This window comes from Schistocerca piceifrons, chromosome 4 (genome assembly GCF_021461385.2).
Source record: "Schistocerca piceifrons isolate TAMUIC-IGC-003096 chromosome 4, iqSchPice1.1, whole genome shotgun sequence".
Classification (NCBI taxonomy): Eukaryota; Metazoa; Arthropoda; class Insecta; order Orthoptera; family Acrididae; genus Schistocerca; species Schistocerca piceifrons.
The window spans coordinates 504,804,949-504,877,037 of NC_060141.1; positions in this window are offsets into that span (position 1 = coordinate 504,804,949).

Consider the following 72,089-nt stretch of genomic DNA (forward strand, 5'->3'; position numbering starts at 1 on the left):
GTAGCGATGAAGTGGAGATTTTCCCGTACGACCATTTCACGAGTGTATCGTGTATATCAGGTAAAACATCAAATCTCCGACATCGCTGTGGCCGAAAAAAGATCCTGCATGAACGGGGCCAACGACGACTAAAGAGAATCGTTCAACGTGACAGAAGTGCAACCCTTTCGCAAACTGCTGCAGTTTTCAAAGCTGGGCGATCAACAAGTGTCAACGGGCGAACCACTCAACGAAACATCATCGATATGGGCTTTCGGAGTCGAAGGTCCACTCGTGTACACTTTATGACTGCACGACTCAAAGCTTTACTCCTCGCCTGGGACCGTCAACACCGACATTGGACTGTTGATGTCTGAAAACATGTTGCCTGGTCGGATGAGTCTAGTTTCAAATCGTATCGTGCGGATGGACGTGTACGGGTATGGAGACAACCTCACGAAATCATGGATCCTCCATGTCAGCAGGGGACTATTCAAGATGGTGGAGGCCCTGTAACGGTGGGGCCGTGTGCAGTTGGAGTGATATGGGACACCTGATACGTCTAGATACGACTCTGACAGGTGACACGCACGTAAGCATCCTGTCTGATCACCTGCATCCATTCATGTTCATTGTACATTCCAACGGACTTGGGCAGATCCACCAGGACAATGCGACGTCCCACACGTCCAGAACTGCTACAGAATGGCTCCGGGAACACTCTTATGAGTTTAAACAATTCCACTTGTCACCAAACTTCCCGGACATGAACATTATTGAGCATATCTGGGATGCCTTGCAACGTGCTGTTCAGAAGAGATCTCCAGCCCCTCATACTCGTACGGATTTATGAACAGCCCAGCATGATTCATGGTGTCAATTCCCTCCAGCACTACTTTAGGCTTAGTCGAGTCCATGCCACGGCACTTCTGCGTGCTCGTGGGGGCCATACACGATATTAGGCAGGTGTACCAAAACGATTCAAATGGCTCTAAACACTATGGGTGGCAATATCTGAGGTCATCAGTCCACTAGACTTAGAACTACTTAAACCTGTGGCCGAGCGGTTCTAGGAGCTTCAGTCCGGAACCGCGCTGCAGCTACAGTCGCAGGTTCGAATCCTGCCTCGGGCATGGATGTGTGTGATGTCCTTAGGTGAGTTAGGTTTAAGTAGTTTAGGGAACTAATGACCTCGGATGCTAAGTCCCATAGTGCTTAGAGTCATTTGAACCATATCGCCGGCTGTAGTGGCCGTGCGGCTCTAGCCGCTACAGTCTGGAGCCGAGCGACCGCTACGGTCGCAGGTTCGAATCCTGCGAATCCTGCCTCGGGAATGGATGTGTGTGATGTCCTTAGGTTAGTTAGGTGTAAGTAGTTTTAAGTTCTAGGCGACTGATGACCTCAGCAGTTAAGTCCCATAGTGCTCAGAGCCATTTTGAAACTACCTGGCAGATTAAAACAGAGTGCCGGGCCGGACCTCAAATCCGGGCTTTTGCCTTTTGTGGGCAATTATTTTACAACTGGGCTGCCCGAACACATGTGCGGGTAGTTCAGTTGGTAGAGTACTCGCCCGCGAATGGTGAAGATCCCTGGTTTGAGTGAGCACAATTTTAATTTAGCACGAAGTTTAAAATCTGGGCATACTCCGCTAGACAGTGGAAATTCATTCTGGAGGAGCAGTCTTAACGATGAGATTCAGATGGTTCAAATGGCTCTGAGCACTATGGGACTTAACTTCTGAGGTCACCAGTCTCCTAGAACTTAGAACTGCTTAAACCTAACTAACCTAAGGACATCACAAACATCCATGCCCGAGGCAGGATTCGAACCTGCAACCGTAACGGTCGCGCGCTTCCAGATTGTAGCGCCTAGAACCGCTCGGCCACTCCGGCCGGCTTAACGATGAGTTTTAGAGCTTACTTTGGCCTGATAATTCTGATGCAACTGATGACCTCGGAAGTTAAGTCGCATAGTGCTCAGAGCCATTTGAGCCATTTTTTGAACCATATCTGGGATGCCTTGCAAGGTACTGCTCAGAAGACATCTCCACTGCCTCGTACTCTTACGGACTTATGGAGAGCCCTGCAGGATTTATAGTGTCAATTCCCTTTAGCAGTTCTTCAGACATTAGTCGAGTCCATGCCACGTCATGTTGCGGCACTTCTGCGTGCTCGTGGGAGCCGTACACCATATTAGGCAGGTGTATCTTTCAGTCTTTACTATATTTTCAAATGATTTTCTTCGCAAACGTCAAAATGAAAGCTATTTATTACAAACGACTTGTACGCGATCTGCGAAACATGGGTGCTTCTCAAGGACGATAAGCATGGACTTCGTCTGCTCTAGAATGCCATATTGTTGGTTTTAGCCATTGTTTTGAACGCGGAATTCAGCCGGCCAGTAATGTTGCTTGGCGCCGACTTTCGAGTTCGGCAGGGCAGCGTGGACGGGTACTCTTCATTTCCGCCTGAAGCTGTGAACGTCGTTCTGACTGCCCTCCACTTGTGAAGTACAGATATTTATCTTGCGGTATTGAGATCGGCAATTTGAAGTTACGTCGTCCAGAATTATTGGAGGGACTGTTGCTTGCTTGCGTGTACTGGCGTAATTCTTCATTATGCGGTGTTTCAGGTTCCTTTACAGTTGTTTGTAGCCGTGTATTCGTGTGAGCAATGGCAGCGCTTTGTTAGATCCATTTCTTTGTTTAGAACACATGCATATATTTGTTTAGAACACATCCATATCTATTTTTCATTAGGTCGTCTGAACAAAGCGTCCGCTTTACATACGTCTTCCCCATTCTTTAAATAAAACAACGAATAATATCAGGAATTTGGGTTTTTTCTGTACTTTGTAAATGTCTGGTTCTGTAGAACTACGTAGTCAGTAAGCGAGCATTTATGTATGTTGTCCATCAGCTTTTGTATCCATTTCCTGAATAATAATTGAATTTAAATTCAAGTCTCTGATTTATTATTTTCCGGGCGAAATCGTTTGTCATTCTTCCGATCTGTAGCCATCTTTTGCACATGTGTTCATATAATCTTTTTTCCATGAGTGTAAGACGTTCACATACAGTCTATTTGAAATATCTATTAATTTGTCCCAGTCCGAGACAGGATTTATAAAAGCCGCCTACAGTAGCAATATTCCAGATTTATATGCAGTTTGAAGGTAAGTCCGAGTCGCAGGGATCTTCAAGACATGTGTCGCAGAAAAGAATAGTTCGAGACTTTGCTTACAAATGAATTTATTTTCGTTCGTTAGGTACTAGAACACACAATTCTCTGTTAAATCTGCATTGTACGTATCTCTCCTAGAACGAGTGATACGTTAATACTGATAGGTGGTGTTGCGAGAGTTGAAAATCTCGGCTGCAATTTACATCGTTTTATGTAAAAGGCCCTTTAACTGTCTCACTGCACTATGACATTTGGTGCACTACCTTACATTTCAGTTCGATTGCATTGTTGTTCATTTATGAGTCAAATCACTGGCAGGTTCAAGTTATAAGGTAGTGTCAGTTTTCATGCTCATTTATAGAGAATATTTCATATTCTTTCCTCCTGACACCTAACTGAACCAATGTTTCGTCTATAATGTATTAAAAGTCGGAAGGGATTTAATAAATCAATCGCATCGTCTCCACGTCCTTTCGCAAAAAAAGTATTACTAAGTCAAAACTTAATTTCTCTGTGACGTTGCAGACATTTGACAAAAATTCTGTGTCTGCAGAATGCCAAATATGAAGTGAAATACTGAAAATAATACCAACTTAGGGAGACTTAATGTTTCAAATAGATTCGCTTTCCAACAGTCTTCACGGGAATGGTATGATAACTCCAGTATTTCAAGAGATAATAATTCAGTAACTCAGCACTAGCACTAGCTTCTATCTTGTATTATTTGCACTCGTATTGTTACTTATAATTACATTCACAAAAATCAGATGTAAGAAATCGAGCATATTGAGATTGAGAGTAGCAGGTTCAAAAAATGATTAAAACAAATTAGTAAAAAAATAGATATACTGAAACGGATTAAACTGCATAGAAACATTGGGTTTACAATCGCCATCCAAATCAAGAGACGGAAACGCAGATAGCACACTTATAACACGCTGGATCTGTGTTCGTGAGGACTACAGCTCAGATTCCTGTCTGGGCAACCATATTTGGTTATTCCTGATTTCCCAATCCATTAAGATTGGAGTGCACAGTCTCTAATGACCTTGTCGTAGACGGTATATTAAAACACAATCTTCCTTCCTTCTGAGTTACTGACAAGTGCTGTGATGGAGAGAAGACGCCCCTATGATCACAGCAAGTAGAATAGCTCGCAGAATCACGTGGGCGGAATGTCGTCATACCTCAGATGCTGTTAGCGACACAGTCAATTACAGGATGGGCAAGGCGTGTGATAATACCGCATTTCATCCCGCCTGCGCCCTGGGCGCCTGACGCACGCATCTCTCAATGGAACCACTGGACTACTCGGGAGAACCGCAATTCAGTGGCGGCTGTCGTCGCCAGAGTCAACTGTCGTGTGTACCAGTATGTTGATGACATGGGTCGCTGTCGGCTGCCGCGAATTGTCGCAGAGGGCCCATGGGCCATGCTGCAGCAATTGCCCCGCACAATTCAATGCTAGGACAAAGACAACTAGTTAGCACCCATACCTTACAGAAACGCGCGGCGCTACCGCTTGCACGGGCCACCGCTTCACGCATGTACCACCGTCAAGCAAACGTTAAGCCGGATTTACACAGTAGAGAACCGAAGTGAATGAACATCTGTATCTACATCTATATCTACGTGATTACTATGCTATTCACAATAAAGTGCCTGCCAGAAGGTTCAATGACCCACCTTCAAGCTGTCTCTCTACCGTTCCAATTGAAAGGTCTATGTTGGATTCCTTAGACGTTAATTTCTTAAATCTGTTGTCATTTACGGCATAAATTCCTATTCTAAATTTACTGTGGTGTTTCTATCTGGGAGGAGACTGAGCAGTGAAACGTGTTACTTTTACACATAAACAAGAACGATCTGTCACACTACTACACTTTAAAACACAGTTTATATGTAATTCATCTCACACAGTCTCATACGGAACCTACATCCGCTTTCTTTTATATACTGTATATGATAAGATACTGTCATCGCCCTTCCCTTCTGTCTGAGAGGATGAATGAGCAAATGTATTTCTAGTTGCATGCTTGATGGTAGCAGACAAGCCTGTCTGCTAGAGAACAGTAGGACCAACGTCGGAACAGGTAGCTACGCTTTCTAAAAGCAGAGAGGTTTCTTTTCTTAGTATGGCCCTGTCCGTCCCTTGTCATGTTGGTACAGGAAGCTGCCTCTCTGGTCACTTCCGTTTGCATCTGTTAAGCACGCTCGATACGAGCCCAGGTCAGTTTGTCCGCGGCAAGCGTCTGAAGTGGTAAGATATCCGGCTAAGCGCATGTCTGCTAAGTCCGTAGGACAATGGATTTCTTAAGTTCAGCCTAACTGAAAATTTAATCACCTTTATTTCGGGTTTAGTTCTAAAATATCTAATGTTATCCTAAATTGTAACACAGTGTAATTTGAGTGTGAAGTTCACAATATCTTCCGGTAGTTGCTTTGTCACTACTTTGTGAGTAAAGTGGAACCACGTGTTGATCAGTGGCTCTAACTAAGATCATCAATCCTAAATGCAAATGTGCGTGAGATTATAACGTCTCGTCTTGACAATATTTTTCAATATAGCAACTTTCCTTTATGTGCAACCCAAGTGGGGTGTACTTTGTGAGACCAGTACCACGTGCTTACACAATTGTTTGACTCATCAGGTTAATAGTAAGACGACAGTAACCCGTTCGAGGTTTTTCTTTTGTAAATTGCGTTTCGATGTAATTTATTTTAACTATCAAAATTATTGTGATGTTACACTCTTTGTGTAAACCAAGTTGACCACGTGAAGCATGAGGTGTAAGCATCAAAATAGCCCTCAGCTATTCTTTTCGGGAAGATTTCACAGAGAGTTAGTATGAATTTAGTATACCAGTGTGTGGTAATTTCATGACGGACAGGACTGCGCTACGAACGTAACTTCTTTGGGTGAAAATTGAATCAGTTGGTTGTGGTTAATTTCCTCTCGCATATGTTTCAACGTTTTTCGTGTGTTGTTTTATGAATGCAGTGTTGTATGCAGTCTCCCAATCTTGGCTCCCTATTTGATGTGTTCCGTAAGATTACAAACTCACATTTACACAATGCTAGATAAGGCACCAGTTTAGTCATGAATCAAGTTTGATAAGCTGAAATTTTAACGGAAAAATGATCAATGTTAGGATAAATGTCCAAATATAAACTGATTTATTTCTTTTTATTAAAATTGTCTTTTATATATATATATATATATATATATATATATATATATATGTATCACCGGTTATCATAAGATGAGTACTAAAAGATATTATTATTAATGTTAGTCTGGTTGGGAATTAGGTAAGCTAGACTGGATACCTGGTGAAACAGTTGCGCAGTAATGCAAAGTTAACTTCCTCAGATAGTTCACAGCTTTTAACCCACTTTTATGGTCTTGAATATCAGCACCGCTTTGAGAACAAGTTAATGCAACAACATTACACATGGCGACCCTGTTCTGTGACTCCGCTAGGCTCTGGAATCTCTGAAACGTTAGATCGCGAGCGTTGTATAATCTTAATTTTTTTTTTCCCCTGCAGCACTCAAACAACTTCTGCGTTGTTTCTGAGCAGACTTTCAAAAGATTCACGGCGTTGTTGAGCGGCGTTGTGTTGTTTGTCTTCTTTTGTTTTCTATATTTGTGTGTTTTATACGTATGTGTTTTATTTTTCTCGCTTGTAAATTGCACTGACTTCGATCAAAGATATAAATTTGTTTTGCGTGTGAAAAAGTGCGTACTAGGTTGGGTACCTTTCGTGTGACTGTCGTAATTCTTGGGGGATACATTTATTCTGATTAGTGTGTTGCGTACCGGGTATAAATTAAAGTAATGTAGACATGTAACCAAGCTAAAAGTAGGCGGTCCAACAACTTAAGCAACATGGATCAAGGGGATAATTTGATTTCGAAATTAACTCGTCGGACGGTTCCGAAAATGCAACGAGGAATACTTCAGAGCAAATGCAAAACAGGACGAACGGGCTCACAGCAGATCCAGATATTAATTTGCCTCCAACTAACCGAATTGATTTGGCAGAACTCATAAAAGCCTTATTGCATCAAAATAAAGAAAACGCAGAGAAATCAGAAAAATCGTTCCGAAAACAAAAAGAATCATCTGAAAAATCGATCCGAGAGCTGGGCGAGAAAATAGACGACAAACTAATCCAGCAGACAAAGTCGACAAGTCGGTGCAGAGAGTGTCCGATGATATCTCACAAAGAATAAACAATCTGGCAAGTGAAATAAAGAGTGATATTATGAAAGAATTAGGCCGTACATTTGAACAAATCGATGAACGTCTGAAAGCCTTAGAACAGGGCAAGCAGAGTCGTGATGCGGAATCGAAAGAGAAATTGAAAATGGCTCTGAGCACTATGGGACTAAACATCTTAGGTCATCAGTCCCCTAGAACTTAGAACTACTTAAACCTGACTAGCCTAAGAACATCACACACATTCATGCCTGAGACAGGATTCGAACCTGCGACCATGGCAGACCCCCGGTTCCGGACTGCAGCGCCTAGAACTGCATGGCCACCACGGCCAGCAATCGAAAGAGAGCGAGGAAAAGCTACTTAGGAATTTCCAAGCGCTGAGAGAAGAATGCCAAAGGGAACACCAGCAGGTACTCTCCAGAGTCCAGGAGGCGGAAACGCATTGTCCCGCGCCCATTAGCAACACAGTAGCGGACAAAAGTCAAGCGATTCACGCACTCGAACAGCAAGTAGAACAATTGAAGCAGACTGGGGCGGAGGACAGCAGACAAATACATGATAAGATTGCGGCATTAGCGGACATCGTAGGCACGATGAAGGTGACAGAGAGCGATAACAATACTACACCAGTAGCGGTCGCAGAGACCGAAGAAGTGCGTTCGCTTCTTAGATTTCAGAAGGGACAGTTCGAAGTGAACAGGCGGCACAAAGCTGTAACAGGCGAATTATAAGAACGCGTGGCGCATCTGGAAAGCCGCATGGGGTGTGATTCCGAACTCGCCAATAGCACTAAAAGTAGCTGTACAAACAGTGCAGAGAGGGACTCCGGCCACGAGGGAGATTGTGACGACAGGGAAGAATGTATTTTCAGGGGCAGACATGAGAAAAATAAAAACATTCAAGGGACTCGCCGGGAGGAAATGCGGGGATTTGATTTCAAACATTTCCTTACGGTGAGAAAGTTTGAGATATTTCGAAATTCGCGAAAAGGAATACATCCACGAGCATGGCTCGAGCAATTTGAGTTCTTTCTTCCCCCCGACTGGGCAAGTTCACGTAAGATAGAATATATGTGTGGCTATTTGGAAGGCGAACCGGCGATTCGCATGAGGTCGGCAGTGCGTCACTGCAACTCCACTCGGGAGTTTCGACAAGCCTTCCTGTCCGCCTATTGGTCGGAAGCGGCACAAGATAGGTTCAAGCATGGCATAATTATGCTGCCAAATTTGAACCAGTCTGGTTTCGGCAGCCCAGCACGCCTGTTAGACCACATGCTGCAGGCAAATCAATTTCTATACGACCCATACGGGCCTGCGGAACTAATTAGGCTATGCATCACCAAACTGCCGATGCACTTGCGCCACGTCATTCTTGCGGGACGATGCAAAGAGGACGTGGAAACGTTTAAGACACTTCTCCAAGAGTTGGAATACAATACAGGAGAATGCCCGCCTAATCAGGCACAAAGTTATTACGGGGCACGGCAGCGCGTAGTACTAATCAACGGCGTGACTGGTCGTCGCGACGCGAACGGAACAATAATCGGAACCGGCCGTATAGAAACTGGGGTAACAGTCGCGAACACAGGTGGAACAATGGAAATGATCGAGGACGTGGACAAGATCGTGAACGCAACAGGTATGGCAACCAGAATCGATACTACGATAAACACGGTGGGAATAGGATTGTAAGCGGAGCACCAGACGATATTGGAATTCGGCCGGCCAACCCTAGGCATAATCCAGCAAATGGAAATGAACAAAATCGGCAGTGACAAATGATCAGCGTAGAAGGCGCCCAATCGGAACAAATGAGCGACATGGTAAATGAGTACATAGGGTATATAGAGAGGACAGTGATGAGTAGAGAGGACGGTGAGGAGAAAGAATTGATTAGTTTACATTTGTGACATATGGATTTTGAATAATATGTTGGTAAAAATAATGATAAAGATGTTTCTAAGTGATTGATTGAAGTGATGTTCACGTTTTTTTTTTCCCTTGTGCAGTTAGGATTTAGGTTGGTTCAAATGTGAAGATAAAAGTTTCTTTGTGAACGAGTGAAATACTGTTTATGGTTTTTTTTGTCTAAATTGAAAAGAGTCGCTCCTGAGGGAAGCAAGATCTGTGTTGAATTAATGCAAAATTCAGGGGAATATCCGATCTGTGGGTATTATAGGTCTGGCAAACCCAGGTCCCCAGCTGTTAGTAGCTTTGTTTTCGATTTTCTGCTTTCAGTGCTACTACCTATCTATTACTATTCTATATCTATCAGTATAAATGGGGATCTCTTACTATAGTATGCGTGCTGTATGAATATTTTAAGATAGGAGAACTCTGAGAAAGGAATGAGTAAGTTTAGAATCTTGAAAACAGGATGTAATAATACGATTGTTTAACCATTGGCTTCCCAATATGCGATGATATGTTAATATTGATGATATATGTCTTCTTTGTTCTTTATAGCTGAGTATGTAAAGTGCTGTCTGTGGATTTCGTCAGTATATTGATTCCCTTCAAGGTGAAAGAAGAATTGTGGTTTATGTAATTTACGTGGCCCTGAAATATTATTTCGGTAGTCAAATACGAGCAGTTTTTCAGCAAATGGAGAATGGAACAGAAATATGGATCCTTTCTGTAGTCTTCATTGATGTTGAGCCAGAGCCTGAAAAATTATTCTGCGTTAATACTTGCCCTAGAAAAGCGACGTTTATGTGTTTTGCTGATGCTGTAAGCATTACAGCTTACTGTTTTCGCTGGTGCGGGATGCACTGCAGCCTATATGAGTTGAACTGAAGAAATTTCCCTCTTGAAGGTAGAGGAAGATTAAATAATTTTGATTATGGGACCGAAGGAAAGCTTGGTTTAATGTAACAAGGATGAAGCAAAACATTTGTCATTTAAACTACAGGAGTATTCGGATCTTTTGTGTCAGTTATAAGTTCAATAGGATGTTAAGATGAAACTGTTTTACAGAATAGAGGAGACCACAATTTTGCCATACATGAGAAATGAATCCAGAATAACCACCACAGGCGAAATAACTGATTTGGATGCAAAAGGTAACTTAAAGAAGGAACGAAATTGGAGCAAAATGGGTAAGAAAATGTAGTATAACCTGTATGATGAAACTATTTCACCCTTCTCAGAGTCATCTGTGTGATTAATTCTTGTGATAACGTAATCTTAAATGAAATTGTCCTACTATTTTATGCGTAAACATATGAGTATGATAAATGTGTAATTGCGAGTCTCTTATCAGGTGTGTCAACTGGTATAAATGTTTTGGCGTGTAAATAACCATTGTTCTTTTTACTATGCATGTTTAACGAAAGTTTCTCCATATTTATCATGTGACAAAACGTATGCCGCGAGAGTCAGGAAGAGGACGAATTAGAACAATGTTGTAGTGGTATAAACACTGTGTTGAAGTAGCATTGAAGTAGCTTGTTGGATTAACTAGTAGTGGATTGAAGTAAAATTTTGAGTAATTCATGTTTATGGGTAGTTAGTTTGTAGAATAGACAACAGGTGTGCATGTGTGTGTGTAAATAACATGTGAACCCTGTGCTTTCCTGACCTATACTTGCACAAAGCATAATCCTATTCATTTTAGTGAATTAATAAGTAGCATTTGATTTATTAAAACGCAAGTGAACCACATTAGTGATGTGGATTTAGATATTATATTGTCAGTTCATTTAATTTTTATTTTTATACTGTCAAGTCACTTAACTTTTATTTTTATATTGTCGATTCATCTAACTTTTTTATTTTAAAAAATTAAGTCTCACTTTTGTTCTTAAAAATTGTGAAAGGCAATACTAAGTGGTATTATGTATGACATTTTGTAATCACATAACTATGAGGAACAATTTCTGCGAATGCAGTTGAGAACGTGAAAGCGAACCGGTTAAACTCTTACGTGACAGCGGGAGCAGCGAGGAGGAGAACTAGTTGTATACAGGCGGGTTTCCGGCAGGACACACTGTCAACCGGGTCATTTCGGGAGCGAGGTCGACAACAAAAGAAGGGTACGCGGCAAACACTTTCCCTTGCACCCGGAGCTAATGGCCGGCCTCACCAGTGCGACCCTTCATGGAGGCGATGACCTGAGATGGCCGAGCGGTCCACCGCGCGGAAATCCATCCGCTGGCAACGCACCACACGCATGTGACCGTGACGAGACGGTTGCGGTGAAACGACGGAAGACGGGGGATAAAGGGGCATGGAGCCTTTTGACAGGTACTGTCCAGAGAAACTTGCAGACGTCAACGACGACTATCAACATTTCTTGGCGGAAGCCCATTGTCAAGCGACAGTAAATCACGATTCGTTGTTCTCTGGTTGCTAAGGGCGGCACAAAGAAGAGCCAATAAGTGTCATCCTTGCCCAGGAATATCAAACCGGCATGCCAATTGAGGATAACTCAAGAATGTAACAACACAAGGGGCATGGAGCCTTTTGACACGTACTGTCCAGAGAAACTGGCAGACTTCAACGACGCCTATCAACATTTCCTGGCGGATGCCCACTGTCAAGCGACAATAAATCATAGTTCGATGTTCTCTGGTAGCTAAGGGTTGCACAAAGAAGAGCCATTAAGTGTCACCCTTGCCCAGGAATATCAACCTGGGGTGTCAAACGAGGATACCGCACGAATTTGACAACACAAACATAGAACCAAATCGAGATGTACGTGACACGGGCCACCAAGAGAAACTTCATGAGAGGGCAGAGACGGCGGGATTGAACGCAACAGATGGACAAAAAACCCTACTGACAGCTGCGGCGACGAACCGCCCCCCCCCCCCCCCCCCTCCCCTTATATTGTGCCTCGGAACAGTGGAATTACTGAGTGTGTCAGTGAAAAGTGATTATACGGTTCTTAGTCCAATGCATAAACGTGTGTTCCTGTCAGAGAAACTTTGACTCGTGTGTTTTGCAGGGGTTCGATTTATTGGTGTTTATTAGACTGACTCTTGTATTTTGCAGGTGTTTTATTTATTGGTGTTTGTTTCTAGACGTTGACTATTGTACTTTCAGAGCTGTTTTATTGATCAGTGTTTGTTCTTGTGTGATGTATTAGATTTGTGATATTTTGTTTCGTAAATTCATTCCTGTGACATTGCTTCGTTTATCAGTCAGATAGCTGTTCATGCTCATTCGACTGTGATTGATTAGCCTTTGCATGGGGCATATTTATAGTGAGGAACCCCTTAAGGGTAACAATCACGTAATTAATTGCAGTTTCAGTAAAATGACACAGTGATCATTGTTTGCTAACTAACTGAAATATAGTAGAGTGATTAAATTAGTGCCACAAAGTTATTTTAATTCTACAAATTATTAGTTTTATAAGATATAGAATTTTTGCGATAACCGCTTTGAAAAACATGTTTTTTCTCTTATCTTTTTTCTTTGCTTTTGCGGATTGTGCATTGTAATGTTATGCTTTATAATACTGATATTATTTTCATTTTTTTTAATTGCCGTTGCACCTTTGCTTTTTTCATAAATTTTCCTTGTTAATAAACAGTCATAAATTTTCCTGTGATCAGTTGGCTCTTGCAATGAGCAAATACTGGTGAACTCCATAAGGGTAACAACCAGAAATTGTTTTCATATTAATGACACAGGGACCATTGTTTTTATTTGCTGACCGAATTAGGTCCACATTACCTTGTAAATAGGTGTCACAGATTTTTTTTTCTCTTTGAAATTGGTAGATCCTAAAGATGTGTTGAAATTATTGTATTTTAGCAAGTATCCGGTGACCTTTTGCCTTTTCTTTACATCTTTGGTTTAAGTTGGGTGTGAGAAGACTGCTTGGGAATGTCCTAGCATGGCCATAAAATTCCCTACACAGTCTTTTCCCACAGCGTTGGGGTTATGAAAGGTCTCTGTTGGATTTCTTTCATGTTAATTTCTTAAATCTGTTGTCATTTACGGCATAAATTCCTATTCTAAATTTACTGTGGTGTTTCTATCTGGGAGGAGACTGAGCAGTGAAACGTGTTACTTTTACACATAAACAAGAACGATGTGTCACACTACTACACTTTAAAACACAGTTTATATGTAATTCATGTCACACAGTCTCATACGGAACCTACATCTGCTTTCTTTTATATACTGTATATGATAAGATACTGTCATCGCCCTTCCCTTCTGTCTGAGAGGATGAATGAGCAAATGTATTTCTAGTTGCATGCTTGATGGTAGCAGACAAGCCTGTCTGCTAGAGAACAGTAGGACCAACGTCGGAACAGGTAGCTACGCTTTCTAAAAGCAGAGAGGTTTCTATTCTTAGTATGGCCCTGTCCGTCCCTTGTCATGTTGGTATAGGAAGCTGCCTCTCTGGTCACTTCCGTTTGTATCTGTTAAGCATGCTCGGTACGAGCCCAGGTCAGTCTGTCGGCGGCAAGCGTCTGAAGTGGTAAGATCTCCGGCTAAGTGCGCGTCTGCTAAGTCCGCAGGACAATGGATTTCTTAAGTTCAGCCTAACTGAAAATTTAATCACCTTTATTTCGGGTTTAGCTCTAAAATATCTAATGTTATCTTAAATTGCAATGCAGTGTAATTCGAGTGTGAAGTTCAGAATGTCTTCCGGTAGTTGCTTTGTCACTACTTTGTGAGTAAAGTGGAACCACGTGTTGATCAGTGGCTCTAACTAAGATCATCAATCTTAAATGCGAATGTGCGTGAGATTATAACGTCTCGTCTTGACAATATTTTTCAATATAGCAACTTTCCTTTATGTTCAACCAAAGTGGGGTGTACTTTGTGAGACCAGTACCACGTGCTTATACAATTGTTTGACCCATCAGGTTAATAGTAAGACGACAGTAACCAGTTCGAGGTTTTTCTTTTGTAAATTGCGTTTCGATGTAATTTATTTTAATTATCAAAATTTATTGTGGTGTTACACTCTTTGTGTAAACCAAGTTGACCACGTGAAGCATGAGGTGTAAGCATCAAAGTAGCATTCAGCTATTCTTTTCGGGAAGATTTCACAGAGAGTTAGTATGAATTTAGTATACCAGTGTGTGGTAATTTCATGATGGACAGGATTGAGCTACGAACGTAACTTCTTTGGGTGGAAATTGAATCAGTTGGTTGTGGTTAATTTCCTCTCGAATATGTTTTAACGTTCTTCGTGTGTTATTTTATGAATGCAGTGTTGTATGCAGTCTCCCAATCTTGGCTCCCTATTTGATGTGTTCCGTACGATTACAAACTCACATTTACACAATGCTAGATAAGGCACCAGTTTAGTTATGAATCAAGTTTGATATGCTGAAATTTTAACGGAAAAATGATCAATGTTAAGATAAATGTCCAAATATAAACTGATTCATTTCTTTTTATTTAAATTGTCTTATATATATATATATATATATATATATATATATATATATATATATATATATATATATCACTGGTTATCATAAAATGAGTACTAGAAGATTATAATTAATGTTAGTCTGGTTGGGAATTAGGTAAGCTAGACTGGATACCTGGTGAAACAGTTGCGCAGTAATGCAAGGTTAACTTCCTCAGATAGCTCACAGCTTTTAACCCACTTTTATGGTCTTGAATATCAGCATCGCTTTCAGAACAAATTAATGCAACAACATTACACACTCTCAAACGGCACGCAGGAAAAACGAGCACTTAAATTTTTCTGTGCGAGCCTGATTTCTCTTATTTTATCGTGATGGTATTTCTCCCAATGTAGGTGGCTGCCAACAGAATGTTTTCGCGATCGGAGGAGAAAGCTGGTGGATGAAATTTGACGAGAAGATCCCGTCGCAACGAAAACCGTGTTTGTTCTAATGACTGCCACTCCAATTCACGTATCATGTCTGTGACACTAACTCCCCTATTTTGCGATAATACAAAACGAGCTGCCCTCCTTTTTTCGATGCATCCGTCAGTCCCACCTGATGTGGATCCTACACCGCAAAGCAATACTCCAGAATACGGCGGACAAGCGTGATGTAAGCAGTCTCTTTAGCAGACTTGCTGCACCTTCTGAGTGTTCTGCAAATGAATTGCAGTCTTTGGTTTGCTCTACCCACAATATTATCTATGCGATGGTTCCAATTTAGATTATTTGTAATTGTAATCCCAAATTATTTAGCTGAATTTACAGCCTTCAGATTTGTGTGAGCTCACTGCGTAATCGAAATTTAGCTGATTTCTTTTAGCACTCACGTGAATAACTTCACACTTTTCTTTACTCAGGGTCAACTGCTACTTTTCGCACCATACAGATGTCTTATCTAAATCATTTTGAAAATAGTTTTGATCATCTGATGACTTTACAAGACGGTAAATGACAGCGTCATTTGCAAACAATCGAAGACGGCTACTCAGATTGTCTCCTATGTCGTTAATATAGATCAGGAACAATAGAGCGCCTATAACAGTTCCTTGGGGAACGCCGAGTATTACTTCTGTTTTACTCGATGACTTTCCGTCTAATACTACGAACTGTGACCTTTCTGACAGGAAATCACGAATCCAGTCGCACAACTGAGGTGATAGTCCGTAGGCATGCAGTTTGGTTAGAAGACGCTTATGAGGAACGGTGTCGAAAGCCTTCTGGAAATCTAAAAGTATGGAATCAATTTGACATCCCCTGTCAATATCACTTATTACTTCATGAGTATAAAGATCTAGTTGTGTTTCACAAGAAAGATATTTTCTGAATCCGTCCTGAATATATGTCAATAAATCGTTTTCTTCGAGGTACTTCACAGTGTTCGAATACAGTATATCTTCCAAATCCCTACTGCAAATCGACGTTAGTGATATACGCCTGTAATTCAGCGGGCTACTCCTGCTTCCCTATTTGGGTATTGGTGAGACTTGAGCAATTTTCCAGTCTTTGGATACGGATGTTTCTGCGGGCGAGTGGTTTTATATAATTGCTAAATATGGAGCTATTTTATCAGCATACTCTGAGAGGAACTTGACTGGTATACAATCTGGATGCCTTGCCTTTACCAAGTGATTTAAGCTGCTTTGTTACACCTAGGATATCTACTTCTATTTTTCACATCTTGACAGTTGTTCTTGACTGAAACTGAGGACGCTTCATTGGTGAAGGAGGTTCGAAAATCCGTGTTAAATACTTTGTTTTAGTGGCAGTGTCATCAGTGACTTCACCGTTGTTATCGCGCAGTGAAGGTATTGATTACGTCTTGCCACTGGTGTGCTTTAAGTATGAGCAGAATCTCTTTGGGTTTTCTGCCAGATTTCGAACCAGAATTTCGTTGTTGAAATTATTAAAAGCATCTCGCATTAAAGGGCGCGCTATATTTAGAACTTCTGTAAAACTTTGCCAATCTTGGAGATTTTGCGTTCTTTTAAATTTGGCATCCTTTTTCGTTCCTTCTGCAACACTGATATGACCCGTTTTGTGTACCATGGGGGATCAGTACCATCATTTATTAATTTATGTGGTATATATCTCTCAATTGCTGTCGATACTATCTCTCTGAAAACATTCCACAACTTCTCTACACTTACATGATCAGATCGGGAGAACTGAAGACTGTCTCTTAAAAAAGGCGTTAATACCATTTCATCTGCTTTTTTAAATAGATATACTTCGCATTTCTTTTTGATGGTTGTAGGTGTTACGGTATTCAGCCTAGCAGCAACTGCCTTGTGGTCGCTTATCCCTGTATTCGTCACAACACTCACTATTTGTCCAGGATTATTTGTTGCTAAAAGGTCAAGTATGCTTTAGCAACCATTTACGCTTCGATTGGGCTCATGAACTAATTGTGCAAAATAATTTTCTGAGAATGTATTCAGTACAATTTCGGATGATGTTTTATACCTGCCGCCGACTTTAAACGTATAATTTTTCCAGCATATCGAGGGTAGATTGAAGTCACCACCGACTATAATTGTATGAGCGGGGTACTTACTTGAAATGAGACTCAAGTTTTCTGTGAACTGTTCAGCAAGTATGTCTTCTGAGTCGGGGGGGAGGGGGGGGGGGCGGTAAAACGATCCCATTAATAGTTTAGTCCGATTGTCAGGTATAACCTCTACCAATACTATTTCACATGAACTATCTGCTTCAGTTTCGCTACAAGGCAAACTACCTCTGACAGCAATAAATACTCCACCACCAACTGTATTTAATCTATCCTTTCTGAACACTGTTAGATCGTTTGAAAAAATTTCGGCTGAAATTATTTCCGGCTTTAGCCAGCTCTCTGTACCTACAACTATTTGAGCTCCAGTGCTTTCTATTAGGGCTTGGAGCTCTCTGGTTCTTTCCCAACACATCTATGTCTACATCGACGCCCTCCCAACCACTGTGAAATATATGAAAGGACGTACTTCCCGTTGTACCACACTCTATGGTTTCCTCCCGACCTATTTAACAGAAGATCAAAACTAATTACCACATGATTTAGGCACAATATCTGAATGGCGCGAAAAGTGGCAATTGTCTTTCAATAAGAAATAAATCAGGTTTTCGATTACACGATAAGTCACACAAATTTAAAGGATGTCAGTTCGACTAAATATCTGGGAATTACAATTACGAACAACTTCAGTTGGCGTGATCACATGGATAATGTCGTGGGGAAGGCAAACCAAAGACTACGTCTTATTGACAGAACACTTAAAAGATGCAACAGATCTACGAAAGAGACTGCCTATACCACTCTTGTCCGAACTCTGCTAGACTAAGTTATTGCTGTGTTGTGCAGGATCCTTACCAGAAAGGATTGATAGAGCACATAGAAAAAGTTCAAAGATTGGCAGTTCATTCTGTATTATCTGGAAGCAGGAGGAAGAAGGTCAGGGACATGATAAGCGAGTTGGGATGGTAGTTATTCCAACAACAGTCGTTTCCCATTGCGACGATACCTTTTCACGAAATTTCAATCACCAACTTTTCCTCTGAATGTGAAAATATTTTATTGTCAACAGGTTATATAGGAAGAAACGATCATCATAATAAAATAAGAGAAATCAGTGCTCGTACAGAGAGATTTAAGTGATCATTTTTCCTACGTGCTGTTAAGTGGAACCGTACAGAAATAGTCTGCAGGTAATGCGAAGAACCCTCTCACAGGCACTTTAGAGTTAATTGCAGATTAATCATGTAGACATAGAGGTAGATGTAGATTTATTTATGACGAATAGTGAGAAGAATGACTGCTTAAATGCGTCTGTCCGAGCTGCAATTGGTCCTGTCTTGTCTTACAAGGTCCTTACGTGGCCGACGTGAGGGTGGTCTGTAGCATATCGCTAGACTCTTCGAAAATCTGAGATGGAATATGGCCGGATCGTTGACTATTTATGTCTCTGCCACGTCAATGTTTCAGTTTTTCCGTGTCACTCTTCCATCAGTCAAACAAACCTATAACAACCGTACCGTCCTTTGTGTACGTTCAATATCCCCTGTTCGTCATATCTGGTGTGGGTTCCACACACTTGAACAGTATTCTAAGATGGATCGCATGACTATTATTTAAGGTGTCTGCATTGTAAACTCACTGTATTTGCTCAGTATGCTACCAATGGATTGATGCCTGCCACCAACTCTACCCATGGTTGAGCAAATGTGATCATTCTATGTCATATTCACACGAATTTTTATACCCAGGCATTTGTATGAGCTGACTGAATCCAGTTGTGATATTTTAGTCGAAATGTACTACGTTCTACGACTGTTTGGAGAAAACAATTTTACATTTTGGAATATTTAAAGAAAATTGTCAGTTCTTACACCATTTTGAAGATATCTTACTTCAAACTTTTCGTGCAGAATTACATTGCAACTGAAACATCTATGAAAACTCACAGTTCACTATTAGTAAAGTCTTCCAGATCATTAATACACAGCATAAAGGCACGAGTTCGAAACAGTTCACGGAGCACATCTAAAGTTACTTTTACACCTTTCGACGACTGTCCTTCAACGCATGAGTATTTTCTGGGGTGCAAACTGTCAAGTGAACGCAAGGAAAAACTCGGTAGAGTTCGATTCTCATGGGCAGGTGCTCGCTCTTGTTTCGCTGGCTGGTTGTCGATCTTTCAGCGAATCATCATGGGAAGTTTACAGGTGCTTCGCATAGCGGCTTTGCTGAGTGCGTACACCGCAGAGAGCATTCGCTTCCTATGTCTCTCTGTTTCTCGCGAATGCACTTTATTACCAAACGTGAGCTGGGTGAGCGACGAAGGAGTCGGAGGGGACCGTAGACGTTGCTTTTTCAAGAAGCTCTACACTGAGATGACGAACGTCATACGATAGCGATATGCAGATATACAGATGTCTGTAGCATTGTATACACAAAATATAAAACGACAGTGCATTGGCGGAGTTGTCATTTGTAGTGTGGTGACTCATGTGTAAAGGATACAGACGTGACTGTGGGGGCACGACAACAATTAACAGACTTTGAATGCGAAATAGTAGTTGTAGCTATGCGCATGGGACATTCCACTTCGAAAATCGTTGGAGAATCCAATATTCCAGGATTCACAGTGTCGACAGTGTGCCGAGAATTCCAAATTTCAGGCATTATCCCTCACTACGAACAACGACCAACGGCCTTCACTTAACGACCGAGAGCAGTGGCGTCTGCGTAGAGCTGTCAGTGCTAACAGACAAGCAACCCTGCGTGAAATAACCGCAGAAATCTATGTGGGACGTAAGAGGAACGTATCCGTTAAGACAGTAAGGTGAAATTTAGCTTTGATGGGCTATGGTAGCAAGACGACCGAAGCGAGTGCCTTTGCTAACAAAACATCACCTGCAGCGCCATCCTGGGCTAGTGACTATATCGATTGGACCCTAGACGCCTAGGAAACTGTGGCCTGGTCTGTGAGTGTGGCTCAGATCTCACGAAACCGTGGACACAGGTTGTCAACAAGGAACTGGTGGTGGTTTCATAATGGTGTGGGCTGTGTTTACATGTAAGAGACTGTGTCCTCAGGTCCAACTGAACCGATCATTGCCTGGAAATGGTAATGTTCGGCTACTTGGAGACCATTTGAAGAGATTCATGGGCTTCATGTTCCCAAGAAACGACGGAATTTTTATGGACGACAATGCTCCATGTCACCGGGCCACAGTTGTTAACGATTGATTTGAAGAACGTTCTGGACAACTGGAGGGAATGATTTGGCCACCCAGATCGGCCGACATGAATCCCATTGAACGTTTATGGGACAGATTCGTGAGATCAGTTCGCGCTCAAAATCCTACCCCATCAACGCTTTCGCAGTTGTAGACGGCTGTAGAGGCAGCATGGCTCAGTATTTCAGCAGGGGACTCCCAACGACTTGTTGAGTTCATGCCACGTCGAGCTGCTGCGCTACGCTGGACAAAAGGAGGTCCGACACGATATTAAGAGGTGTACCACGATTTTTGTCACCTCAGTGTATGTAACACGTGTCTGTGGATTCCAAGTGATCATGAGCATACAGCATAAAATGTAGAATGAAAAATGTTATGCTTGCCAGAAAATGGCCAAAGCACTAAACATTCCAACTGTGGAACTCACGTATTGGATTAATTAACTTCTTCATCTTTCCAGGTGGATGTGAAAGAAAGGGGGCATGAGCTTGGGAGAAGGCATAAACTGTGGTATAGATGAAAGACGAAATACGTATTTGGGACTAAATTACAATTACTTCTGTCTGCGAAAATGTATCAGCTCTTCAGGCCATACGTCGTCGGTGGGTAGTGTTCAGCTGCAAAATTTCCCCCACCGCGATCGGAGAGTTTATCACGTTCAAAATGTCGTATAAGATGATGGTAACTGATCCTTAACCAATTTTCATTTTTTCCACTATCACTTCAATCATGATACGCCGGTCACCGAGCACCAGGGTCTCCATATTTCACGCGATTCCCTGTTTCTCACAGACAATGGCGTACCGGTTTTGTTGCCCGTAATTCAGGCTTGTTTAATCACAGTGGTAGCGTTTGTGCCACCAAACCACTTTGCTGTAAGCTTTCAGGACAAAAAATTAGCTACCCCAGTGCCCACGCACAGTTGAATCGTTAAGCCTTTATACACGGAACAGATATCGAGCTTAAACGCGCATGCATTACTTCTACGTGAGTACAAGACAGTAGCGATTAGTGAGACCTAAATGTTTCAAGTGGTCGTTGTACGTAATCACGGATAAATGTAACGACTTGAAAGGAATGACAAAAAGGGAATAATCGTGTTTGGCAGTGCCCATGGCCATACGATGTGTGAAGTTGTTGGCTTTGTTGATTTTCGCGGTGGACTGTTCAAGGTATGTACAAGCAGCGGTGTAACACACCTGGCAACGCGAAATACGTAGTCAGATCCCGTCGCAACGAAAAACGCATTTGTTTTAATGATTGCCACTCCAATACACGTATCATGTCTATGACACTATCTTCCCTACTTCGCGATAATACAAAACGAGCTGCCTTTCTTTGTACTTTTTCGATGTCATCCGTCAGTCCCATCAGATGCGGATCCCACACCGCACAGCAATACTCTAGAACAGGGCGGACAACCGTGGTGTAAGCAGTCTCTTTAGTAGACCCGTTGCACCTTCTAAGTGTTCTGCCAATGAATCGGAGTCTTTGGTTTGCTCTACCCACAATATTATCTATGAGATCGTTCCAGTTTAGGTTATTTGTAATTGTAACTAAGATGAATTTACAGCCTTCAGATTTGTGTGACTCATTGCGTAATCGAAATTTAGCTGATTTCTTTTAGTACTGATGTGAATAACTGTACACTTTTCTTTATTCAGGGTCGATTGCCACTTTTCGCACCATACAGATATCTTATCTAAATTATTTTGCAAATCGTTTTGATCATCTGATGACTTTACAAGACGGTAAATGACAGCATCATTTGCAAACAATCCAAGACGACTGCCAGATTGTCTCCTATGTCGTTAATATAGATCAGGATCAATAAAGGGCCTATAGCAGTTCCTTGGGGAATGCCGAATATTACTTCTGTTTTACTCGATGACTTTTCGCCTAATACTACGAACTGTGACCTTTCTGACGGGAAATTACGAATCCAGTCGCACAACTGAGGCAATACTCCGTTGGCACGCAGTTTGGTTAGAAGACACTTGCGAGGAACGGTGTCGAAAGCCTTCTGGAAATCTAAATTACTGTAGACAGCGAACTTAGGTCCGTCCCAACCTGTTGGGGAGAGAACACTGCGACTGGAAGTCCCTCCAATAAACATTTGGAGTATGTCACCTCGCAAGACGCCATGGCTTACAAAGGCACATAAAGACGACGACAGCAAAGTTCGTCGGGCTGGAAGAATTGTGACCGGTTTTCTGAACACTCTCCTACCTTACCACGTCTCGAATGGCCTGCAAAATTGCATAACTTGAATCCCATAGAAAATCTGTGGTGACATGATGGAACAACGGGTAAAACGCCGACATCAGCATCCTCGCAACCTGGTGGAATTCGCCATCAAATCCTCAGCGAGTGGCTTAAACTGGATGAGACGTACCTACGCATTCTTATTGCCTCACTTTCTAACAAAACGCAGTGGGTTATCAAGTTCAGGGACCGAATTACAGTGTATTAAATGACGCTTGTAGTGGTTTATCTGCGGGTGACAAGTTTTTGTACTGTGAGTTTATGGTGGTACATCGTTGCTGCACACTTTCACCAACTCTGCATGGATTGTTAAATCGATGTTCTCCTTAGATTCAGAAAAGCGATACCTCACGTTATTCCACCCAATCTAAAACAAAATGGAACTACCACCTCTACTTTATCAACGGGCTGTGCCACCTTACTTTGGCTCTTCTAGCCGTGTGCTATGATACTGCGAAGCGGGGATTTCCTTGTACACTACCGTTTGTGGAAATTGCAACACCAAGAAGGAAACGCATGAGTTCAATTAATTTAATACCACAGGTTAGGTGCATGACAAGTAACAAATGATTACCTTTTCAAATCTGTACATGTCCTTTGAGCCCTACTATTCAGGATGTCGTGTGGTCACCATGAGCTGCAATTAGAGCTGCTATACGCCGTGGCATTGATTCAATAAGGTTCTGAATACGTTCATGAGGGATTTCCCTCCACGCAGTTTGTATCCGAGCCCACAAATCCGTGACCCCAGTTACCGGAGGACCGTGACACACAAGATGATGACCAAACATAACCTAGACATGTTTGATGGGCGACATGTCTGGCGAACGTGGAGGCCAGGGAAGCAATGGTACCGTCGTTCTTGGAAGAATATGTGGCCGGGCATTGGTGAAATGTGGCCTGTGGAGCTGCTTGAAGCAGAGGGAGTATCTCAAGCTCCACAACCTCCGTTAGGTACCGATTGCTGTTCAAAGTGCCTGCAATACCTACGAGGCGAGATCGGTTGTTGTAACTAATGTCGCCCCAAACAATAACACCTGGGGTTTGTCCGCTATACTGCTGCACATTGCAGCCCTCCAGGTTGCGCTCACCACGGTACCGCCGGACACGTATGCGGCCATCACTAGGACACGTTGAAGCGGGATTCACCCGAAAAGATTACGTGTTTCCACTCAGCACCCCAGTGACGGTGTTCACGTGACCATTGCAGTCGGAGCTTGTGGTTTCTGGACAATGGCCGACGTAATGGCATGCATGCGACCAGTCCGACCTGCAACAGACAAGTTCACATCTGTTGCAGGGCACCAGCGACGAGCCAACACTGTGGATGACGCTGTACGGTCCGTAATGGCCATGCGGACAAGATCACGGCCGTCCCGTGCTGTGGTAATGTTCCAGGGTACAGTTCCCGCTTGTCGCTTCATTCGATCTTCCTCTATCCACTGCTTCCACACACGCATCACTGTCGTAGCAGCATCCCCAGTACGAGCCGAAATGTCACAGTATAACAACCCCGTTTCCCGGAGACCGACCACTCTGCCCCGTTTGAACTCGCTCGCATGCCGATATGGCTCCCTTTGGCGTCGACGAGGCATACTGGCACTCACTGTATTGTTACCACCTTGTGTGACAGCTCTGCACCGACTACACTAGGCGCACCGCCGAACCTGTCGGCCAGACACGAGAGAACTCTGCTCGGCCTCCGTCTAGCCTATCTCGCTTGCACACCTGTCGCCACTTCCACCGAGTGTGGCGCTATTCGGGTAATTCTTTCTAGGTGTTCCACTTATCACAAACGGCAGTGTATACCAGTATTGCAGACATTTACACTTCACGTAAACAAAAGTTAACTACGTAACATTAATTTCACAATGTGATAATTAAATCTTTATGATTATCCCTCGCATAATGTCTTCGAGCAAGACTAGCGCGCCCATTCTTTGTGCTGTGGACGGCGGTTAAGGGTCCACGGATGAGGATGGCTGTCCTCTTTGGTTTGATGGAGTCTCTGGGGAGTAATCTGATGGAGGTATCTGGAATATCAGCCGTTTAAACGGCTGTTATAATAGTACCAGCTGTGTGGACGGAAATGTGGGGGCTGGACAGGCGCAATAATTTGACATGAAAGCCTCTATTTCAGTTAAACAAGAGGTGAAGGTTCTTATTTGCCCTTTCTGTCAGGGGTGGAAACTCAAACTATGCGTGCGCGTATTTATACCCGCGCCTGTATCGCTGTTTCCGGGAAATTCCATTCAGTCCGGGCAATGCCTGCCGCGTGATACGATAACACAGTGACGACCGCTGAAAGCCCGTCACAGCGCCCGCCGCCCCCGCGCTCCGTTTGGCTGCTCTTTTAGCGAACTACCCGCAGAGACCCTCGTCGACGAATCCTGGCTTTCGGCGCACAAAGTCCCGTTACTCTGGTCGAGGAAGTAGGCGATGGATGGCCAGGCGAGGGCAGAGGAGACCTCTGGAACAGAGAGAGTGAGAACGACGGAGAGGGAGGAGAGAAAGAGAGAGAGAGTGAGAGTGGGAGGGGGGGAGGGGAGATGGTGGCTGCAAAACGGCAGACGGACGCCCGACTGCGGCGCTTTCAAGTCGCGGCGCGGCTGCTTTGAGCGAAATGAATTGTAGCCAGTCCTCAGGGCTGAGAATACAGCGAAATCTCATCAGGGCGGGTTTTCATTCCCACCGTACACGCTGCGCCCGCCGGACCACGAGCCACTGCTTTTGTACGCCCGTCAACCGATACGTAATAATTACGTTTTCCTTTCCCTCCAGGCTATTTCATCAGAATACTCGATTGATTTTTCCAAATGCCACTCGCTTTCCGCTGTTTCCTTCTCCTGAAATTACAATTTTTTTCCGTCGCTGACCACCTGAAAATTCACGGTTATTACATGTCACAACTTATAAGAAGCTTCCTCGATTCGCTTGCCACGTCAAAACTGCGCAAAATCTCTAGTTTTCAGTGAAGTCCTCCATTGTCTTCGTCAGAAACAACTTACTGTCGTAACTACTTTCTTTTTTCTTTGCGGTTATTTGAATTTCTCAGAGAGAGAGAATAGGCTGACATCCGACAAAACCGATCTTCAGCCATATAGGAACTTCTCAAATACAGAAAAATGCACGAAAATGTACTAGGGCTATCCACAAAGTACATTACGTTTTGGAATTAAAAATAAATAAAGTATTTGAATTTTTTTTATTATCTACAGATGAAAGCCACACTTAAATACTACTTTTCTACATAGTTGCCATTTAAATTAAGGCACTTATCGTAGCGATGGACGATCTTGGAAATTCCTTCGTCGTAAAATTCGGCCGCCTGCGCCTTCAACCACGTGGTTACCTCTTCTTTTGGGACAGAAAAGGTGTGATTTTTGTGGATTTCCTGGAAAGAGGCACTACAATAAACTCTCAAAGGTATTGCCAAACTCTGCACAACCTCAGAAGAGCAATACAAAACAAGCGCAGGGAAGAGTTGGGCTCAAAGATCTTGCTGATTCACGACAACGCCCCGGCACACACGGCAAATGCCACTCGTGAAGTTCTCGAATCTTTTAAGTGGGAGTTGTTTCCTCATCCGCCGTACAGTCCCGACCTGGCACCGAGCGACTTCCACTTATTCCCAGCAATGAAGAAGTGGTTGGCTATGCAGCGTTTTGATGACGGCGCACAGCTTCAAGAAGAGGTAACCACGTGGTTGAAGGCGCAGGCGGCCGAATTTTACGACGAAGGAATTTCCAAGCTCGTCCATCGCTACGATAAGTGCCTTAATTTAAATGGCAACTATGTAGAAAAGTAGTATTTAAGTGTGGCTTTCATCTGTATATAATAAAAAAATTTCCAATACTTTATTTATTTTTAATTCCAAAACGTAATCTACTTTGTGGATAGCCCTCGTATTATGTATTTTAAAAAAGAAACATTACTTCATAATTCTCATGATCTTTAAAACTTTTAGATGATTTTATATTACAGTTAAAATTTAATCACTGATGATAATATCAATGCTACAGTGATATAACTGTCATGAAGGAGACCCTTCTAAATGATCATGTTCGTGATGGAGGTCGAATGATGAGTATGATTCCGACTCCTCCGGAACTGTAAGTAGCGATTGACAGTCGTTGAGGAGGAGGACGGAAGAGGGTGGAAAATGGAATTATAGTGTGACATGGGGCGTTGTGACCATTATTGGAAAGGGCGATAAATCTGAGACGCGTTCCATCGCTGGGTGGTAGGACGCGGTTGAAATTCCGGCGGGGGAGACTGCATAAAGCATAAAAATGCAGTGTAACTCGGGTATGGGTGTAGTGGTGCAGCAGAGTGCCTGGATTGGTGATTGGTGGATAGGGTATTGGTGCGAAGGCGGGGTTTCACTATTAATGCCGTGTGTCTAAAGCTGCTCCAAGAAGAGAAAGAAATGTGGACAACTGTTGAGTTGGTATAGGATGAGAGTTGGAGTAGTTAGGCTATTGCGCAAGACGAGGAAGGTGCATGTATTTTCAGGACTTCACGGGATTTGTAATGTTTGTGGGAGGTGAAGTTCGAGACGATGCCGATGTAAGTTAGGATAGGTTGGATGAAGGGTTTATAGGTGAGTATAATGGTAGAAGGACGTAGACCCCTGGTGCAACTTGCTGGTAGTTTGAGTATTTTAGTCGGCTTCGGACTTAGTGTTGAATGCTTAGGAGACGTGCGATCCAGCTTTTTTCCTATCAATAGTTCTCAGTGCCTTACTTTGTTAATCAGAGGGATGTCGGTAGTAGATGCAGATGTGAGAACCTGGCCGATGGGACGCAGAGAGGTACAGCCGGAGACAGTGGCTTGGCGTTTCCGGAAATTTGTTTGAAGTTTCCACGTATCACATCATTCGACATGGCGACTGAATTGCCATTGAAGGAATATCATGACTGCTGTTATGATGACGATTTATAACCGACAGACGGCTTGTGACTGGTAGGCGTACGTCGTCATTACGCCATGCTGCCAGAGAATGTGTCAACGTCTACACCGGTGAGCCGGCCGTTGTGGCCGAGCGGTTCTAGGCGCTTTAGTCTGGAACCGCGTGACCGCTACGGTCGCAGGTTCGAATCCTGCCTCGGGAATGGATGTGTATGATGTCCTTAGGTTGGTTAGATTTAAGTAGTTCTAAGTTCTAGGGGACTGATGACCTCAGATGTTAAGTCCCATAGTGCTCAGAGCCATTTGAACCATTTTTTACATCGGTGACGCCACAGCTCTCACATCAACGTAAACAATTCAGCACATTTTTCTCTCTCCTTTAGTTTTTTAGTCACTTCAAAGTATCTAAAATGTTGCACTACGTTAATAATCCACGAATGATCACTTCGCAGATTTTTCCCCCAGCGCGTATGATCTAGTTGGGGGTTTCGCAGCATTAAATAACTGGATAAGATTTTTAAATATCACTTCCTGAACATTCTCCTCCCTAATCTTCTTTCGAGTTCACTGACGTCCGTAAGGGAAGCGTACTCTCCCTTTTAGTGAAAATTGAAGGCTACTGATAGCATAACTGCGCTACCTACCCCGTCACTCCAAAACGTTTGGAGAAAAAAAAAAAAAAAAAAAAAAAAAAAACAGAGAAACATTAAGATAGTGGTTTTAACGCTTCACGTGTTCTACATACATTCCACCCCCCAATCCCCTCCCCCCCCCCCCCCCCTCCTCGCCGCTTGAGTACAGCGCTCTGAATGCTCATAATACAACTAGGTGACTGTCAGAAAAGTCTTTTTGGGATATTGTTCAGCTTGCCCATCAGATCAGTCCAATACCAGCATGCTATCAAAGCGTTGACACTTTATATGAATTTATGCACTTTGTCACTTCGCGGTTGGCTCGTATTGATAACACTACGACTCGTCATCCGAGATGATTTTTTGCAGACAAAATTGTCCGCGATTTGCATTTCAATCAAATTTCTTCGTTGTTTCTGTTCGGGAGCCAAGACGTGCCTGACAAACTTTTGCTCGCACTTTTCTGTTCTTCGGTACGTTCTGTAGAATGTCTTGAATATTTGATTTCGAAATGTTGCTCTATTGCAGACTGTGACTCAACGTTGACACGCTGCGGCCACTTGCCCAATGCTTAACACTGCCCTCTCACAACTGCGTGGTCGAATTCACGCCGGTTGTTTACGTTTGTTACTTCAAGCGAAAAGCCGACCGTTAAAACCCATAACGGAATTTTAGTTCTGTATAACAGGTTTTTTCGATATTTGTTTGGTCTCCGTTATAACAAGTGTTTTTCCTCTTTTACTAAGAACCGGGTAAAAAAAAAGGGGAATATCAATTAGCCATAGCAGCAGTGTTAAAATGTATGTGCTGTAAATAAGCATTTTTTCAAACGAGTAATTTTTGATAGTAAAATTTGCATTGATTTGAAATATTGCGTTTCTATAGAAAATGGAAAACCGATCATTGCTGTTTTAATAACAATGCCGACAGAAATGAGCAACACACAGGTGATATAAGGACTGATACAGCGTTTCTGAGACAATAGTGTACCTGTTACCATGTGGCGTGGGCTGTTGGATGGTACACGTATACATGCAGTATGTGAGACTTGCCCCATCTGATCTATATGAGACGTCGGGCGTTATCCATGACGTACAGTGACCCACTTCCTTATAAAGTTTGAGAACGGAAGGAGCTACGAAAAAGTTGCGACATGATGTATGGAGAAAACTTATAACTTAACAATTCATTCATAACTTACAATAACAACTGAAAGTAGTTGATCTCTTCTCTGTGTCTACAAAATATGCTTTTATCCTGCATGTGGTCCTCGAAAACAGACAAATTAACACGAAAAACAGAGGTCTTCAAGCTCAGTTTTCACTTTTTAGGACTGACTATTCCTAAGGCCAAACAGTGGTATGGTCCTCGATTACAACGTGATTTTTGAGCATAGTTTTAAAAAATTACTGTCAGTAGGAGAGTACTGGAGATTTTTTGTATTATTCAACCACTTATCACTTTTCGAGAAAAACAGCGAGTGGTGGATGGAAGTTTTCTTTTCATTTGCCTATCGAATTTAGTATTTTGATTCTGTGTATTTTCAACCTGACGTAATCAAAATTTTTCAACATTTGTTCGATTTCTCAGTTTATTACGGCAAATAATCGGAACATAAAACCAAAAATCTGTTATTTCCTAATGAGGTCGTTCTGAGCGATTTCAACATTCAGGTTAAATTGGCGTTGAAAAGAAGCGATAACCCAAAACTGGTTGTCTTAGCTCTGTTCATGACCATGCAACAAGAAATAGACTCAACTTACATTTGTCAAGAAAAAATAAACATAAAACTCAGAACAGCATTTTCTACCAAGGAATAAAACTGTACAATAAATTACCAAAAGAGATTGAAGAAGTTGCAAAAATACATTAATTTAAAAAGGCAGCTAAAAAGTACCTGTTACGCAATACATTTTATACATTGAAGGATTACTTAGATAAAACAGGGTATGGGTTGGATTAAAAAATGTTTCACAAATAAATAATAATAATGATGATGATTATAAAGCATCCAACATTCCGCGTAACACCTTCACATTATGTTTTTATTCCTTCTTTTTTTCCTTTCTAGAAATACTTACGCCCAAGCTATGCATAGCACAGTACTAACACCTCTTCCTCTTTCTGAGCTCAACATATCACTCATTACGGAGGGATGCTGACTCAGTTTTTCAGGATAGCAAATGGGAAGTTGCGGTACAGAAAATGGCCCAGAGATTACCAATGTGTGTGTGTGTGTGTGTGTGTGTGTGTGTGTGTGTGAGTGTGTGTGTGTGTGTGTGTGTGTGTAGTGACTGAAGTATTATGAAACAGTGTGTGTATAGTGTGAGCAGTGACTGATAGTGATATATGAGTTAACAGTGTGGCGTTACATTATTTAATAAGGTATTTGTAAAAAATATATTGTATACCAGGGGTGAACCGAATGATTGTCTCTAACTACAAGTCTGTAAATATATGTTATATGAATTGGCTTATTTTAAATTGATCAAAACTTGTAAATACTTTGACATGTCCTATATCCTTGTAAAAAGAGATCTACGGATGAATAAAGCTACTACTACTACTACTACTTGTACTACTATTAGTACATATCTACCATCCCTACTTATAGGCCAGGAACAAAATCAGTTTCAGAACATTTTGGACGGGCGGTGGTAGTCGGAACAGCTTTCTTACCAAAACCTTTCGTATAAAACAACTAAATGTCCTAAATGAATATTTTACCTGTTTTGCAAAATCTGCTTAGGCTTAAAATGTAAACGCGATAGCGAGAAAACGTTTGCGAAATTCGATTTTTGTCTTCCGCAATTTTTCCGCACGTGAACGTAATGAGAGAGACGAAACAGTACTTCCTTCATCTCTTGTGCATGAATCCCCCGTCGCCAGATGTTTCGAGGCCGTCACTCAGGGGCGGAGACCCTCCTCGCCCCGTTGACCTTTCGTCGGGCGATGTTCACACACTGACAGACTAGACTACCGGACGTGATGGAGCTCACGGCGGGCGGTTAATCTCGCCCCGTAATCACACGGCCGCAAATTGGAATGGAGATCACATTAACTCTTGTACAAAGAGAGTTTTACGGTGGGACCGGCAGGAGTTCATACAATATTCTCCCAAGTTAAATACTGCTGGGTGCGAACCAGTGGCGGGGTTCCGCTGCCGCTCGTCAGGAGAAGTTATAATGGAAGGAAACTAAATTACAGTCCGGCAGATGTATTGGGAAATCACCGTGCACTGTTCTCTTAGAATTAAACAGGGAATGAAGGACTCGTTCGAAACTTTACTTTGAACGGTAAATTACCTTTCGCGAGACGGGATAATTCTAGAGCAAGTAAGCGTTACGAGGTTTCCACCTGCGACCACAGCTGCAGTTATTGGCAGCATAACAACTGTTCCTCTGCAGAAAATGTTTGACTGTATGTTGTATAGCGAGATGATTTGGAGTGAGAACCAGTGTTTGATTGCGATTTGGGATAATTATCATGAAAGATCATCAGAGTCACAACGCCCAAGACACTTTACAGAACATGTACGAAAGAACAGACATCATACACTCGTGTAACTGATTCGCTTCGACGGACATGAATTCACGACCTTCGTTGCGGATGCCCATTTATATTCGAACTCCATCTGAAATCTAAAATTAGCGAGCGTGTAGGGCATGGATGGGGACAGCCGTTAGGTGGTGCTAGATGGGAATGTGAGTTGGCCACAGAGTGTGCCAAGATAATATGTTCATTTGCATTCAACATTGTGTCTGGGTGGCAAAGTGGTTACCTCAAGTGCCTAGCAAGCTGGAGATACTGGGTTCGAATTCAGGTCTGACGCACATTTTTAACTCGACGTCCCTCATTCTGCATTTAGTCCCGATGCAGCTGATACCAATAATTCCTTTCCTTTCTCCCCACTCCGCCTTTAATTTACATAATTAGCCTGATTCCCTCGCTCACCATGGCCTAAATTGTTTACAGTGACTATAATAGTAAATGAACCTTAAACTGTGACCTTCCTCTTTCTAATGAAAACTTCAGATTAAAACTGCATGGAGGTCATGACTGACCAAGGAAAATTTTCAATGGTACTGCAGAAACTTTTTATCAAGACCTAATTTATGTAATTATTTTGTTGTCAAATTGAGGCCTTGCTGAGATTATTAAATCAATATTTCCTACAATCATCCAACAGACTGAATTCACTCGCCCAATTCTCCTCCTACGCTAGCTGAAGCAGGAGACCTAGATTCCAGTCTTTTGAGCATTTGTTTACGGATCATCATTAGTAGTTGCGCAGTGTGGGTTCCGAGTTGAAATGGACACTTATCTCAAGAAAACGGGATTAAAAGGGGTACAATTTAAAGGGACAGTAGTTTTATAGTGCTGGTATGAGCCGAAATAAATATCTTATCCCAAAGTCACTTATAAGGACTTCTGGTATAAGGATACATACTTGTGATAGTTGTGTCCAAGGTCCCACCCACTCCCCTTCCCCAGGGAAAGCACCTGGAAAGTCGCGCACAGGAAATCCCCACCAGCTTTCCTCCTCCTCCTAGGCACACAGTCCTCCCCCCCTGGATCAACGAGATTCAAGCACCATCTCCCGTCTTGCCTTACAAACAGAGCAGATGGGATTGCTTCATTCTTGAGTTGTGTACTCTAATGAGAAGTCCAGTGTATGGCTTTTTGCTAACAAAAAATAAATTTCATTGTAATTATGTTAAATCACATCATTCGAGGTCTAGTAAGTGGGTATTTGTTAACAACAAACCAAATTTATTATTACGTGTTTTCGTCATTCGAGGCACCAGCAGAGACAACAGCAATACTGATGTTCAAGTACCCTCATTTTCAGTTTTTCAACGTTTTTCTTATTTTACATATTTTTCTATATTTTTACAATTTTACATATTTGCCCATATTTCTTACAACTTTTCGTATTTTTCCACATTTTTACATATTTTAGCCATGTTTTCCACAGTCTATACACAAATGTACAAGAAAATATATGTTCTAATTTCAAATTACCACAACGAATTATTTAACAACAAAATCACTGTTGTAGACACTTTAAATGCTAAACAAATACCGCAATAATGGAATAAACTCTTGCTATGCCCTCACTACATTACTAGATTGTTTACGTGTTAAAATGAGGACGTTTTTAGAAATAATGACGCCACGGCAAAATCTTGGTGAATTTATGACGTTATAGCAAAATTCAGTGTTTTAAAGACTTCCAAGTCAGTCAACCACAGATTCGTAACGTGAATCAGAATCAGCACAGCGTTAAGGAATACGCACCTAGAGAGGTGAGCAATATCTCCACCTATCCCAAAGCAAAAAGTAAGTAAAGCGCCAGTGTGCTGGGCCGTACTTCAAGCGCCAACACTAGGGAGCTTATAGTCTGATCATGACAGTGAAGATTAGCCGATAACCTAGTAATGGCAGAGAAATTTCCGTTATTTAATCAATATATCATCTCTGACGTGACCATACCGGAAGCTGGCAGAAAAAAACAGTATTGAGGAATGGCGAGCACGGTAATAACGTGTAATGGTCGTAACCTGTAGGCCAAAATACTTGAATGCTTATGCAAACAAACGCCAAGCACTCCCTCCTTTCTCTCTGGACCAATAGGAATCAAGCTCCGCGAACATCCCGCTTTCAAAATTAGCGATTATGATTTGACAACCCCATTTACAGCCAGATAGCACTCCAAGGTGAAACGAAGACACATAATCACATTTGTGATATTTAAAGAAATTAATGTATTATTATTAGCACATTTAACGTTGCTGTAAGACTCATATGTTAACTACACAAAAAATCCGAGAATGTCCATCGCTATTAGTGTAATTTCGACCGACCCCTAAAATTCCAAAGAAACACGCTGTACAGCTAGCACACTGCAGCCTTCTAAAATCCAAGGGGGATAACGTCGAGGCAAGGCATCAGCAGTTGATGTCTTCGCATCTCCCCCGCCCTTATGCATCCATCAGTGCCTCCTATTCCCAGCCAAAAGGGAAGAAAAACTAACACGTAAACTATTACACAACCCGTTTTATAACAGTTAATAACCGCTATGTTGATTAATTGGAAAATATTTTATTGTTCCTTGCCGTTACCTTTCTTTACAACTTTGTTCATCAGCAGTTACCAGCCTTACATTTACAGGGCGAACTGTTAATCATCTGAGGAAGTTGACAATGCCATGATGTGCTGCAGAGAAATACTACTATTTTGAAATGAGAATTATTCAAAATAAAAATAAAAAGCAAGGACTCAGCTCAAAAGAAGATAGATGAATGGGCTATACACTTACAGTCAGAGCTGGTTGAAGGCCCAAGCTACACAAGCTACCGCTTCAGGCGCCATGAGTGGAGTACCAGTGACAGATAAGCGCATACACCACCGTAATGTCACACAACATCGGATGGGAAAAGTTGGTTTGAGGCCAAAAACCGCATATTAAAGAAAATACACCAGTTTTTAATTGTCCTTGGCCCAAACCGCTTAAAAAACAAAATGATATCCCTTTTTAATTGTCCTGGGGGAAAAACTGCACAACAAACAAAATGATATCTGTTTTTAGCTGTCCCGGGGCCAAAAACTACATAAAAAGCATAATGACATCGGTTTTAATTGACCTGGGTCCGGAAACCATATAAAAACTGTAGCGAGTGGCACAGGATACGTTCAATACGCTATCCATCATCTTGTGCCTCAAGTCGAAATCGAGAAACAACATGTTTCACAACAGATTAGAGTATCTCGGTGGTCACATTCAGAATGTGTTGCATAATAAGTGCCTTCAATTCAACTACATCCACAAGTAGAGCACTGAATACAACATCTTTCAGATGACCCCACAGCCAGAAGCCACACAGATTAAGTTCAGGTGATCAGTACGGCCAGATTGTAGGAAAACCACGACCGATGACTGTATCAGTTTCAAAATGCTTTTACACCGCTTCAAGGGCTGTACTATGTGCAGAGAAATACAATCTTGCATAAAAATGGCAAAAAAATTATCCTACCCACACATTCACGCTGTTGAAGGGCTGGAATGACGTTGGTGTGCAAAACACTCTCAGAACGTTTAGCAGTGACGGTACAGGTAACAGGACTCGCAGGACTCATCTCATCGAAAAAATACGGCTCTACGATAAACGATGATGTCAACTCGCACCACACAGCCACCTTTGCAGAATGATGAGGTACTGGTTGGTAAGTTTGCAGATTTTCTGTTGCCCCTATTCTACAAGTCAGCACATTAACATGTCCTTGAAGACGGACATGTGCTTTGTCTGTCCACAGATTGTTGGAAGGCCATTCATTGCCCACATCCATGCGAACAAGAAATTCCAGAGCGAACGTTTGTCTTGCTGGCAGGTCAGCAGAAAGTAGCTCCTGGACATGGGCCACATATGGATACTAGTCCAGGATGTTTCGCAGAATTTTATGCATCATGCTCGAGGCCTGCACAGCGTTCAGGCAATTCCCTGCGCACTGCATGTTTGCACACCACTACTCAACCCCTTCTGCAACGCTGTGGCCACATCTTTGACAGATGTCGGATCAACTGCTTTCCTCCCTCTGCCACATTGCACTTCAAATGAGCCTGTCTTTCGAATTTTTTAATTTTTTCTCCAGGGCCTTCTTACGTATCAGAACAATGCCATTTTTTCATACCATTGAATGTCCGGGACCTATGCAAAGCTATTGGCACACAGTCACCATTCTACTAAAAGAGCTTTACCAGCAGCATGCAATCATTCATGGACACATTCATGATGGGCGAGAGATAGCTGCGTGCTGCGTGTCTGTTAGTGTTGTAGCATGTCGGCCAAATTTGATCAACAAGTATACCAGCCACAGGAGTCAATATTGTTATGCATTGTGAAGCAAAACACGGTGACAGCCATTGCTAAAACAGAGCTAGCTGCGTGCAGTACAGCAGAAGCTGAAGCTGCAATATGCTACTGGAAGGACAGAAGCCTTTCCTCACTTGCCACCACAGACGTGTTCACAGTACGTGCCTTAAGCCCTAAATGAACATAATCTGGAGCAAGTAAGTACTCAGCCATTCGTGTACTAAAATATTTCGTCTCAGTATCACAGGCTGCACCATGAGCCCATGACATTTGGAGCAACATCTTGAAATGCAGTGCGGATTCCACTGTTCGACCATGGGGCAGGCCTGCCTGTTCTAGTCACGACAGAGCCACCGCCAAAGCAGAGAGCCTCCCACTTGCTGGAGGGTGCTCACGGTCACCCCTGTCGTCTTGTTAACTGCAATGCCATGCTGTCGTCACAGATGCAGTAGGAAACGTCGCTGACACCAACAGTCGAGTGACGCCGTACTTGGCCTTGCTCTTTATGCTGTTAGCAATGCTGGACATCTATTGTTTCGCATGAGCGGCAACTGGATGCCTCCACCAAGCTGTGTACTACAGTTGAGGCCTGGATATAGAAGTTAATTAAAGAAATATACTGTCATCCTGATTTCTAATTTCACTCTCCATGAGTGACAGTCAAAGTGTCATCTAACACTGGTGTCAGATCATTGACATCTCCTTCTTAGGGCAACACCTAAACCTACAGCCAACAGTATGGTGAATCCAAAAATTTTGATTGTATTTTGATCACGGAGAAAAGGTTTCATAGCCATCATTTTGTAAAATATACTTTATTGCGAGTAGAGAACCGGTGGGTTTGTCTACATTCAGAGGTAATGGAATTCATGATTGGTTAGTGCCTGTTAGACGTGCACAATGTAATCTCGAGGGCCACTCAGCACCATGTATGGAATCAGTTCGAGTAAAATGTTATAGATGTAATTGTAGGTAGCATATGGCTAGGCAATGCCAGGAGTCAAGAAGGCTCATTAGATGCAAGAATTATGTTACTGTATTTTGTTTCCTTGTCTTGTGGCAGTTAGGTCTGAAAATGAGTGTTGTCAAGGACAAAGCTTCGACAGAACCAGTGACACGAGGTGTGTCACAGCAGGAAGTAGTGTGCATATTGTTAGGAAAATTAGCAATATTAATAGTGGGTGATACAGAACAGCGCGTGTTGGTAGAATCGTGATTGTCATAACGGTGTGTACATTTGTCTCAAGTTTAATTGCTCCTTTTTCTGGTAGGGCAACTGCGGATGTCAGACCTTTGTGAGAGACCTCGGAAATTTGGTTGAGATGGAAGGTTGGTCTGATAAGGAATTATTGAGTGTTGCAAAGTTGAGACTACAGTGGAACTAAAACTTATGTAAGGGATACACAAGCTCTTAAGGGAACTAAACCATTCGAAGATCATGAAGAAGTGTTAATTCAGAAATTTACGGAATGAAATAGTGCCAGACACTATAGGAAAGAATTAGGGGTAATAATTAGGGAAAATGTGGAAACTTTGGAACAATTTGCGGATAGGATGAGGAAAATTAATGGACGTACCTATGAACTAGGACAGAAAGTCATAGTCACTGAAATTATTTTGCAAGAAGCTGAGCAGATAGCAATCGATGCTTTTTTAAGACTACTGCATACAGATATATCAAGACATGTATACACAGGGGATCTAACAGTTTGGCAGACAACAGTGTGCTTAGCTATATAGTGTGAGGAGATCGATTTGTCAACTGGAATACAGGGTAAACGGACAGTGTTTACAGCTATTATAAAATGTTTCAGGTGTGGACGAGCGGGACAAGTAAGGAGGCAGTGTTGCCGCTTCAGGATGATGTGAATAACGGAGAGGAAGTAATAGTTTTAGAAGCAGAGAACTAGAGAAGAGTAAGATGTTAAACGTCAATGGGAATCCCAAGTACACCTACGGTCATTCACAGTAAGATTGCATGATACGAAATAGCGCGCAGTGTTGTGTTTTGCAATAAGAGGAAAAAAAGGCTTGCAGGATATTATTGGACACAGGGGTGCGTGTCAATAGTGATCTGGTGGAACGTAAGCAATGGGACCCCCAAAGTACAGATTGTGTGGATTGGGGAATAAAGATGTCACACTGTTAGGATCAGTCGACATATAATTTTGCCCAGATGTGGTTTTTAAACAAAGTATAGAGACTGTGCCAGATTGTGCCACACGACTGAGGGTTACGACATAATGTTGGGATTAGATTTGTTATATCAGCATTGTGCCATAATCGATCTTCGGCAACATAGTATGGAACTTGATGGAAAAATGTTTTAGGTGGAGCCATTGCCAGAGTAGCAATGTCATGAGGGAAGTCTGTTCTGAAAGACAGGCTGATTAAACCAGAATCGATTACGCTAAGACTTGATTAACACGATTGTGTACCTAAGGGCGCTGGTCAGTGCTGAGTCTAGCTTGCCAGTATTTAAAGTACATTGTCTCCGTCCACAACTCAAAACAGCATATGAATACAGGATAATCGTCATATGAAATAGTATATGGTCGTAAAATGCCATCACCGTTCGGCATTTTGGTAAAGAATAAGGGGAAGGCTGGAAATTCTGTTAAAGATTTTGCCACAGTGATTAGGGAAATTTGGATTCGAGTACGGAGGGAAAATATATGAGCACTGGAGAAACAGGAAGAAGCAGTAGGCCATAGTGCAAGAATGCCGTAATATAAGATTGGTCAGTGGGAGACGCTGTCAACTTCGTATATCTCAAAGGAAAGACCAAGAAGCTTTTTGAAAAGTATCATGGGTCATACCAGGTAATTGAGATCACGTCGCCAGTAAATGTCAAGATTCGGTTGCCAAAAGGAACGTCAACTGTGCATGTAGAGTAGTTGAAATCTTTTCAAGGGAGTCTAGAAGTTAATCCAGGGATAGGAGATGCAGACTGGAAAGGGTGGGGGACAAGAAAGGTGTCAGAAGACAAACAAATGAAATGGTAACAAGGAACCGATGGGAATTAAGGCCTAGGAGATAGTCATTTAACTTTTTTTAAGATTAGATATAGAGTTAGTGTAATTAATATAAGCAGCTGCAGAAGAATTTCAGGGGAGGAAAGTAACAGTTATTCCTGTCGTACGTGAGGTGCAGAGAAGGAAATATGGTGCCTTCATAGTGGGACTACTGCTATTTGTCGAGGTGGATGCGTTATAGAACCAGGACATTTAAATTGGAGTGCTGTTCGCCAAACAGGGAAACGTAGTGATCACCAATCATCGTTGGGTGACACAGATGGTATTCAACGCACGGGAGACAAGAAATGAGGTAAGAAGACTGCAAGAAGTATGCGACACATCCCGTCATGGAACGAAAAGGCCCGGGATACTCAAAGAAAGTGCTGGAACATGTGAGGGAGCACATGAGGTAAACCAGAAGAGAGTGAGATGACCCAGGTATTGGAGGCTATTCCACCTACTATAAGGAAGAGGGGTAGGATCGATGCTGGGTGTGGGCTTACAAGAACAATATTCAGCATTGTTGATGAGGAAGACATTCGAAGGGTGACCGACACTGTGGAAGAGGTTAAACAGTGGGCAAAAGGGAACAAAGCCGTGAGAGACTGGCACTCTGTGCAGTTGATAATTTAGTGTAGGTCTCATTCATAATTCAGAACCACTACAACTGACTGGAAAAGTAACGTTATATACATTTAATCAGAATATCAGGGACCTGCAAACTGAAGTAGAAGTCTTAGATAGGGAAGTAATAATGACAAAATGGTTGCAGTCCGTAGAAGGTAGGTTTGGAAAGCACGAGGGAGAATAGCAGAACTAGAGGAGGCTATGTAGCAGGCTGTGAGAGGTCAGCCAGCGGTAAACTTGTCACCAGAGCAGTATTCAGAGGGTCTAAGGAAAGTACAGAAGGAAGTGCCGCCGGAGTTTTGATTGGATTTAGAACAAAGAGGCTACAATTAAAGGGGAGTGGTTTGTTATTAAATAAAACAGCATGTGTGATAATGGGACCTACTTTCCATCTGTGTGCCACGATTTCAGGGATAACTCACCTGAATATTTCGCAGCCTCGTTTGTATTGGCCAGAGGAGCCCCAAATCTAACCAACTGAAATAAACTCTAGGGCCGGAATTAATGCAGTCTATAAACACGGTTCTGAACCAGCAGGAGGAGCGAGTTTCCCTGGAAACCTTACTGCAGCATGTGAATTTCTATTGAGAATATCAGTATTGGAAAGAGACAACATCGACTATTGTCATACCAGCCACTACAGCCACACTTGTTCTGTTTAGCATAGTCTCCGTTTTGGTATGCAGAAGACAAAGCATAAGGCTGAGTACAGACATAGCTATCATTCAGATTCCATTGGACTGGATACCCCGAGCATAAGAGCAGCAGAAAGAAGATGAACGCACAAGGGAGTAGCATTGAGGTGAACTGAGTCATTTTAGCTTCTAAGTTTGGAGTAGGGATTTAGAAGTTGTTGTGGAAGAAGCGTATTACTGAAACAAGTGTCATGGTATTTGAGTTAAGGGGTAGGGTAAGGGACACTGTGGAAATATGCAAGATTAAGTGATACGGTTAAGGAAACCAATTGTTAGAATAATTCTCAAGAGGCGAAACAGATCAAAAGGGCCAGTCGCCAGGAATTCTAGTGTAAAGGATAATCTAGTTTGGTCGACTGGAGGGACCAGGTCTTTATGAGAAGGAGGGTACTGGAGCATGTCGACCACACTCAGTCAAAAAGTACGTCAGAGTGGAAGTTGAGCTGCAACAGAGCCAGCAGCATGCAGGCTAGAGTGTTCTGCAGTGTGACGCAGAACGTGGCCGACAGTCGTTGTGAAGTAGAGCGAGCTGGGCACAGTGTAACAACAGCAAACGCTACAATATTCTAGTGTGAGGACAGTAGCCTTTCCTCAGTTGGCACCATGGACGTGCTGAGAGTATGTGCCTTAAGCATTAAACGAACATAGTCTGGAATAGATAAGTTCTTACACAAAAACAGTCTTGTCTCAGTGCACTACAAGCATGTGACACCCGGAGCGACAATTTGGAAAGCAGTATGGGGGTCCACTGTTCGACTATGGACAGGGCAGCTTTCTATCAGTCAAGAGACAGCCTCCTACTTGCTGGAGGTAGGTCAAGCCGCACCCACAGTGTAGTCAGCTGCGCTCCCATGCTGTCATTACTGTCACAGCCAAAGACATCGCTGACAGTGGGATTCGAGTGACGTCACGCCCGGCCCCCCCTCTTAGAGCTGTCAGCAATGCCAGACGTCTACTGTTTCGCATGAGATGCAACTGGAGATGCTTCCACCAAGCTGTTAATGGTACACGGGCTGGAATAAAGAAGTTAATTAAACAAATCTACTGTCGTCCTGACGTCTCATTTCAATCTCCACGGGTGACATCTAACAGTGTGCATATCCTGACGCTTGCAGCGCAATCTATTGGTCAAATCTTCCTTAATTTTTTTTTAATAACGTTTCCTCCCGCGTCAATAACATGCTGACCAAATTCAACGTCATTCTGAACAGTGGCTCTCTCTCTTCAGCTTCTAAGACGTTTTGAAACTGGAACTATAATTATGGACAGTCTGTTCAAATGGCTCTGAGCACTATGGGACTTAACTTCTAAGGTCATCAGTCCCCTAGAACTTAGAACTACTTAATCCTAACTAACCTAAGGACATCACACACATCCATGCCCGAGGCAGAATTCGAACCTGCGACCGTAGCGGTCGCGCGGTTCCAGACTGTAGTGCCTAGAACCGTTCGGCCACCCCGGCCGGTGCGGACAGTCTCTACATTACGATACAGGGTACCCATAAAAAGTGATCGCCAGAAAAATAGCTTTAACAAATATTTTTTTTTTCCTCTTCCCACGTCCATTACACCACAGGATACCCAAAATATCGTCAGCAGACAATGTATCTTCAGCAAAGGTATTGTTTCCTGTTATCGTGCACGTAATGGTGCTGTGCGGGAAATGAGTAAACCGCCAAACAAGTAGTTCAGCAAGCTCGTCTCAGTGATCCATTCTATTAGTTGGGGCGCCCTTGACAAGCCGTAAGATGAGACGTGACGAGATTCCGGAGATAGCCGATGTGTTTGCGGAGAGGCGGCAGGTAGGTAGTAGGCTGGAATGCGGTCATCATTAGCAGCAGCGGGTAGCGGCGCCGTATTTAAGAGGAGCACCGGCGGCGGTGGCGGCATTCCTGATTGAGAGTGTGTATAATTAACAGCGTGCGGAGGGGTAGGCCGAGGTGTGTGCTCAGTTCATTAGCGTCGGCTGGCTGGCCGCGCCGCTGCTGTCGGCACGTGGCCGGCCTGAGTGAGGGGGGGGGGGGGGGGGTCTCACGTGATACGTCAGGAGCCGAGGCTCTCACCGATTACCACTGCCCACCACTGATAGGGTCACCGAGCGCTAGGGAAATTTAGGAGTCCGGTCTAAAAGGGCTCCATTACTTTCATTAAATACTGTTATACGCTGAGGTGACAAAAGCCATGGCACAGCGATATGCAAGTAAACAAATGACTGTAGTAACATGTACACAAGGTAGTATGAGGGGCGTTTGAAAAGTCGTTGAAAAATAAAAACTACTTACGTGTTTGGGGTGAACCTTTTTTGTGTTTCGACGTAGTCTCCTTTTAAACTTATACACTTCGTCCAACGCTCTTCTAATTTGTTGAACCCTTCTGAATAACAGGAATTGTCCAAGTCTACAAAATAGCTATTAGTTGCTGCAATCACCTCCTCGTTTGAATAAAATCTTTGCCCCGCCAGCCATTTCTTCAAATTGGGGAACAAACAGAAGTCCGAGGGAGCCAAGTCTGGAGAACAGGGGGGGATGTGAAACGGCTGGAATCCTATTTCCATTAATTTTCCGACCACAACTGCTGAGGTGTGTGCTGGTGTATTGTGATGGAAACTGCTTTTTTTGTGGTCCAATCGTCGGCGTTTTTCTTGCAGCTCGTTTTTCTAACGGTCCAATAACGATGAATAATATGCACCTGTAATAGTTTCGCCCCCTTTCAGATAGAAGATGTGGATTATCCCTTGTGAATCCCAAAAGACAGTCACCATACCTTTCCGGCCGAAGGAATGGCCTTCGCCTTTTTTGCTGCTGATTCTCCCTTGAAAACCCATTGCTTAGATTGTTGTTTGATCTCAGGAGTATAGAAATGTATCCAAGTTTCATCCACAGTGACGAAATGACGCTTAAAGTCCTGCGGATTCTTCCTGAATAGCTGCAAACCATCCTTGCAACACTTCACACGATTCCGTTTTTGGTCAAGCGTGAGCAATAGCGGAACCCATCTTGCGGATAGCTTTCTCATGTTCAAATGTTTATGCAAAATATTATGTGCCCGTTCATTCGAGATGGCCACAGCACTAGAAATCTCACGCACCTCAACTCTTCTGTCATCCATCACTATATCATGGATTTTATCAATGATTTGTGGAGTCGTAACATCCACTAACATCCACAGGGCGCTCAGAACGTTCAGCATCACTTGTGCGCATATGGCCACTCCCAAAATTTTGAAACGACTTTTAAACTGTTCTAATCGAAGGTGCAGAGTCACCGTTATGTTTATCAGTCCTTTCGTTAGTGTCTTGAGGCGTTTTGCCTTGCATAAAGTAATGTTTAATCACCACAGGAAATTCTTTTTCGTCCATTTTTTGACAATCACTCTACTTCCTTGATTCAAACGAATGCCAAACACAAAGAAACAGACCAATATGGCTGAAACTTGGTGTGCATTCTTTCCAAAGATGCTAATAACTAAACATGACCTCGATACGCGCCGATGGTGCCATCTCTCGGACTTTGCACGGACTTTTCAAACGCTCTTCGTATAACAGGCCTGTGTATTTGTGCAGCTGTCATTTTTACTCATCTGATTCATCTGAAAAGGTTTTCCGACGTGATTATGACGGCACGACGGAAAATAACAGACTTTGAACGCGGATTCGCAGTTGGAGCTAGACGCATTGGACATTCCATTTACTCGTAAAAAATCGTTAGGAATCCAATATTCCAAGTTCCAAAATATCAAGAGTTTGCCGAGAATACGAAATTTCAGGTACATCTCTCACCACGTACAACGGATTGGCTGACGGCTTTCACTTGACGACCTAGAGAAGCGGCATTCGCGTATATTTGTCAGTGTTAACAGACGAGCAACATTACATGAAATAACCGCAGAAATCAATGTCGCACCTATGACGCAAGTATCCGTTAGGATAGTGCGGCGAAATCTGGCGTTGATGGGCTATGGCAGCCGACATGAGTGCGCTCGCTCAACAGCACGACATCGCCGGCAACGCCTCTCCTGGTTTCGTCACCATATCGGTTAGACGACTGGAAAACTGTGGTCTGGTCAGATGATTCCCGATTCCTGATGGCAAGAGCTAATGGCAGAGCTCGTATGTGGTGGCCGGCCGCGGTGACCGAGTGGTTCTAGGTGCTACAGTCTGGAACCGCGCGACCCCTACGGTCGCAGGTTCGAATCCTGCCTCGGGCATGGTTGTATGTGATGTCCTTAGGTTAGTTAGGTTTAAGTAGTTCTAAGTTCTAGGGGACTGATGACCTCCAATGTTAAGTCCCATAGTGCTCAGAACCATTTGAACCGAGTGTGGTGCAGGCGCCACGAAGCCACGGGCCTAAGTTATCAACAAGGTACTGTGCAAGCTGGTGGTGGCTCCATAATGGTGAGGGCTGTACATGGAGCGGACTGGATCCTTTCGCCAAACTGAACGGATCAATGACTGGGAAAGGTTATTTCCACCTACTCGAAGACCAATGGCGGCTATTCATGGACTTCATGTTCCCCAACAACAATGGAATTTTTATGGATAACAATGCTCCATAATGGTGAGGGCTGTACATGGAGCGGACTGGATCCTTTCGTCCAACTGAACGGATCAATGACTGGGAAAGGTTATTTCCACCTACTCGAAGACCTTTGGCGGCCGTTCATGGACTTCGTGTTCCCCAACAACAATGGAATTTTTATGGATACCAATGCGCTATGTCACCGGGACACAATCGTTCGCGATTCGTTTCAAGAACATTCTGGACAATTCGAGCGAATGAACCGGCCAACCACATCGCCTGACATGAATCCTATTGAACATTTATGGAACAGTAGTTCGTGCACAACATTCTGCATCAGCAACGCTTTCGCAATAATGGACGGCTATAGAGGCAACATTGCTCCGTTTTATGCAGGGGACATCCAACTGCTTGAGTCCATGCCACGTCGAGTTCTTGCACTTTTGTCACACAGTGTACATTTCAACTGTGACAGAGACAAGTACTTCAAATAAGCGCATGCTGTAAATAATTAATTATAATGTGTATTACTTATTTCTAGCCGTGCGGGGTAGCCGGGCGGTTTAGGGCGTCTTGACAGTCCGCGAGGCTCCCCCATCCGGAGGTTTGAGTCCTCCCTCGGGCATGGGTATGTATGTCCTCCTTTGCGTAAGTTAGTTTAAGTAGTGTGTAAGCTTAGGGACCGATGACCTCAGCAGTTTGGTCCCATAAGACCTTATCACAAATTTCCAAATTTTACTTATTTCTAGTTGACCCTTAAATGTGAAATTTTCTTGGTAATTAGGTTTTGTAGTATTCCACTATTCACTATTTCTTCGTAACTCGACGTTTCAAAACGCTACTGGAAGATTTTTCAGCATTCTTTTGGTGTCCCTTGGCGGCTGAAAACTTGATCCTACCGGCAGATTAAAACGGTATTGAACATCGAAATTTGAACCCGAGGTGTTGGTCTTTCGTGGCCAAATGCTGGCAATATTAGTTCAGAAAGGACGAATGTGATAATTTAAATAATAGGTACCGGAGCTATGTCGAATAAGGAAATAACGGCATGGTTCAAATGGTTCAAATGGCTCTGACCACTATGGAACTTAACTTCTGAGGTCAACAGTCCCCTAGAACTTAGAACTACGTAAACCTAACTAACCTAAGGACATCACACACATCCATGCCCGAGGCAGGATTCGAACCTGCGACCGTAACGAATAACGCCATGAATGGATAGAGAATGGCAAGAAATATGGGAAAGGGGGAAAACAGAGAGGAGAACTTACCAGTTCCTTCCTAACATAAATAAAGGATCCTGAATATCATACTTCCTGCCGACCGGGGAAGCTATACAGTACCACACGGAGCATGGTCCGTATTCCAGCTACTTACTGAAAATACGACAGCACACCACAGATACTCGTAAATGTGGAGCAATCGGTATCGCAAATCATATCGTGTAGGAATATGCCATTAAACAAGATGTTACACTCTACGACAGGAACATGTTTGGTAATACAACGGGCTATAATGTAACAAGGAATGGGGGACTGTGAAGCTGAACTCACTGGCACTTAGAACATCAGTTTATGAATTACAAGCCTGCATGGGTGATAGACAAGCAAGAACTTAGTCTCGAAACCTGGCAGAAAATCCAAAGAGATTCTGGTCGTATGTGAAGTATGTTAGCGACAAGAAACAATCAATGCCTTCTCTGCGCGATAACGATGGAGATACTATCGAAGACAGTGCTACCAAAGCAGAGTTACTGAACACAGCCTTCCGAAATGCCTTCACAATAGAAGACGAAGTAAATATTCCAAAATTCGAATCTAGAACAGCTGCCAACATGAGTAAAGTAGAAGTAAATATCCTCGGAGTAGTGAAGCAACTTAAATCACTTAATAAAAGCAAGTCCTCTGGTCCAGACTGTATACCAATTAGGTTCCTTTCGGAGTATGCTGATGCATTAGTTCTATACTTAACAATCATATACAACCGTTCGCTCGACGAAAGATCCGTACCCAAAGACTGGAAAGTTGCACAGGTCACACCAATATTCAAGAAAGGTAGTAGGAGTAATTCACTAAATTACAAGGCCATATCGTTAAAGTCCATATGCAGCAGGATTTTAGAACATATATTGTGTTCGAACATAATGAATTACCTCGAAGGAAACGGTCTATTGACACAAAGTCAATAAGGGTCTAGAAAACATCATTCCTGTGAAACACAAGTAGCTCTTTATTCACATGAAGTGTTGAGTGCTATTGACAAGGGATTTCATATCGATTATGTATTTCTGGATTTCCGGAAGGCTTTTTACACTGTACCACACAAGCGCCTCGTAGTGAAATTGCGTGCTTATGGAATATCGTCTCAGTTATGTGACTGAATTTGTGATTTCCTGTCAGAGAGGTCACAGTTCATAGTAACTGACAGAAAATCGTCGAGTAAAACAGAAGTGATTTCTGGCGTTACCCAAGGTAGTGTTATAGGCCCTTTGCTATTCCATATCTATATAAACGATTTTAATCCGAGTAGCCGTCTTCTGTTGTTTGCAAATGACGCTGTCGTTTATCGACCAACAAAGTCATCAGAAGATCAAAACAAACTGCAGAAAGATTTAGAAAAGATATCTGAATGGTGCGAAAAGTGGCAGTTGACCCTAAATAACGATAAGTGTGAGGTCATCCACATGAGTGCGAAAAGGAACTCGTTAAACCTCGGTTACACGATAAATCAGTCTAATGTAAAAGCCGTAAATTCAACTAAACACCTAGGCATTACAATAATGAACAATTTAAATTGGAAGGAGCACACAGAAAATTTTGTGGGGAAGGCTAACCAAAGACTGCGTTTTATTGGCAGGACACTTAGAAAATGTAACAGATCTACTAAGGAGACTGCCTACACTACGCTTGTCCGTCCTCTTTTAGAATACTGCTGCGCGGTGTGGGATCCTTACCAGAAAGGACTGACGGAGTACATTGAAAAAGTTCAGATAAAGGCAGCACGTTTTGTATTATCGCGAAATATGGGAGAGAGTGTCACAGAAATGATACAGGATTTGGGCTGGAAATCATTAAAAGGAAGGGGTTTTTCGTTGCGACGGAATCTTCTCACGAAATTCCAATCACCAACTTTCTCCTCCGAATGCGAAAATATTATGTTGACACCGACCTAAATAGGGAGGAGCGATCGCCACGATAAAATAAGGGAAATTAGAGCTGGTACGGAAAGATATAGGTGTTCATTCTCTCCGCGTGCTATACAAGATTGGAATAATTGTGAAGGTGGTTTGATGAACCCTCTGCCAGGCACTGAAACGTGATTTGCAGAGTATCCATGTTGGTGTAGATGTAGATCATGTAGATGTAGAAGAAGAGGCCATACATCATGGCAACGACATGCTTCACGGCACATCATCCACCTACAACAACCTTCTGGAAGCAGGGAGGATATGAGCTTCGAGTAGGATCAGAATGGATTTCCTGACACACTGACAGCCGTCTCTTAATCTCTGCACATTGGTTGGCACAACAGCACAACCCCTGAAAATTCTGAGTTGTATCTCAGTGCACCGTGGGCTGACTATCGAGACAAATGAGAAAGCAATGCAACATAGCACAAAAGAAAAGTAGCTTGTGCCATTTGGATTCTGGATGGACGTATAACAGTGTGCCAGATGGCCAAAGGGTAGTATATAGTAATCTCCTTTTTTCATTTTCTAAATATTACTTTTTAATTTAGATATTTTATGTAGATTTTTTTCTCATTAAAACCAACGGCGAACGTTTCTGCTTCCTACACGAGGCACAAAACTTATCTTCTCACAAACAACCGACGATAGGGTGCTTCCTTAAGAGCGTCTTAAATGTAACATGACATAGAGAATGCTCCACTGAACAATTTGAGGAAGGGAATCTGGCGTCGGAGAAGCCAACTTACGGAGATATGGAACTAAACTTGTCCACCGCTTTGTCTAACACTACTGTTTTCCAGCTTATTTACAACTAAGTACTGTGCTGTTAATTTACATTTACATTCTTTATTTCCTGCAAGGAAACAAGGAGGACGAGCTTGATTACTGTCAGGGTGAGAGAGTCTTCTACGTCGATGTCATACTTGCAGTGAGGCTGAGGGCCGTCAGTTTCAGCACATTTTGTAAGATACAGCACAAATGGTACGTTCATTGTGTCAGTAATGGTATTTGCAGTTACCTATAAGGTCTAAGACTTTGCTTCCGCCGTTTTGCAATAGACGGTAGTAGGGAAAATTGTGGTGCAAGTCGTTCGTCGTAAGTGTCGTACAGTAATCATAGGCATTTGAGAACATCACGCCATCAAACTATCAGTCAATTTGTGATTGCATCATAAAGTTATTCTCGACTGAGCACGTCAACTTATTAGCCCAGTTCTCGTCATCTGCTGGAGATTTTTAATTTTCTGCTTTGTTATTAAGAAATCTGCGCTGAGGCTCATAAAAGGCTAGGTAAGACCTATGATGAGACGCCTGTTAGTGACAGAACATCCCAGAAAATGGTTTCCATGCTTCAAGAATGGTAATTTTGACGTTGAAGACCGGCATGGTTGTGAAAGAGAGAAAGCTTTCGATGCTGCTGCAACCGACGGGAACAATCACAGGAGATCGTTATCGAAAGCAGTTGTTGTGTTTGAGCCGAGCACTGAAAGACACACGGCCACAATACAGCGATAGACATGAAAAAATGATTTTGCAGCATGACAGTGCACGATCCCATGTCGAAAATCCCGTCAAAAGATACTTTGAAACGTTGAAATGGGAAGTTCTACGCCACCCGCTGTGTTCTCCAGATATTTCTCCACCTGACTGCCACCTTTATCGATCTATGACACACGACCTAGATGACTAGCACATGCGGTCATATGAACAAGTGCAAAATGAGATCGATTCATGGCTCCCCTCGAAAGATGCCCAGTTTATACACTGTGGGATTCATATGCTGCCCTAAAGCTAGGAGAAAGCAGTGGCCAACGGTTGCCAATACTTTGAACCGTAAATTTTTTGTATGTTTTTCACAATAAATTCTCGAACTTCGAGAAAAAACTGCAGAAGCAAAGAGAAAAGTTGTAGATATTGTAATATAAATAAAAAAGCACATAATAATGTGATTTTGTTCCTATTATTTCCTTAAGCCGGCTTCTCTGGTCCCAGGTTCCTTGTCTCAAGTCGAATTTTTGCACGCTCTTAAGAAAACACCGTGTGGAAACAAGTTGTGCAAGTTTTCCTTGTGTACGCAATCTTTGTGTCTTTGCAATGAATCTGTGTACCCAGAGATTTAATATACTTCATGCCAATTTGACATTTGTTGCATGCTGTCTCGGTGTTGCTATTTTAAAGGCCTGCAGTGTACACCTCCCATTTAGTGTCAGCTGTGTTTCGAAAACTTTTGATGTATTTCTGGAGAGTTAGGTTAATGATTTAAATGACTGGTGTGGGGGGTATCTGTAAGAGATCCACGGCCCCTCACTCCGTGAAAATCATATTTTGCTCGCACACGTCCAAGTCAGGTAGAGAGTCGATTGTCAAGCACGAGAGCACCTACTGACGTATGTTGTTGAGAGGCGAGTGTGTTTGTAGAGCGGTTATTAGAAAGGTGTAACGGGAGTATCTGTATTGGAAATATTCTATCAACTGTGTCCCCATCGACGTCGGTTCACAGTAAACTATAAGAATCGCACCGACTAACGATATTTTATCTGTTTTTACCAAAAAGTGACTACAAAATGCGGGATGCCGATAATACGCTTTCGCGTCTTCGTGGACTGCCGTGAGGAACATATCTGCAGATTACTCTAACAGCGTATGACGATATTTCGATGTCTTGTACCTGTGTTGAGATTAACCTAAATAGTTGTGTATAAAAAAGCTAGTGCTGTGCTTTCCATCCTGTTTGATGATACTATACTACTTTACTTTGTGTTAACTTCCAATAACCTTGATTACTGGGGATACTTATATAATGAGTACAGTATTACTGAGCAGCGAACATCTCGCTGGAACAACTCCCGCAATAGATTAAACCGACCATCTTTTCCCATTAGGTCAACGATTATTAAAATCAAAGGTTAGACTCCTAGATCATTCGATCACTAACAATCGGAAGTGTAAAAGGGGGGGGGGGGGCTGTTGTCATGTTTCACAACTGGCAGCTGAGCAATGCTTGAGCACTTAAGTCCGACCGGTGAGGCCGAGCTGTTCTAGGCGCTTCAGTGTGGAACCGCGTCACCGCTACGGTCGCAGGTTCGAATCCTGCCTCGGGCATGGATGTATGTGATGTCCTTAGGTTAGTTAGGTTTAAGTTGTTCTGAGTTCTAGGGGACTGATGACCTCAGATGTTAAGTCCCATTGTGCACAGAGCCATTTTTTGAGCACCTAAGTAGAAACACAGTACGGGCTGCCGCTAAGACAGCAGAATCTGGCACTGCACAGATCCTCACAGATTGTGACACTACAATACGGATGTAATATATTTATAAAAAAAATTTCTCATGCTTCTCTTAATTTTGTACAATCAAAAATATTTGTTATTCTGCAATTTTGGAACTTCATCTGTGAGCGTTGTTAGCGAAAGTGACACCGTCGTCTCAGTAGTGTCCACACGACATTAGTTTGTAAGTTCCGTAAGGCACACTCAGTGAATTTCATTGAGAGACGCGAATAATAACGCTAATTATATAAAATACTAACCTCTCTAACTTCTCATTAACTTTAGCCTTTTGTTACCTGAAAAAAGATACTGTACCTTTTTTACTGTAACATCACAGTGTGTCGTTGATAAATATCTAATCTGCTCGTTAAAAGAAGACACTTACTTCAAAACGATGCCAATTTTACTTTGTTCCAAAACTAGCTGAATCATTCAGTAATAACATCTCAGTCAGACAGTTTATTCAATAACGCACTCAGAGGCAGTAGAAATCATAATTTGAATAGAACTTCTATTAGAATATTACTAAATTAATTTAAATGCTTAAAGGAATTATATTCGCTGTTGACTGTAGGAATTATTTATTTCACAACTGCAATTTCGCCTTTTGGGCTCGTTTCAAGTGGTACTACAAAAGCTGACAGAAAACACAAATGAAGCACTGAGTGAATGTACAGGACTGCAAATACGCGTGATGTATACAGTAGTACATCACAAAAATTGTGAAAATAATGTATGACTTACCGTTTAGGGCAGCACATGTGAGACTTCAAAATCCTCCGAGATGTATACATGGCAATGTCAAAAGTAATCTTTTTGACTGTAGAAATACAGTAACATCAAACGAGAGAGGAGCTCGGTACATCGTGAGATAATGTAAATTACGTGAACTGTTATAACATCTCTCACGTAAATCGCTACAAATCAGTTTTCGAATACGTTGTTTACATGCGAACTTGGGCCGTTGGCGCGAAAATACATTCATAAGTCGGACTGTTTGTGCACTTATCAGAGATAATACATTCCAGCGATGGCAGTTGCAAGGTCCATTACATAATATCACAGGTGTAAAAAGATGTCCTTCAAGAAATTCTACACGATTGTGAGTCCTGTCCATGAGAAGTTGCACAATTTAACGCATTACCGTTGACTAACCATTACAATGTTTGCTTCAATTTTTAATTTCATGACTAGCAACACCACAATAGGTGTCGTTGCATGACTAAAAATGAGTGCAAAAACAAATCTCCATACAACCTGGTATATAATATTGTAAAATTAAATCAATCTTTAGGCAACTAATTAATCTCTGCTCCGACAACTGCATGCCTGTAAAAAGAATACGGGTCGACACATTTCTTTTCAGTCTTATGAGCACGTCCTGTGTCCTCATTTCCATCTCTCACCCTTCCTGAAAGTGTGTGGTCAAGTGTGAATGAATTAAATGAAGTAGCAGACGGACCAGAGAAGTGGTGGGTTTCCAAATCTACTACCTACTTAAACGGTATCGGTGGAAGACAGAGAGCAGGAACAGGAGGGCTTGGCCAAAGGTGAGTAAAGAAAAAAAACGTTTATCGTAGCACAGGTTGGCCATGGGTCTCCCCCACCACCTCGGGCGGTAGTTCGGATAGGGCTCCGCACGAAGACAGGTAAGCGACCAGACGTTCCTTCAGAACGCCTGCGTCGAACGAAGGACAAAAAGGTATTTGAATGTGTTAATAATTTTTATCTCCACAATTTCTTCTCCTAGCTATTTTGAATTACCGTTTAGGTTCTAGTTACAATTTTGGGTCAGTTAATCAGTGGCGTAATAAGATGATTTCCCTTAGTCGCGATTCAAATCGTAGCCCAAGCCTTAACAATTTCAGTTTGCCATATTATTTTATTTGTGGTGGTCTTTTAAATTATCGGTAAAATTGTATCTAGGATACATTTGGCAAGGAATGAATCGATTTGATTCGAAGCGCTTCACGCAAAGGTATGCAGCCACCCAAATTCCTGCTCGAAGCCAACCACGAGGTACATACAACACTTCTTACAAAAATGCCATCAACATTTTGTTCGGCATGTGGGTGTGGTGTACGTGAATATTTGTGTTTCGAAACTGAGCAGTGATCACGTGCTCTCCAGATCTCCCCCAAAGCGAACGTGGGGTCATAGGTTCGTTTATATAATTGTATCAGGAATGTTTTGTCTACCTATTAAATCCAAAAGACTACTGATATCATGGGAAATCTTAGCCAAAATAAGTATTTCATCATTTGAAGCTATTTCTGTGCACGTTTAGTTTATCCCTTTTCAATACGTCTGAAAATAGTCACATTTGTTTCATTGATGATTATGCTACTGAAATATGTAGTTCTTGCCACAAGTGTAGGTAACGGGACGTAGTTTTCTCTGACTGCCCCATAATAATTCATTGCGTTATCCGTTGCGACCTTTACAAACTTAATCTGTGAAGGGATTGTTCCCTAAAATTTAGATGGGCCTAAACCTATTTTCAAACAACGGGAAAAGTTATTCAGAGAACCTTACGTTACGTTACAGAATAATTTTGTGAAAGTTGTTGAATCCTGCCTATTCGTCAAATATGGGGTGCCTAGAAAACTTGCTTTCTGGGATCGCTATAATTCAGGAAAATCGCATTTCTGAAGTTTTTACAAAAGGAAATTATTACAACACTTAGCTTTGTGAAATACAGATGTGTTGCAGGCAAAGGGCGACAGACAAAATAAGAAACCTCTTCAATAGAGACAATGCTACACAGTAGAAGCGAAACGACTAGTCTTGATGCTATTCTTGAAGTCGCTACTGTAGAACTTGCAGAACTGGCTGGTATTCAACTGGGTCGCAGCCAGTCGGCGCGACGCTTAAAGTCCTCTTCTCCTAGAGGCCGCTGCTGTCTCGTTGTCGTCCTAGAGAGGGGTCGGTCAGCATACAATTGGCTGAAATCTTCTTCAGAGCTCTCTCTGTTCTAAACACCAGCGTGCCGGCGCTTGACTTTTACACCGGAACAAAAGTATTTTCTGTTGTTTGCTTAGTGTTTCGTACTTCAGCGTAGCAAGTGCGCAGAATACTGATTATTGTTATTTCATGCAAACATCTCTAAATTACTTGAAGCAGAGAAATTCTATAACATTCATTTAGGAAGCTGATGATTTTTGCTTCTGTAGGTAAGCCTCTCTCTTAGGTAACACAATTTTGACTGTAATACAGAGAGTTCAGCATTTAGCCATTTCCGCAATAACAGCTAGTACACCCGCCACAAAAAAAAGAAAGAAAGAGAGAGAAACCGTGGGCTCTATTCCCCCCCCCCCCCCTCTCTCTTTCTCTCTCTCTCTCTCTCTCGCGCACACACACACACACACACACACACACACATACACACGGTATAAACATCATAAACAGAAGTTAGTAGCGAACATATACTTCGTTAGGTTGGCAACAAATAGATAAACATACCAAAGAAGATGAAACAAGTAATGCAGTCGCAATATTTACGCTGTGAAAAGCAATGTACGACGAAATAGCTGTATCGAGTGACAAAAGAACAATAGTCCACCACAAAAATGAGTGAGTAACATGATGAACAGTGTGTGGAAGGCGAGAACACAAAGATATGATTACATGGCAGTGATAAAAGTGGTAGTGCGACCTCCAGACCAGATGTGAGAAAACTCAGATCAGCAAATCGTAAGTTATTACTTTTTTTACAAAAAATCGCGAAGTGAACGGTTTGATAATCTATAACTAACAAAACTGTATCGTTATAGATCCCACTGATGATGCCTTAGAACAGGAGAAGGCGAATGGGATAAATAAAGTAACCAGCAGCAGGAAAAGGCAGTTTTATTTACAAGTGGTTCAAATGGCTCTGAGGACTATGGGACTTAACATTTGAGGTCATCAGTCCCCCAGAACTTAGAACTACTGAAACCTAACTAACCTAAGGACATAACACACATCCATGCCTGAGACAGGATTCGAACCTGCGACCGTAGCGGTTGCGCGGTTCCAGACTGAAACGCCTAGAACCGCTCAGCCACACCGGCCGGCTTTTATTTACAAGTATTTATACACTGCTGGCCACCGTAAATGCAACACCAAGAAAGGCAAGAGGTAGCACAACAAAATTTATTTTGTAGATAACATGTTGACCAAGTATCAAATGACTACGTTTACAGACGTCTGTGATATGTAGTTCCTGCCAGAATCAGTAGCCAGAGTAGCCGCCATTGTTGGAGATCACCGCTGCCACACGTCTCGGCATTGAGTCAAAGAGACGTTGGATGTGTTCCTGGGGTACAGCAGCCCAAGCAGCTTCCACACGTTGCCAAAGATCATCTGGTGTGGCAGCTGGGGATGTAATCTGGGTCACTCGTTGAGCAACCATGGACCACAGGTTTTCTATCGGCGAAAGATCCAGAGAGCGAGCCGGCCAGGGAAGCAATTCAATCTGGTTATTGACGAAGAACCTTTGGACAATGCGTGCCACGTGTGGTCGCGCATTATCCTGTTGAAATATGGCTGTGGCCGAGCCCTGAAGGTAAGGAAGGACAACTGGCTCCAGCACCTCGGATATGTAGCGCCGGCTATTTAAAGTACCAGCAATGCGTACTAGAGGCGTGCGAGAGTAATATCCAATACCGCCCCATACCATAATACCCGGTGCAAGACCAGTGTGGCAGTGCATAATGCAGCTGTCCAGCATCCTCTCTCCACGGTGTCTCCACACTCGAATCCGACCATCGTGGTGCTGCAGACAGAAGCGTGCCTCGTCAGTAAAGACAACGTCATTCCATTCTGCCGTCCACATCCGTCTGTCATCACACCATTGGCGACGGAGACGTCTGTGGTTCTGCGTCAATGGTAGACGAAGCAATGGACGTCTTGCGGACAGACCACTCTGCTGTAAACGGCGTCGAATGGTACGCGCAGACACTGGATGATGCGTTACAGACGCAATGTGCTGTGCTATGGTTCGGGATGTCACTGAGCGATCCGTCACTGCCATGCGCACAATTTGCCTATCAGCACGTGCAGTGGTGCACCGAGGTGAATGCGATCGACCACGTCGGTCCGTCGTACCCTCCTACATCCAACGGTCACATATCCGCATTACAGTTGTTTGGTTTCGTCCAACACGACTAGCGATTTCTCTGTATGATAATCCACAATCTCGGTAAGCCACTATCCTTCCTCTGTCGAACTCGGATACTTGATCAAACGATGTTCGCTGTTGTCTACGAGGCATAACTGATCGTCTTGTGAAACAACCACAAGGTAAACACACGTGCCGAACGTACACTCGTCGAAATCGCCAAGCCTTAAATGGCGCTATGAGGTGGCGCCACAGGCGCGCGTGATGTGCGTCTGCGCTGAAATTCTAATCAGTTGCATATCTCATCGCTGCAAACCCATGGTGTAAATTTCACTTGATTCGGATGCTTCCTTCAGGGTGTTGCATTTACGGTGGCCAGCAGTGTATGATTGCTGCGGAGGATCGCCACACGAACAAACTTGTCCGCAATGATTATTTGCATTTTTTTAAAATTATTATATTTGATTTTCTTTCGTAATTTAAACCATACTAAACACAAACCTTTGTTATTTCGTGAAGTGTTTCTGTTGATTCCGCGTGTAAACTATTTCTTCAGGATATGGTTGTTCAGATACTCTACGCAGTAAGTGCAACAGTTCTGATTATCCTTAAGCAGTTAGTGGGCAGAGCTTGTCCTCTTGGACTGGCGACCTAATTTACAAATAATTTCACTCATTTTCTGTGTCACTCAAAGAATTCCTGGTACTTGTAGCTGTTTTTGACTCACAGAGTGGGGACCGACCGACCGCCGTGTCTTCCTCTGCTAGTGGCGTCATTGGATGCTGTAGTGTGAGGCGTGGGGTCAGCACACCGCTCTCCCGGTCGTTGTCGGCTTTCTTTACGTTGAAACCGCTACTTCTTACTCAACAAGCTACTCAGTAGTCATCACGAGACTCAGTTCATCCCGCTCCAGTCTTGAGACCAAGAAAAAATCACTAGCAGCACTGGGAGAGGAATACGGGTGCTTCGCATAGCAGCCAGACATGCTGGCCATTGTTGTACGGAGCTGGACTAAAATTAGAACACATCATTAAAATAACAGCCAAGAACCTCTTTCGCTAGTTATTTCTTCGCCACTGGCTGAGTTCAGTGGTAGCAGCCTCAGTGGTACCTGCTGGGCAGTTGGCGCTGGGGTCGAGTTTAGTGAGAGAGAGAGAGGAGAGAGAGAGAGATATGGCATATGAGCGGTTCGTCAATGCGCCGGGTGTCCTGTTATCTCGGCGCTGGCTGTCGCGTTGTATGGATGGCCCGACGGTGGTTTCGGCCGCAGCCGGCAGGTGGGGCCGCAGCGGCAGTTAACCGGCAGGCGGCCCATTGATTCCCCACAGCGACGCGCGCGCCGTTCGGGGATTGGCACAATACCTGTACGGCGTGACCCGGCGGCGGTGGCGAGCGTTACGTGCGTTCTGAACCCTGGAGCTGCGCGCTGCACGTCAGAATTACAGCCGGCGCTGCCGCGGCGCCGCGCCGATCCGCAAAGCTGATTACCGATTTCCACGGAGCTGAACTCGCGAACAATACGGCATCGCGGCTACTGTGAGCTGCCGGAGGCTTACCGGGCGAGCAGGTGCGTCTCTGGAGCCGAGCGTGATAAGTTATACCCGCAACCTGGATACGCTGAAAGCCAGCTTCACAGTGTGTAGGACGAGTGCCTGCGCGGATGTGTCCTCGCGTCTAAGCACGCTGCAAGCATTTGGGCGTATTGCGAGGTTCTATGTACTTTCTTCGTCACCAGAAACGTTTATTTACGTATATGAATATGTTTGTAACTGTGAGACGCCCGGCTTAACCCGCAGCGCAGGACAGGTAGTTTAGATTGTGTAAAGGGGCCAAAATAAGGGGACTGTCAGTTACAATCGAGCATACAACTTTGTTATTTGATCAAACGCTACAAGAGCCCCCCCCCCCCAAAAAAAAAAAAATATTTTTTTAAACACACAGTTCAATCTTTGGGACTTAATTACCGGCTGAAAGCGACTTTAATTAAATACGGCTGAAGGCCAATAACTTAAAACGCAAGTATAATCAGAAATTTAAAAGGCAAGCCTTAACTTACAACAGTTCTTTATTTAGGCTGAAGGCCCAAGGAATCTGAGATTGTCAGAGCAAACAATTTGAATTCAAAATCGGCTGAAAGCCTAACACTTAAGACTAAACAAAATTAAACTTTTTTTTTAAAAAAAACAAGGCCTCACGTAAAGCAGTTGTTAATTAGGCAAAACTCAACCAAAACAGAAATTTAAAAGGCAAAGCCTTATCTTAAAACAGTTCTTTAAATTAGGCTGAAGGCCTGAAGAATCCTACGCCTTAAGGGCAAAACAACCTTAATTTTTTAAAAATCAGCTAGAAGCCATACAAGTACAAACAACAAGAACAAATTTTTTTTAAAAAAAGGCAGTACACACAAGGGCGCTCAGATGTTCGAGGGTCATCCTGGAATTCAAACACTAACGCTTGGCCGGCCGGAGTGGCCGTGCTGTTCTAGGCGCTACAGTCTGGAACCGAGCGACTGCTACGGTCGCAAGTTAGAATCCTGCCTCGGGTATTGATGTGTGTGATGTCCTTCTGTTAGTTAGGTTTAATTAGTTCTAAGTTCTAGGCGACTGATGACCTCAGAAGTTCAGTCCCACAGTGCTCAGAGCAATTTTTAACTAACGCTCGCTTAGGTGAGATAGGCAGTCGGGCCAACCATACACGATTCGACGACAACCCAACCGACCCACAGTCAACGGATCGACCGACAAGATAACTTCCACTTCACCCAGCCAGGGCACAACAGGGAGTTCAACGGAACAACGTAGAACATATTGACGCCCACAACCAATCATGCATTGAGCTGTCAAACTAAAGACCGTGCTGGACAGTAACAACACGATGAGGAAACTAGTGCCTGAAATTTACATCAACGGCCAGGGCAGGTAAAGGAACGTTAACGGCCACAAGGCAGAAGATTCCGCTGGTGTGCTTCAACTCAAATAACCAAATACAGTAAAACTCCACCGGAGGGTTGCTAGATTTTTTCAACTCGAGATCCATGTTGTTGCTCGCGGGAATATCCCAACAGCCGACAACGAACTCCAAACGACACAATGTGAACAGTCTTGACTTGCTGATAAATTACATCAAAACTAAACTTTCGCGTCCAGGGTCGGTGAGCCACGGACCTCGTAGCAATGGCAACAGACACACACACACACACACACACACACACACACACACACATCCTGACACCGCGTAGAGACCGCCAGCGGCCCCGGCCAAACTACGTCCCGAGGAGAATTCGTCGCTGCTCCATGTCAACCAACCGACTGCCAGGCCCGGAAAATGTGAAAGGATCAAATATTCGTCGGCGATGAGACGACCAACCGAACGAATGACCAACGGTCGTCCCGTTCCAATCTTCCTCCGTCGGACAGTTCACGTGTGTCGCCAGCGGTCGGCGAGCACTGGCTGTCGGCGCCTCACCGGCGCTCCGTCGCCGACTTCACTGCTGCTGCGTCCCGACTGCACTGCTGGTCCGTCTCGAACTGACTGCCAGACACACGACGACCCGGAAATACTATCGGTCGCTCCAGTGATGGTGCGACAGTGCACTTATCGATACGCTCTGCTGCTGCCGCTCACGTGCAAGTAAGGCAGGAAGTTAGTGACGCCAGTAAATGGAAAGGAAAACGAGGCGGTAGCAGCGTAATAGAAGATGACAAACAATAAATGGGATAAACGCGAGCCGTGTGCGGCTCAGACTGATTTACCAGCACAGCTCTGTAAGGTCTAAGACAATTCCAACCAAATTTGTTACACATTTGTCTCACTGTAATGGCACATTTTATTTGACGTAAGTCGACGCTTACACCAGTTTGTGTCGGGTAAGACATGGAAGATATGAGTTATTATTATTATTATTATTATTATTATTATTAACATTGGCCTTTAGCTTGCACCATACAGCCAGTTTACTGTTACATATGATATGTAGTATTCTCGTCGTCAATGTAGAGTCTCGTACCAGTGAGGCAAGGGAGAGGCTGTTATTATAGGTCGCCGGTATACTCTTCCTACAATACAAATGCACACGTGGATTAACGCGTTCTTTATCTACCCAAATAGATAGGTGCTACTTAACTTTCATACAGTCCACATGTTGTGGTACAAGCTCTTCCGTAATAGTCCTCTCGGAGACAATATAGGTAATCTTGCTATAACCTGATGCTATGCACTGTCGCAGCCTGAGAAGTGAACTGAGCCCGCACTTCAATGAATGATAGATGCCAGACTGGAGTGGTGAGTCGAGTCAGTCCATCAGTGAACCAATGACTGACGCCTTCCGGTCAGCGACGACGGTCTAAATACTTAGTGCTGAGAGGGCATTGGCGGCGTGTTGCTTGTGAGTCTGTCTCTGGCCTCTATCGTGAGAGGCGAACTTGACCCAGCGCCGACTATCGATCTCCGCTCTACATATTTGCCAACCGGTGTACTGGCGACAGCTTACGCCAACACAAAAGGTACTGAAATATACGGGGAGAGACAGATCAGACAAACACACACACACACACCCACACACACACACACCCACACACACGCACACACACACACTATCTCTCTCTCTCTCTCTCTCTCTCTCTCTCTCTCTCTCTCACTCACTCACTGTAGTATAAGCTGACAAAAGTCACAGGATAGCTACATAGTCCTATACAGGTGGTGGTACCATAGCGTACACACGGTATTAAAGGTTGGTGCATTGGCGGAGCTGTCATTTGTACACAGCTGCAGCTGTGAAATGGTTTCCGACGTGACTGTTATTATTGTGGTCTTCAGTCCAGAGACTGGTTTGATGCAGCTCTCCACGCTACTCTATCCAGTGCAAGCTTCTTTATCTCCCAGTACTTACTGCAACCTACATCCTTCTGAATGTCCTTAGTGCATTCATCACTTGGTCTACCTCTACGATTTTTACCCTCCACGCTGCCCCCCAATACAAAATTGGTGATCCCTTGATGCCTCAGAATATGCCCTACCAACCGATACCTTCTTCTAGTCAAGTTGTGCCACAAACTACTCGTCTCCCCAATTCTATTAAATATCTCCTCATTAGTTATGTGATATACCCATCTAATCTTCAGCACTCTTCTGTTCAAATGGTTCAAATGGCTCTGAGCACTATGGGACTCAACTGCTAAGGTCATTAGTCCCCTAGAACTTAGAACTAGTTAAACCTAACTAACCTAAGGACATCACAAACATCCATGCCCGAGGCAGGGTCCGAACCTGCGACCGTAGCAGTCTGGCGGTTCCAGACTGCAGCGCCTTTAACCGCACGGCCACTTCGGCCGGCGCACTCTTCTGTAGTACCACATTTCGCAAGGTTCTATTCTCTTCTTGTCTAAACTATTTATCGTCCACGTTTCACTTCCATACATGGCTACACTCCATACAAATACTTTCAGAAAAGACTTCCTGACACTTAAATCTGTACTCGATGTTAACAAATTTCTCTTCTTCAGAAACGCTTTCCTTGCCATTGACGACGTGACTATGGGCCCCGTAATACGGGAAATAACGGGCTTTAAATGCGGAATGGTAATTGTAGCTACACTAAGTGACTTTCCATTTCTGAAATCGTTAGGCAATTCAAAATTCCGAGATCCACAGTGTCAAAACTGTGCCGAGAATACCAAATTGCATGCATTAGCTCTCTCACCGCGGACAACTCACCTGGCCGACGGCTTTCATTTAACGGACAGCGGCGGTTTGCCTAGAACTGTCATTGCTAACAAGCAAGCCACACTGTGTGAAATAAATGCAGAAATCAACGTCGGGCGTACGACGAACGTATCCGCGCGGTGAAATTTGGCGTTGATGAGCTATGGCAGCAGACAGCCGATGTGAGTGCTTTTGCTAATAGCACAACACTGCCTGCAGCGTCTCACCTGGGCTCGCGACCATATCTGTTAGACTCTAGACCACTCTAGTACGGTGTTCCGGTCAGTTGAGTCCCAACCTCAGTTGGTGAAAGCTGATGGCTGGTCTATAGTGTGGCACAGACCTTACGAAGCTATGGAGCTACGTTGTCAACATGGCACTGTGCAAGGTGGTGGTGGCTCCAGAATGGTGTGGGCTGTATTTAAACGAACCGATCACTGATTAGAAATCGTTATGTTCGGCAACTTGGAGACCATTTGAACCTTTCATGGACTTCATATTCCCAAACCACAATGGGATTTTTATGAATGACAATGCACCACGTCACCGGGACACAACTGTTCACGATTGGTTTGAAGAACATTCTGCAAAGTTGTAACGGATGATTTGGCCATCCAGATCTCCCGACATGATTCCCATCAGACGTTTATGAGACGTAATCTGGAGATCTGTTCGTGCACAAAATTCTGCACCGACAACACTTCCGGAATTATGGACAGCTATAGAGGCAGCATGGCTCACTATTTCGTTAGGGGACTACAACGACTTTTTGAGTCCATGCCATGTCGAAATGCTTCACTACGCAGGGAGAAAGAAGGGCCGATACCACTTTCGTCAGCTCAGTGTAATATCTCATAATAATAAATGTCAGTCAGTCTGAGGCGCTTACTGCGCATGTCTTATCGCTGTCGACATTCAATTATTACACGTCTTGTTCAAATGGTTCAAATGGCTCTGAGCTCTATGGGACTTAACATCTGTGGTCATCAGTCCCCTAGAACTTAGAACTACTTAAACCTAACTAACCTAAGGACATCACACACATCCATGCCCGAGGCAGGATTCGAACCTGCGACCGTAGCAGCAGCGCGATTCCGGACTGAAGCGCCTAGAACCGCTCGGTCACACGGACAGCTACTGATTATTCTTCGTGTTTTACTTTTCCTCTTAACATATATCGATAAAACGAATATCGCACTAGGCTAATTTGGGACCGCTCTATCGAAGAAGAATTACGATTTAAAAATCTTTTTGTATAATGGGGAACAAACCGACACTTTCCTCTACATTGGGCGTCATATGATGAGCAACGTATGTTTGGGTTGACACGTTGAAGAAAGAACCTGCAAATATTTGCCGAAACACGAGAGAAAGTGCACCTGACGACCCGTAGCAGGGATACCCTGCATATTTCATTGTCTGGGGAATAACGATAAAAGTTTGCTACATTGCTAAGAATTACCTTTATTATTTTAGTTGGTAGACTAACATTTCATATAATCTTTATTATTTTTCTGTGTATCAAATTTCGGTTATGGGTATTGTTTGTCGAGTTGATAATACTAGCCGGCAGGTGTGGCTGATCGGTTCTAGGCACTACAGTCTGGAACCGCGCGACCGCTACGGTCGCATGTTCGAACCCTGCCTCGGGCATGGATGTGTGTGATGTCCTTAGGTTAGTTAGGTTTAAGTAGTTCTAAGTTCTAGGGGACGGATGACCTCAGAAGTTAAGTCCCATAGACCTCTAAAATCTTTGGTGTTCCTTATTTTATCTATAACTTACAACAAAGAAAATATCTCGTCGCTATCCTTCAACTCAGCGTGTATGTACACGCACGCAGGCATGCACGAACGTTATAGACAGAACATAGGATAGGTTCCAGATAGGCGAATAAAGTACAATTATTGTAAATTCAGAACTTTCGTAATTGTTCTGTGCAGTTGAGCGACTGCGATGTTTTGGTCCTAGATTCGGATACCAGCTGGAACACTGAATCTGGATAATGTGTTGGAACGTTAGTGATTCTGTGTTGCCACCAAGCCATCACTCGGGTTGGTAGGCTTGACCAAGCTTCTGAAGGTTCTGTAAAAGGTTTGTGGTACTTCCATGGAGTCCTGGGTATCCAAAGAAAAGGTGATAGCCCTTCTTCTTCTACCCAAAATCCCGAAGGTGTCCTACAATGTGCAACGTGTGGAGCCGTGTACAGAAGCATCTATGGTTAAATTAGAGTCTGGCAGTTAAGAGTCGAGATGTCTAGAGACTGAATCTATATGCGCTTTTGTGGAACAGAGGACCACGAACGTATTATTGTGTACTTCTTGCCACTACCTTGTTCCCGTTGCGAGTCTTCCTTCTATGATGCCTCAGTGTAGAACATATCGGTAATCCCTAGATTTTTCTCTTCCTCGGTAGCTTCTTCGGCTAAGCGGTCGACAATGTATTTCCCAGTGATCCCACAGAGTAATTTCATCCAAACAAAATTATCGGTATTGCTTTGTCCATCCGTAGATTCATGTACTTTGAAATCTTTTATGCAGTTGGGTTTTCGATCAATCAGGTATTGAAATTTTTATGCGCTATTGCATGTGAGTCACTGAGCAGTAAATGTAGAAAGGCTGTCAACCGCGAGCAGAATCGTTGGGCATCTCGTGTAGTAACAAGATTCGTGGTGACGATACTTGACCCTGACGGTAATTTCAACAGCCTAGAATTCTGCAAACATGGTATGAAATATGTGCTTCCGACAGAGGTACTACCTTTGAGGCCGGCAGAACTGATACAGATTATTTCCGGATGCTGTCTTAAAATCTGCATCACAGTTTTATTTTTGATGTGAAACTCAAGCTGAAAGCTAATGCCAGTTATTACTTTCACCTGAGACAGTTTTAATGAGAATGGTCTCTGAAACTATTTAATCTAGGAACCTCAATGAGATTCTTTGAAATCTCCGGAGTATTTAAGAACGTTTACATCAAAGGAGGAAAAGTTACAATGATCCAAAACCGCTCATTTAAGCACTGTTTATTTTTTTTAATTTTTATTTATTTATTTATTTTTTGCATCCCGTTACAAAAACAGACCTAATGTCGCACATGAACTAGCATGAATATAGCATGTAATATCTTAACATAACTTTAGGTGTGTTAGTATAACTAAAGATTATGGTATCTAAAGGGAAAAAATTAACGTAAAATGTCTACATAAAGAATTAATAATTTTAAAAAGTCTGGGTACTACCTTTGGCTATCTGGGGCCTAGATATATGTTCATCTGAAATTCAGAAGGCACATTTTACTACGCTGCATCATACATTTTATAACTTATCATTCTGGACTGCATTACTGTACAACAATATACACTGCACTGTTACAGCGCCATCTATTACAAAGCGAAAAAGTGGTCCAACTAAACATTCATATTTCTTTGCGTACTACACGAATGTGTAATAAAAAATGGGCGTTCCTATTTAAAAAAACGCAGTTGATATCCGTTTGACCTATGGCAGCGCCATCTAGCGGGCCAATCATGGCGCCATCTGGTTTCCCCCTTCAAACTAGACGAGTTTCGTTCTTTGTAGTTTTTTCGTTTGATGCTTATTTCGTGAGATATTTGGCGCGGTCACTATCAATGGACCACCCTGTATACACCCACACTGGGAATGGACCACGCGTCCACGTCTTAAAACACTGAGGTCTGTCAAACAGACATTTTTGGGAGTCTCAAACTAGTATCTCCAGGACTTCTACGGAACCCATTTTATGGACGTAAGGCTTCTCTGAATAAAGATCATAGGCAAGTCGAAAGGCTTTCAGAAATACTTGTGAAACTGATCAAGTGGCGAGCATTCTATCCTGTAAGGAGATGCGACATCATTCATTAATACATTAACAGTGAATGGCTGTATTTGGAAATGACGAGTTGGAGGCGTGACGGAGGTAACTGAAGAAACTGTCAACGCTGTTCTCGTGAAGGTGACGGAAATTCCAAAGGGTGGGGACAGCTTTGGAGACAAGATTGAAAACGTTCACTGGGAACACCAGGACCGTAAAATACTGCCAGATCAACACAGCCCATCACAGTTACCTCAGTTGGTTGATGGGTGGCGGGTGCACAGCATAGACAGGACGACAATTCTAGGCAAACATCGCCGCTGTCCGTTAAGTGAAAGCCGTCGGCCAGGTGAGTTGTCCGCGGTGAGAGAGCTAATGCATGCAATTTGGTATTGTCGGCACAGTTTTGACACTGTGAATCTCGGAATTTTGAATTGCCTAACGATTTCAGAAATGGAAAGTCACTTACGTGTAGCTACAATTACCATTCCGCATTTAAAGCCCGTTATTTCCCGTATTACGGGGCCCATAGTCACGTCGTCAATGGCAAGGAAAGCGTTTCTGAAGAAGAGAAATTTGTTAACATCGAGTATAGATCTTCTCATATCTTGAAGTCGGCAGACCTCAAATGGGACGGTCTTGTCGTCTTACATTCGACAGTTGCCTCAATTCTTCTGGTGGATTATATTCAGAATTGAAAATGTTTTTGATAATTACCGCTACAGACTACACCGACAGTCGTCTACATAGCATTGTCCGCAATTGAGATTGCAGACAAAGTACTGGTATGGTCGATGCTTGAAAAATGTTAAAGGGCTATGCCACACATCCTAGATCAGGTTAATAAAGACAGCGATTATCTGTGGGGAGGAGGTGTGCAAATGGTCACAGGCTTGTCTCACTGGTGAAAGAATGTGAGAGCAATCTTTAAAAAATATTGACTAGCGGACACATCAAGAATGATATCGTACAACTCGGGATTACCTACTCCGAAAGCGCCAACAGCCGCCTCGCAGTGGAGAAATTACGAATGTTCTTGAGTCCGCTAACCCATAGAGACCACGCAGATCAATTCAAGCAAGTAAGAGCTCGTATATAGTCATGCAAGCTGCAGTTGTTCCCATAATCCATATGCGAAAGGAATGGCAAGAAGCCTTAAATGGCACCTTTTTCTCTCAGCTACTGATCATTCATTGTACTATGTAGCTCAAGACTTCCGCACCTCTTAAATCACGTAACACTAGTTCAAAAAATGCTTCAAATGGCTCTGAGCACTATGGGACTTAACATCTCAGGTCATCAGTCCCTTAGAACTTAAAACTACTTAAACCTAACTAACCTAAGGACATCACACGCATCCATGCCCGAGGTAGGATTCGAACCTGCGACCGTAGCAGTCACGCGGTTCCCGACTGAAGCGCCTAGAATCGCTCGTCCACCGCGGCCGGCACGTAACACTTGAACAACTGATTGAAGATGAAGGGAAAAAGTAAAATTTTCATTTATTGACCACGTATACGTGTTATTTTTCGTATGAAGGAAAACACAGTGCGAAGGCTGGAGCTGGCAGCTGTTTGTTTGAATGCAATGTTGCAGGAAATGGCCGTAGCGCTCTGCGGTTACCTGCTGTGTCCACACAGAGTTCGTTCTGGCGGATTTGTTGATATACCAAACAGCTTCACAACACGCTGAATCATTTCCGCCGCAGTTTACGCGTCCGACTTGTTTGTGCTCGTTGGACACGAATTGCTTACACAAATTTCATACGTCCAACGAAAAATTGACAAGCAGCATCCCAATCAATTAGGAAGTATTTACAGTAGCACCAGCTCCTACATGCATACTTCAGAATTAGACAATACGGGATTAGCAAATAGCACGCCAGCTCGCCGATATACAGATGATGTCATAAAAAGAGCAGGGGAAGGAGCCTCAAGGGATGACCAAAGACTAACGTGACTATTCTTGTAGTAGTTTTCAGTCCGAAGATTTTTTCAGATCCTCTGCAAGCCACTTCATCTCTGCATAACTACTGCGACCTACATTCATTTGAGCCTGCTTACTGTATTACAGTTTTGGCCTCCCTCCACTTCTTTTACTTGTCATACTTACTTCAGTTAACGAACTGATGATTCCTTGATGCCTCCGAATGTGGCCTATCAGCAGAGACCTTCTTTTAGTCAACCTGTGGTACAATTTTCTTTTTTCCTTAATTCGATTCAGTACTTCTTCATTAGTTATTCATTCTAACCATCTAACTTTCAACGTCCTTGTGTAGAGCCATAACTATAAAGGTTCTTTTCTCTCCTAGTCTAAACTGTTTAACAACCACGTTTCACGTCCCTACAAGGCTTCACTTGTGGCAAATACTGCAAAAAAAAACAAAAATAAAACTTGCCTAACATTTAATTTATCTTCAGTGTTAACAATTTTCTGTTTCTCAGAAACATTATTCTTTCAACTGCTAATCTACACTGTAAAAGCCGACTCATATGAATTCTCACCGTCTTTTTTGACCTAGTGCTCACGAATGGCCTCTCTGTCTGCCCTATGTGAAAACTTGAACGTACATTACATTGTACTTTACATACCCTAGATTTAAGAAATTCGTCAGTTGGAGGTTTCTCGTTATGTATAAAGCGAAAATTGGTGTCATTACTGATGGTAAAATCCACAGCTCAACAACGACGTTGAGAGTTCATATAAGTCAACTCCTGTAGAACGTATCGAAATCGGGAAACACGCTCTTCCTCCTCCATCCTTGCTTAACATGGAAGTTTTGCATGTAGCTGAAAACGGCTACGAAATGAACCTTTTAGAAGAATTTGAAATATATGAACGTTCCGAAACAAATTAATGAGTTTTGTTGAATGATCAATTTGCATTAGAAGATATGCAGTATTTTGATTGCATTGAAGTGAAAATTAGCCCGTTCCTTTCATGTATTAGAACTGTGTTCCACGTTTTTTTTCTTTTTCTAAAGTATTGCACACTACTTCTTTATATACATTAGTTACACTTTTTATATGGTTTTCTATATGTTCCTTGCCGCTGTCACAACAACTTGACATGTACGTAGGTGTGATTCAATTAATGTCCACTGTCACCCTGTCAATTTTTGTTTGCGGTACTCACATACAATATGTACATTCTTGGACATATCACATTATTATGCTTCTATAAATCGTAGTATTATGTTTCTACGAAGAAGATATTGACATCGGCTAAACCAAAAATAAGCAAGTTTGTGTACTATATTTTATGTAAATGTATAGCCAGAGTGCCAATATTTATAATATCACTAATGCTGTATGTTTCTAAAGATGACAAGTTAATTTGTCGAAACCGATGAAGCAAAATAAAATGTGTATTTGGAACTGGTGACTGAATTCTTTTCTGAAATAATCCACTGTTTTTACTGTCTCATTTCCTAATCTAATTCTGACACCATAATTTGAATTAGTATCACAACCCTTGTTTAGCCTCCGACGCTATTCACTTCATAACATTTCATGACGCTATCCATTCTGTTCAACTGTTCTTTCAAGTCCTTTGCCGTCCCAGACAGAATTACATTGTCATCACCAAACGCTGGTATTTTGATTCATTATTCCTGTATTTTAATTTCTACTCTAAATTTCTTCTTCTTTCATGCTCGATGAATAGACTGAATCAAGTGGGGGATAAATTACAACTCTGACTCACTTCCCTCTCCGCTACTGCTTCCCTTTCACATGCTTAGATTCTTATAATTGCAGTCTAGTTTCTTTACTACCTGCTATATAACGTTTCGTTCCCTGTATTTTATCTGTACTGCATTTCAAATCTCAAAGAATGTGGACAAGTCAACGTTGTCAAAAGCTTTCTTTAAATACACGAATGTTATAAATATAGGTCTGTCTTTCTTCATTCTGTCCTCTATGATGAACGATAGAATCAGTATGGTCTCATGTGTTCTTACACTTCTCTATGACTCAAACTGATCTTTCTCATGGTCAGCTTCTAAAAGACTTTATTTTAGACTGCAAATAATTCGTGTCAGTATTTTGCAGCCATGGCTTTTTGTGTTGGTATTTTGGTAACATTCACATGTATCAGAATCTGCTTTCGCTGTAACAGGAATTGTTACACTCTTGTTGAAGTCTGTGGGTTTTTCACCATCTGATATACCTTTCCCGCAAGGTGGAATAGTTAGTCATAGCTGGCTTTCCAAAGGATCTCAGTAGTTCCGAGAGAATCTTGTCTACTTCAGTGGACAGCTGGCGGTGCGAAAATATTACCGAAATAAAAGCAGTCAAACCAACGGAACCTAAACAGGAAATGAATTAGACAGAAGAGTACAAAACATTCAGCAATTTTTAAAAATAAACGCCAAAAAGGTAAGACGACTAAAATACGTAACAAAACCCAAACAAAACAAAAATAAAACAACAGAAATTGCCGTATCTACTAGAGCTAAATGCTTTAATGCACGACACAGTCCAAGGTACGCTGTCTCTCTGCTTCCCAGCCTCCACCTAAATGGATCGCCGTCTCTGATATAGCTGTATATATTTAGTAAACAGTACGATCCAAGCTACGGTTTTTCCCACTCTCTCGCAAGAGAAATGGTGGTGCTTGAAATCTGAACGCCAGTATCGCTCTCTTTCTCTGAACATATTGCAGAGGAAGGGGAACTGGCATGACCAATGCCACTCATGCTGCTAAAACACTTGGCAGCTGCAATAAGTAAACAAATTTCACACGCCATTGTACACAAAACGAAACCACCTACAAATGAAACACGAATCAACTAGAAGATGAAATACCACACGAAATGCATCCAGAACTGATGCACAGAAAGGAAAACATCAGGGACGTTGTTTTTATAACATCTGATGTCACACATCAAGTAATATACCCGCGAATCACGTTTGTGGTTTGGAACTGTTTACTCAAACAGGAGAATACGAGTATTTACGTTTCAGAAAATAATTTTTTTCTACTCTGGATAGTTTAATGGTTGCATTATATTTTCGCAGCGCAAAGCATGCATTTTCTGGTTGTTGTTGAGAGTGACTTTCTGTGGAAACTGTATCATACTTTTAAATAAGCAGCTACAAGTCACTTTTTACGACATTATTTAATATATCAAACACAACACGTTTTGAGGCGTCAAACTCATCCAGAGGCGTCGCATTAGCATACAAATTAATATTATGGAAATCATATACTGCGTAAACGTGTAATAAACAACGCTTAAGCGGCAGAAACTAGTGATACGTCTGGGAACTCCTAAACAGGCAGACTCACACCTCTTGCGTGGAGCCCAACTTTTTTATTACTCAGTCACCACAGTTTTCCTTTGGGAGCGGTTCGTCTCTTGGTTTATCGCTGCTTCATAACTACAGTCGAAACTTCCGTTTACGCCGTTCATATGATAAATAAATTCCATATTTTGTTCTTCTAAATTCATCGCCAGTAACTCCATCCCGTATACAGACAGATACATCATAACACTGAGGTTAACACTAAGTAATAATGACACGATCAGTAATAAAAACAAATCTGCCCGCATCTCGTGGTCGTGCGGTAGCGTTCTCGCTTCCCACGCCCGGGTTCCCGGGTTCGATTCCCGGCGGGGTCAGGGATTTTCTCTGCCTCGTGATGGCTGGGTGTTGTGTGCTGTCCTTAGGTTAGTTAGGTTTAATTAGTTCTAAGTTCTAGGCGACTGATGACCTCAGCAGTTGAGTCGCATAGTGCTCAGAGCTATTTGAACCATTTGAAAAACAAATCTTTTTCAATACTTCAATCGATTAATCGATGCCTCGGGCATGGATGTGTGTGATGTCCTTAGATTAGTTAGGTTTAACTAGTTCTAAGTTCTAGGGGACTAATGACCTCAGAAGTTGAGTCCCACAGTGCTCAGAGCCATTTGAACCATTTTTTTTTGTTAATCGACATGTCTATATT